The sequence below is a fragment of the Somniosus microcephalus genome, chromosome 9, assembly GCF_052327205.1.
Source record: "Somniosus microcephalus isolate GS21.2 chromosome 9, FLI_Smic_1.0, whole genome shotgun sequence".
Lineage (NCBI taxonomy): Eukaryota > Metazoa > Chordata > Chondrichthyes > Squaliformes > Somniosidae > Somniosus > Somniosus microcephalus.
Window position 1 is genome coordinate 179,532,891 of NC_140995.1, and position 72,089 is coordinate 179,604,979.

Below are 72,089 nucleotides of genomic sequence, written 5' to 3' on the forward strand. Positions count from 1 at the left end.
GAGGGTCATGGTGATGTTATACTCACTTTTCCTGTGCGGAAAAGGTCATTAAACCTCTTTCTGCATTGCAACCAGTTTCTGTTGCATATTGATCCTGAACTGGCCTCCTGAGTCACTTGCAGCCACACAGCTTTGGTCTGCTGGGGAGGTTTTCTCCACCCAGAGGAAGGAAACAACACCTCTTTCTGAGCTCTGGCTCCCTCCACCAGAGCATGGAGGGAGTCCTCATCAAAGCGGGGTGCGGCCTTGGACCATGAAATTGACATTTCCACAGCACAAATCCCTCAGAAGAATCCCATATAAAAGTTATAAGGCAGAAAATGAACCAAGGCTGCTTGCAGGCCTTAAATGCAGCTGCATAAATGACGACATCAGAGGCGAGTTTCAGGACCAAAAGAATCATTGGGCCAGGGGTTCGCAGACACTGGGAATCAATTGCCCAATTAGGGCAAAATCGCTAAATTATCCTGCCTGACATCGGAGGCGGGAGCGGGACCCGCCGACCACCTGCCCCGCCCCCAATGGCAAAATCCAGCCCTATGACTCTGTGGGGGAGAAATTCGGTATTGCCCCGTTTGGGGCGCAATTATCGGCCGGGTGCAAAGTTTAGCGCCTGCCTCTAATTATCGCCTCCGACTGCAAACTTGGCTTCTATCGCCCCTGGAGGTAATTGGAGCACTAAATCAGGCGCTACACACCTCTCTTAAGGCGCAAAGGCCGAGGAGCGAGGCGCTACCTCAGAGTGCTGGCAAAACTCATGTGATGTCAGTTAGCAATGGAACACAGACACACTGGCGCCGGCCAGTTCTTAAAGGGGAGGGTCGATCTTGCTCTCCATCCACACCCTGCTCATTGCAGCCTTGAATCTCAGCCTGGAGAGACCTGTACATCAAATCTGCTGGAAAGAACAATGGAGAGACCCAGGGAAAGAGCTCAGAGTGCAGCCCCCACAGTCTCTTCTAAATCGATGCAAGGAAGGTCAAATCAAAATGAACCTTCAAAGTGCTGCTCAGTACCCAAAACTCCTTCACACAGCATTGAATCTCTCCAGAAGTCTCTCTCTCTCAGAATGCGTGGTGCAAAAATGTCGCCGACAAAAAAAGGCAGGAAGCGGTAGCCTTTAAATAGCGCTCCCCCAGTCCCTTCCCGACTGCAAAACACTCCCCTCAACCTGTCGTTGCTAGCGGCAGGCGGAAAGGCAGGGTGCGCCACTCAATATCCGGTCCGGGGCGCTACTGGGGTGTTGCACGCTCAACTGACGTCACGATCTGCGGGCGCAGGAGCTCGTGGTGGTAGTGTTTAGCGCCGTCACAAAATGTCTGGTCAACTTTGCGAGTGGCGCAAACATCACCGTGCCCGGGCGCTAGTTGCTTTGCGCCCCATTAGCGCCCTCTTAGGGTGCTAACGGGAGGCGCAAAGCAACCGAATTTTCCCCCGTGACTCTAGAGTATGTGCTCTAGTCTCTGGAGTGGGACTATGAAGCTACAACCTTCTCACTCAAAGGTGAGCGTGCTACCACTGAACCATGGCTGACAATGAGAATCATAGTGTTCAACAATGTGGCAGTCGAGTAAGTGAACATTGGAGTCAGTCCAGGCTGTTCTACTAAAGAATAAAGAAAGAAAGAAAGAAAGACTTGCATTTATATAGCACCTTTCACGACCACCGGACATCTCAAAGCGCTTTACAGCCAATTAAGTACTTTTTGAAGTGTAATGACTGTTGTAATGTGGGAAACGTGGCAGCCAATTTGCGCACAGCAAGCTCCCACAAACAGCAATGTGATAATGACCAGATAATCTGTGTTTGTTCTGTTGGTTGAGGGCTAAGTATTGGCCAGGACACCGGGGATAACTCCCCATCTCTTCTTCGAAATAGTGCCATGGGATCTTTTACATCCACCTGAGAGAGCAGACGGGGCCTCGGTTTATCGTCTCATTCGAAAGACGGCACGTCCGACAGTGCAGCACTCCCTCAGCACTGCACTGGAGTGTCAGCCTAGCTTTAAAGGTAACAGATGCTTCCACTGTGGTATGGACAGAGCATTTGGGAGAGATTCCTACCATCCACTCGATCAGAGATGTTGAAGGATGCAGGAGACCCAAGAAATGAGATGGGGAGAAAGTATCTTTTTTTATTAAAAAAAGAATGTTCAACATTAAACTTCAGAACAGTCAGGAATTCAATAAATCAGGAATGTAATCATAACAAAATGTACTTTGCCTTTGGCAACCTAGTTTGAGTTTATAGATGAATGACCAGAAGAACAAATTGCCTGCCTCATGACCTATTTCATTATGAACACAAGATCATTTTATGGATCTGATGCTGCTAAACTCCCAAAAGACTCTATGCACAATACTTTAGATCTTACTGATTTTCTGTGCTGGAGTGTGTGTTTGGATTTTTCTGAGAAGTTATCTGCTATGCTCAATGCACTTGAGAACTACCCAGGAGGAGAATGCTGCCAATCAAACATTACTGAGCAACAACTTGAGAGGAGCTGACGGTTGCAACAAAAAATATAAAAGTTAGAAAAAAATTGACTGACGCTCACCACATTCCCCCCACCCCACCCACTTCCTACAAAATTTGAAATAATTCCTTTACATCCCTGTCCTTTGGCATTTATTTGATGGATGTACGTCAAATCATAGTAGACGTTTGCTTTCAGGCCTTGCTAATCGTCTCCACTGTGCTCGCCACGTGTTTGTATTGATTAAGAAGGGGATTTTCATTTAGGTTTTGATGGGTTCTATTTAAGGTTTTGCAAGTGCCTCAACCTTGAATGTGTTAAGTGCATCAGCAGACAAATTAATCAACATGGACTCAATCTTCTGGTCACCAGCGGTATAGTAAATATAAATTTTTATTTCTTGAAATTGAAGAACTTTTAAGGCATTTCTCTTGTATGTCCATGGGGAAGAATGTGTGGGCTTTAATAATTTTGTTCAGTGCTAGGTTCCCGTCCCCACCCCCCAAAGGTAAATAGTTGTGTGTAAATACATTAGCAATGTACATAAATGGCAGAACAAACAGTCCCGGTAGCAGAATCTTGGGCTGCTCATCCCCATAGGTTATAACAGACTGTCATTATGTGTACAGTACAACACCCCAGGCTGTTTAACCAAATTTTGTCAACTGAGGTTGTGATGTTTTGACTAATAATTTATGCAAGCATATCATTTGGGTCCTTTGAGTGAATTTGAACATCAAAATCACCATGTTAATTTGTAGCTGTCCATTTAGGATGCCTGTCAATATTCACCTGTACTACTTTCATACACTGATAATTGGCAACCAGATTGCATATTTAGTATAATGTGTTAAAATGTTAAACTGAGATTTCAGCTGTCAGGGAAGATTTTTTTCTCACTATGATTAATTTAATTTCCATCTGATTGTCCTCAGAACAATCTTGTCTAACCAGGTTATACTTACTATAGATGGTATTACTGGCACAGGCACGATGGGCCGACTAACCTCCTTCTGTGCTGTATCATTCTATGTGGTCAATACACTGTGCTTTCACCTCTGGGGCCGGGGTATGAATCCAACACACCTTAATGAGGATGAAAGTCTCCTCTGGCTGCTGGATACATGGAATGAGTTTGGACAATCCCAGTTGATGTAGGCCCATATTACAATACTCTCTATAATTTGGCACAAATTGGAACAAGTTGGAAATTTCACAAAGAGAACCTATAAGGTTAGTTTACCTGTAGCATGTACTGTCTTTATTTCTTTCCTATTCTCTTGTTTTTATATTTGACCTATTTTTCCTTAAAAATGTAACTTTAAAACTAGACCTTGTTTAATTTTCCTCCTGCCCATTTTAGTCGGAGTGACATGAAAATACTGGGTATTCATTGATTGAAAAAACAGCTCTAAAGGATGTTTTTTTCTCTGTTGTCACCACATTTCTCTGACCCTCAAGGTGCTGACTGATGCTGGTATATGGATCCATGGGTACTGGCAACTCCCCAAGCCTTCACGCAAGTGTCATTCCCAATGTAACGGTCTATATAGTGAGTGTTGGCAAGCTATTTGATCACAGGGGCACCACAAATATGGACATGCCAGTAGGAGCCATTGGATAGTGATCAGAAACAGGAATCCTGGCTGTTTTTGCCCCCTCCCTAACCCTGAACCCAACAGGCCACCCACCACCTTAGCTGAGATCGCTTAACTCAGCATAGATCAAGGATTGAACAGGAGCCTTGCTTGTTGTGTGTTTGAGTACCACATAAGACAGAGCACTTAAAAGCTGAATCATTTGGGTACCACAGGCCAGCTTTCAGCCAATTGAAAACCTAAACACTGGCAATGCCATTGATGGAATCAGGTGACTCTCTGATGTGTAAAAATTCATCAAAAAACAGGAGGGGCTTTTGGCAAATTACAACTTTTGTTTTTTCCCTCCCTTTTCTAGTGGCTTGCCTTATTTTCCAGCTGAGAGTGGGGGCAAGAATCTAACTTGAAGACCTCTGGCATTGCTACCAGCCACTAACTAGCTTATGCATTCAACCGGAGGGGACATGCCTGCCAACTTTCCCTCTTCCCTATCGAGAAGCCCTTGACAATTTGGAACTTTCTAAGTGTTGAATTGTGTCTGTGTTAGTGCTTCAATTCTGTTCACACTCTTCCCCCTCCCCTGCCGCCTGCAGTTCTATTTGTTGAGATTTGTCAAGAGGTTGGCACTATTCTCTTTGCTCACAGCCATTCGATAAAAAATCAAAACTGTTTCCATTTTATGTTTTCCAAGTGATTTTGCATTTGCACGTTAATGATACGTTTCATTAATATCCAGTAGAGCTGGGCAGACCTTCAGTGGTTTCATGGTGAAGCTTGCTGATTTATGTGACTTAATAATCTGAAATGGCACTGTAACGGTGTTGAATCAACAATTCTGACATTAAAATAACTATTAATTTGGTGATGTGAAATATAAAATGTTCAGTCCAGAGACAATCCAGTTTTGTTCCAATTTTCTATGACTACAGCTGTGCTCTGTAGAAAAACTGGTGATTAGAATTCTGGACTCGGGCACATTTTCCACACTTTAACCATTATTTGATTCAAACTGCTTGCTTAATTGTGCATGAAGTGAAGGCTGTTGAAATGGGCCTAACTATATATATATATATATATATATTGTCAAGCTTAATTCCAGCACTTTGTGTTGCTTGCTATGTTGATTGATAACCCGTGTTTAGTGTCTCGATAAACAGCTCCAATGCTTCATTCAAACTTAGGTCAGAATTCACCTGAGGAAGCTGGTCTAAATTGTCCACTCAACAAAATATTTAGTTCCCTTCTCATTCTACTTTAAAACAAAAATATAATTGTTTTACATCAGTTATATGATAGTTTTATTCTACAGCAATAAGATCATAATAGTCTTTTACTGTCTTAAATTTATGCTATCTGAATTTGTCTCTTATCTCGGTCTTTATTTGAGATTATGATCTCTTTGTTTGAAAAAAATATTAGCACACGAGTATATGGTTATAATTTAACCTCAATCCCACAGACCATTTAAGCTATTTTGTTTCTTATGATGATACCTGATCTCCCAAGAGCAAATGACAGCCTTATAATTCATTCCCAGTTACTTGGCATTCAATATGTCACTGCAGGTAACTTTCATGTTACTGAAGAAATAACAGTACCACCAATACATAATTCAGTAAAATACCCTTGGGCCACCCATTTGTCATACGTGAATTGCCAAAGTCTTCACATACCCTGTAGTAATTACACTTAACATGGATGTCAGTACAACTCATGAATTGGGAATCACAGACCCCACAAAACAAAGAAGGTTAGAAAGCTCATAAGCTGCTGTTTCCAAAAATATTACAACACTTCAGTAATTTGTTTTTACTAATGAGGCATCTAGATCAAGGACTAAGGCATGGTTTGTTTAGCATGGTTGACCCATACTCACACTATATTTTGCAATCTTAGCCTGATAACTTTAAAATAATAGTTCCAGTAATGCACTCAACCACTTGTACCTTATTGAATTCACACTAAAGACAGTTCAACCCATCTAGGGCCATAAAGCTTCTAAAATTCGGTTTGCAAAAGTAATGCAACAGTGATGAAGTAGCTGCATACATTTTACAAACACTTGCATTGCCATTATAAAATGAGAATATGGGGGCATGAAATTACAAGGGACATTAGGCGAATAAAAAGAGATTCCTTGCATAAATTCATAAAGCATTGAAGAACAAATGGGTTCATTAAAGATGAGAAAACGGCGTGGAAGATTTCCTTTGACTGTCATGTGTTAAAGACATTGTAAACATAATGGGAAAGATTTCCCAATTTCACTATTTTTAGTGAAATTATCAAAGTATTCTAAAACGATAGGTTTATGATTTTCCTAGAATTATGATCAGAGGAAATCTTTCCATAATGTTTACAATATCACTAATGTAATTTCCAGAGGAAATCATCATCCATAAAGAGGAAGGGAGAATGTGAAAAACGTTTTTTTTTTAATATCACAACAGAAAACATGGGTAGGAATACCTCTCCAGTACTTGAAGGATGGGGGGATACATCTGAGTTTGTAGAGAAAATGGAAATGGTAAGATGGTCATTAAAAAGCTGTAAGGCTTGAATATTCATGAGTGATCAAGACCAGATGGAGTGCATGCTAAACTACTTAAGGAAATGAGGGCAGAACTGGAAGGAGCTGTGGCTGAACATTCTCACAGCTCATTGAGCACATGGGTGGTGGTTCCAGAAGAGTGGAAAATAGCTAATGTTCCAATTTAAATAAAACATTAGGAGCAGAAGGCTGTGAATTATAGTCCTGTTGGTTTGACATAGTGGGGAAAGTATGAGAGCCTGTTGTAAAGGAATCAATTAAAGTGTAATCAATGACAATAATACCAACATTCCCCAAGCAACACAGATCTAAGAAAGGCAAATTGTGGCTAACAGATTGATTGGAATGTTTTGAGGCTGTAACATAATTGGTGGATCAAGGTGATGTGGTGGGTTTTGTGTATTTTGACTTTTCACGGATAAAATGAAAGCTCTTGGAAAAAGGAAGGTGTTGTAAATTGGAGAATAAATTGGTGAAGTAATGGGAAACAAAGGGAGTAATCAATGGTCGTCGTTCTAATTGGACAGCTGTGACCAGTGGAGTACCGTAGGGTTCAGCCCTGGGACCGATGCTCTTTACTTATAAATAATCTTGATGGAAGTACTGACATCTAGTTGGCAGATGATACCAAGTCGTGTGGAAAAGCAGGATGTTCGAGCAAAGTGATATAGTTCAGAATAATCTGCAGAGACTTTACTGGGCAGAGCAATGACAGATGGGATTTAAGAATGATTAATCTATGGTAATGTTCACTGGTACTGAAGCAGGAAATATGATTACAATGAGGAGACTTCTTCCCATATCTGTGTTATGGAAGTAATATTACATCAGCATTAAAATGTAGTAGAATTATATTCCTGCACATAGTGCTGATCTGATATTTCTTCGTATCTCTAGTTTATAAGAATTTATAGTTCTGCTTATTGAACCAAAATATAAATTTTCTATTCAATAATATTCTTTTAAAATGACAGTGAAGCTAGACTAACATTTACCTGGACATTAAACACATGAAAAGGGAACAAACTGATTACAAGTTTTCCTTTGACAAAAACAAGGATGGCCAATAGACGCAAAAAATAAAGCAACAAACTCAATGAAACCAGGAGCAGGAGGATACGGCTGAATGAGTTGTACTGCTACCAGCCCGAGTTACAATGCTGATGGACAACTTGAAACAAGAAAAGGTCATTTGAGGTAATCATGTGTGGACTGTGGAAGGAGTGCAGCTGATGGGCCAATTGTGGACTCCCTCTGCCCCAAAATCTAATCCTCTCTTCCAACAAACGTATCTATATCTTTCTGATTTCCATCTATTTGTAGGTTTATGATGTGTCTTTTTTTTTAGGTTAGCCAGCCTTTTTGTTCTCCATGTAATTTTTATAGTGATTATTTTATATAGAATAGTTCAAGCATAAAATGTATTACTGCCGAGTTTAATTGTTTTTGACTATTATTTAGTGTGTTTGTTTTAATCGGGAAGTATAATTCTAATCAAATTAATTAACAGATGTATTAAGGTCTGTTACAGTTTTCATTAATGTATTACATGAATTGTATTACTCCACTAAATGGATATTTTTCTTCCAGTCCTGTTTAAATCGTAAGAGTTCATTTTGTAGACCTAGCAATATAAAACTGAATAGCAATCATGCAGAAATACATAATTTTAACTAATTAGAAATGAAAGCAACTATTCCCTTGATGAATCAGTGGGTAAATGCAGTGCATGGTCTGGCACTAAACCACACAGGATGGTCCCAGGTTGCTGATGTGCGCTGAGGCAACTAAATTCATTCAGTATAGGGGTGGGATTTGTGGGGAATAGGGCAGTACAATTGACCTCTGTATCATCTGGCCAGGAGGGGGGGGAAAAAACAAACAATCGGGCTTGATTCCTGGGGGTGCTCACTATCCAAGAACTGCAGCTGAAATGTTTGTGGGCTTGAAAATACACAGGCCGCCCATCCTGGCGTAAGTGTCAGGATGTGCCTGCCTGTGACCATTGGTGTTGACCCTGCCAAAGTATGCAGTGTCAGGAGGAGGCCATCAAATTTGAATAAACCGGTCGGGTGCCTCAGCCACTAGGGATGCAGCTTGAGTGCCCGCCAGAGGAAGGAGGCCGCAGGATCATGATGGAGGGTGCCAGGTCAGGGCAGATGCCAGGGCCCCACCTCTTGCAAAGATCGTGTAAGTGTGTCCACCACCACCCTTTATAAGAGGGCCTTTAAATGCTGAAAGAATTTCCTAAGCTCCAGTACAGGAAATCCCGCTACCCTCCCTCCCCCACCGCCCCCCTCCCCCACCCCCCCTCCCCTCCCCCCCCCCCCCCGCCCTCTCCTGGTAGTTTCCACTTGCGCCAGATAATAGGCTGGCATGCCTGATCTCACTCAGCATACTGGCTCTCTACTGGTCCACCAGGCCGCGGGGGGCGGCGGTGGGGGTGGGTTAAGTAACTCCTGGCCTGGAAGCCCGCTCCCCTAGCCACACATCCTCTGACATAGTTTGGGGTATGTAGAGGCTCTGCCCAAGAAGGCTGGGATTGGCGTATCTTTACGGCAGGAGTCTGCTGGAAAGGCTGCAGATTTTTGGTCCCTGTATGTGTAGGTGTTGAGTAAGGACATGATCGGGCTCAGATGCTTATGATGTTTCTCTCTCATTCCACAGTCAAATAGTTTAGATATGATCACTTAGGTATAGTTCTGGAAGGCTGATAGCTTGCGAGGGAATTAGCTCAACATGAATCAGCCCATTTAGGAGTTGAGCAAAGAAAATCAGGAGAAAAAGAATGAAAACAACTAGGTGGGCTGGTGATGAGCATTAGTAGGTCACAGTTGTGGGATTTGATGATACCCACAATTCCCTGTATGGCGAGCTCCAATTTTCAGATGGTCCATCTAGGGAGACAAAATCAGAGATTAACTGGACTCAAGTGATTCTGGCATGTTTGAGCAGTATGGACAGATGGCAGAGAGAAAGCCAACTGTCCATCCTACTTTGTCCCATAGTCCACAATATGATCATTACAGAGCTGGCACAGGCACATAGAAACATAGAAGATAGGAGCAGGAGTAGGCCATTCGGCCCCTCGAGCCCTGTCCGCCATTTAATGAGATCATGGCTGATCATTCAAATTCAGTACCCTGTCCCTGTTTTCTCCCCATATCCCTTGATCCATTTAGCCTCAAGCAATATATCCAACTCCTTCTTGAATATATTTAATGAATTGGCCTCAACTGCCCTGTGTGGCAGAGAATTCCACAGGTTCACCACTCTCTGGGTGAAGAAATTCCTCCTCATCTCAGTCCTAAATGGCTTACCCCTTATCCTTAGACTGTGACCTCTGGTTCTGGACTCCCCCGCCATCGGGAACATCCTTCCTGTATCTAGTCTGTCTAGTCCTGTTAGAATTTTATAAGTTTCAATGAGATCTCCTCTCATTCTTCTAAACTCTAGCCCGGGTTCGAATCCGGCCTCGGGTGACTGTCTGTGTGGAGTTTGCACATTCTCCCCGTGTTTGCGTGGGTTTCCTCCGGGTGCTCCGGTTTCCTCCCACAGTCCAAAGATGTGCGGGTTAGGTTGATTGGCTATGATAAATTGACCCTTAGTGTTAGGGGGATTAAATACGTGGGGTTACAGGGATAGGGTGGGATATGTGTTGGTGTAGGGGTTACGGGGATCGGGTGGGATATGTGTCGGTGCAGGCTCGATGGGCCGAAATGGCCTCTATCTGCACTGTGGGGTTTCTGTGATCTGTGTTTCTGTGAATATAAGCCTAATCGACCCAATCTCTCCTCATACGTCATTCCTGCCATCCCAGGTATCAGTCTGGTGAATCTTCGCTGCACTCTCTCCATGGCAAGAACATCCTTCCTCAGATAAGGCGACCAAAACTGCAGACCATACTCAAGGTGTGGTCTCACCAAGGCCGAATGGCCTCCTTCTGTGCTGTATCATTCTATGGCCAGAATTTTTCGGGGGGTCAGGGGGCGCGTTTGGTGGCGTGTCAGCTGGGAAAATTGTTTTTTTTGACAACGGGTAGGGAACCCGCCTCCACGCTAGTCTCCCAGATGTCGGTCTGTCATTGCAGAACAGACCCGACACCAAGTGGCGGGGGAGGCCACTTGGATCATTAGCTGGATTGAGGCAATTAAGTGGTATTTTAAGCTTACCTTTAGATTTTTAGAGTTTGCCAACAGCTTCCCCACTGCTTGGGGATCACGTCCGGTAAGGACTTCGGGAGTTGTGTCAGCATGGGATGATTTTTTTACTTCACAGCTGTAAATGGTCTATAAAAGCTCCCATTTCACAGCTGTTCACTTTCCAAGGTTCGAAGCTGTTGCTTACTGCACTTGGAAGACAGATTGAGCTTTATGCAGCTTGCAAGTGTTTGGAGCAAATTCTCTATCCAGTGTCACCTCATTGGAACAACCTCTCTCACCATTGACAGATCGCTTCTGTCATCTCAGCCTCACCTGCCATCTATTCCTTCAGCATCGGCGCCCTTGAAAAAATCTCACCTTGGTCTTCAGAATCCCACCACGATCAGCCCCAACACCAGCAGCACCAACAACAACACCAACCTTCTCCACAATCAGCTGGAGTTGCACAGGATACAAGGCATCAGCACCCAACCACATTATTGCCTGGGACGCCAGGGATGGCCTCACCATGGCCACATTTACTTCACTTGACGCTGTACACCCTGGCTGCCACATGATGCGTCAGATGGGCATCACCCCACGCCAACACCATAAAGCATCCCTACAATGCCCAAGCCATTCCTTTCACACTCATCGTCATTGTGGGGGTACCGTTATGTCTCACCATTCACTGCAACTCACTAAGCCACTTCCAAAGGTGCACACAAATCTATCCAAGAACGCAAAGTGTTGAAAATAAAGATTGCAATGTTTGACAGCACATTAACAGAAGCTTCACATGAACATCGGCTAAAACACCCAAGTGCCTACCATTGTGTGTTGTTAGTTGGTATGCTTGCACTAGGATGAGGGTGAGTGTGAGGGGTGGCTAGTGAGATGGGGAAGTGATAATATAGATAGAGAGGGATGGGTGGAGTTGCAAGGTAAGTTGTTGTGAGTAAGGATGTGCTGGAGTAGGGTAGGGAAGGCAGAGTGATGGGGATGTGATGAGTGGTACAGCAGGATGAGTGTGGCTTTGTAGTAATGTTTCGTGTTCCATTGAGATTATTGAACAGTTTGCGCCACTGCAGCCTGGTCCTCCTGCAACATCCCTGCTTGTGTCCTCCTGTGCCATGTGCAACCAGGCTGCATTGATCTCCTGGGGAGGTCTCTTCTGCCCATGGGAAGGGAAGAGAACCTCCTTGCGTACTGTGACTCCCTCTATAATCATATGGAGGGAGTCATGGGAGAGCCTGAGTGCAGCCGTGCACCTCTGTGCAGTGCTTGTCAGTGTTGGCAGCACCTCAATGCTGCAGAACACTGACAGCAGAACTGTCAAAATCAATTTGCGCATGGTCCCTTTAAGGAAACCGGTTGATGATGTGTCATCAAATGACGTCATCAGACCCGCTTCTTTCAATTGGTCAGGAAACGCGCTGGGCGGGCTTAACAAGCCCAATCAGTGTAAAATTCTTTTCACAGAGCGGGATGGAGCCAGCAGTGGGGTCGCACCCCCACCACCGACCCCAGCCACCCCAGAGCCGCCTCGGCAGGCAAAATTGCGGCCTATGATTCTATAAACTGGGTTCTGACGCAAATTCTTTGCCATACCCAATTTATGTGATTTCTACACCAAAAAAATGGAGGAATTTCAGGATTATGTGCTATTTAGCTTTGAATGGAGGTGACTGAGAGGAGATCTCAAAGTTAAGCTTACTTCCTGTTGCTATGTTTTTGTCTAAATTTTATGACAACCTATTTCTATTATAAATACCTATGTCAGCATTTATAATGGAAACTGCCGATGTACACTTGTCATACTCTAATTACACCCACCCATCAGTGATGGTGCTTTAGTACCTCAGTATTGCATCTCCTAGATTGTACTCCAGAGAAACTCATATTCCAACCATTGCTACATCTCTGCTTCTCATATTGCTGTAAATTTTGCTATTTAACTATAAATCTTTCTATAATATGTTAAATCTTACCTCTGTACTCAATTCATATCTGCAGAATTGGACTTTCTATTATATTTTTGTCATGCTTTTTGTGTCAACTTTTTTCCATTGTAAATATGTCCATATTTATAATGGGTTTTGCCTAAATAAACTTGTCACCCTGAGATTGTGTAATCTGGCCACTGGTTTCAAAATGCTTTCAGGGAAAAAATTACATCACTTTCCCACAATAACTGAAGTTTCTAAGGCCCAAAATAAGGGATTAAACAAAATAACAAGTTCAAAATATTACTCATTTAACAAAAACATGATTAGATTTATGCATTGGATTTTTATATTCCTTCATTAAACTTTTACTTGAAAGCTTGAGAAACAGAGTTAGTGTTTCAGGTCATAAGAACATAAGAAATAGGAGCAGGAGTCGGCCATTCTGCCCCTCAAGCCTGCTCTGCCATTCAATAAGAACATGGCTGATCTTCTACCTCATCTCCACTTTACTGCACTATCCACATATCCCTTGATTCCCATAATATTCAAAAATCTATCGATCTCTGTCTTGAATATACTCAACGACTGAGCCTCCACAGCCCTCTGGGTAGAGAATTCCAAAAATTCACCACCCTCTGAGTGAAGAAATTTCTCCTCATCTCAGTCCTAAATGGCCGACCCCTTATTCTGAGACTGTGACCCCTGGTTCTAGACTCCCCAGCCAGGGGAAACATCCTCCCTGCATCTACCCTGTCAAGCCCTGTAAGAATTTTGTATGTTTCAAATGAGATCATCTCTCATTCTTCTAAACTTCTTTTTTAACTCTGCTTGAAAGCTTTTATAATTCTTGACACTGTTATGTCTGACATTGGTGATAGGTACTCGATTGCCTTGGCCTGAGCACATGGAGTTTGATAGTGCTGTTATAGGTATTGTGTATAGGTATTCGATTGCTTTTGCCTGGGAGTGTGTGTGTGGAGCAGCCATTAAAAAAGCAACATGAACTGAACTCTGCTTACGGTCTCTGGATTATCTTTGCAAACGCAACATTTGGCGACAAGGATGGCTGAAATCTCTCTTCCACCACCACCTCCCTTCCTTGCACTACCCGGTGAGCCACTGATCCCATGGGTTCGCTGGTTACAGTCCTTTGAAATCTATCTCATTTCTCTTGGACTAGAAAATGTGAGTACATCACGGAAAAAGCCACTGTTATCCCATTGCTTGGGAGCGGAGGGCCAGCGTGTTCTTGGGACATTATGCACAGCAGACTCAATTCAAACATATGATGAGGCTGTGGCTCTGTTAAGCACACACTTCTCTGCCCCACAAAGTGCCCTCCTGTGGCGATTCATTTTTAGACAGCGTCACCAACTCCCTGGCGAGTCTGTGCATCAATACGTGGCTAATTTGAGGGGGTTAGCTAGCTCGTGCAAGTTCAGTGCACTACAAGATGAGATGGTGCGTGATCAACTAATAGAGCACACCAACAACGTGAGAGTGCGTGAAAGACTGTTACTCGAGTCCGACGATCTGTCGTTGTCACAGGCAGTCAACATTGCCTTTCAAGTGGAGTCTGCAGCTGAATGTGCAGCGAAACTAGCACACACACCCAGTGACAGCGCCCTCGGCCCCGACAGCTCTGCCACGGTAATGCTCGCGCGACGGCAGCAACGCGCACTACCGCGGCAACAGTGTGGAAACTGCGGATCTCGTTCACATGCTACTAGAGCGCAGAATTGCCCCGCGCGCGGCCAAGCCTGTCGCAATTGTGGAAAACAAAATCACTTTGCCAATGTCTGCCGCTCTGCCCCGGTTGCTATAAATGAACACTCTCAGTCCTCAAGCACTATAATTCACAACGTGAGCTCTGCGCCAGTAGTGGCTTTCAAGTCATGCACAATTAACCTGAATGATGTGTGCATTCCACTGTTGGATACCAGTGCCAGCGTCTCACTGCTGAATGTGGACACATTCAAACGCTTTTTCAGCTCCCTGCCACTCTCTGCGCCCTCCACTGCCCTTTGCGGGTATGGTAATTCGAAAATTGGACTAGTAGGCTCAGTCAACCTCACTGTACGCTATGGAACAAAAGTTTTGCCAGATTTTTGTTTTCATGCGGCACGCCAAGGAGCTAACCTGATGGGACTGGATCTTTTCACTGACCTGGGTTTTTCTCTCTTGGACACCGGCGGGTCTGCGATTCTGCACGTTGCCTCACCGTGGTGCCAAACATGGTCAGCACTCTTCGAGGGTCTGGGCTGCCTGACTGCCTTCACCCACCAGCCCATGGTTGACTCCACCGTTACCCCCATCATTCAGCCACTGCGCCGCATCCCACTTGCTCTCCGTGATGGGGTCACAGCTGAACTAAAGCAGCTACTGGAAGCTGGCATCATCGAACCAGTTGATGCCTCTCCATGGGTCTCCAACCTGGTGGTCGCAACGAAAAAGTCAGGTGGTCTACGCGTCTGTGTCAATCTTCGAGCAGTGAATAAGGCCGTAATCCCTGACAAATATCCACTGCCCACGACAGAGGAACTCACAGTGCAGTTCTATGGTTCCATCCTGTTCTCGAAACTGGACCTTCGACAGGGCTATCTACAGGTTCCCCTCCACCCCAGCAGCAGGGACCTCACTGCTTTTGTGACACATGCTGGCGTCTTTCGGTACACCAGGATGCCATTTGGACTTAGCTCTGCACCCAGCTGCTTCCAAAAGGTGATGTCCTCTGTGCTCGCGGGCATTCCTGGGGTGGCCATCTACCTGGATGACATCGTCGTGCATGGGCCCTCGATCTCCACTCACGACGAACACCTTCACAGAGTTTTCACGGCTCTAGCAAAACACAAGCTCACACTGAATGGCGAAAAGTGTGTCTTTGCTGTTTCAGAGATTGAATTTGTGGGGTTTCGGTTGTCGGCTGACGGTATATCCCCACTCCAGTCAAACGTGGATGCCATTCACAGCATCCCAGAACCCAGCTCTGCAGCACAGGTTGCCTCCTTCCTTGGCATGACTGGGTACTACCTGAAGTTTTTGCCCCAGTACTCAGCCACCACAGCCCCACTGCGCCAGCTCCTGTGAAAGGATGAGCCCTGGGTGTGGTCACAAGCCTGTACGGAAGCTATTCGCCTCCTCAAATCGCAGCTCACGTCGCCTCCAGTGTTGGCTCACTTTGACGTCGCCAGCCCCACCCTCGTCACCTGCGACGCGTCTGCTGCAGCTGTGGGGGCGATGTTATCGCAGATACAGAATGGAGTGGAGAAACCAATCGCCTTTGCCTCCTGAGCCCTTAGCCCCACCGAACAGAAGTACTCAGTAGGCGAGCGTGAGGCGCTGGCGTGCGTCTGGGCATGTGAGCGGTGGCACCTGTACACATATGGCCGTGCCTTCACCCTGCGAACCGATCACCAGGCTCTCACTGCCCTGCTGTCGACATCCGGCATGGGCCACAGACCACTGCGTCTACACCGCTGGTCTGACCGCCTCCGCCAATACAATTTCAGTCTCCAGTTCACACCAGGACGTGACAATGTTGTTGCAGATCTGCTCTCCCGCACTGTCTCTGCCCCAGCCCCACTCGTCGGGTCTGACCATGTGGAACAGGATATCGTCCAGATGCTGCACACGCCTCTCCAAACCACAGTCTCTCTCCAGGAGCTCAAAGAGGCCTCTGAACAGGATCCGGCCCTCTCCCAGCTGTGCACCTTCATCAGAGATGGCTGGCCTCGCAAGATGCCTGAGGAACTGTCTGCCTACTCCAGAGTTAAAGAGGAGCTCTCCTGCTGGAATGACTCCTATGTTGCACGTGGGCTCTGCACTGTGGTCCCAAGTGCCCTTCGTGCGTGTGTTTTATCCATGGCGCATGAGGGCCACTTGGGCATAGTGAAGCTCAAACAACGATGCCGAGACCTAGTGTGGTGGCCGGGTATCGACAGGGAAATCGAGGCCCTGATCAAGGACTGTGCAGCCTGCCTTGTAAGTGGTAAGACTGGCCACCAAGCTCCTCCACCCCTGCAACCCCTTGCCTGGTCCTCTCAGCCCTGGGAGCACCTGCAGCTGGACGTCTGCGGGGAGATCCATGGTGTCCCCCACCATCAACGGTTCCTAGTGGTGACCTATGACCTGCACTCAAAATGGCCAGAGGTCACTGCCGTGGGCTCCGTCACCTCTCGGGTCATCATTGATATCCTTGAGTCCCTCTTCTCCCGCTGGGGGCATCCAAAGGCCATCACCACAGACAATGGCCCCCAAATGGTCTCTTCAGAACTCTCCTCTTACCTTCAGAGCAAGGGCATACGTCATATTCGCACAGCGTACTACCACCCCGAGTCAAATGGGGGGGTGGAGCGTTTTAACCAGACACTGAAAAATGGCCTCAGAGCACACCTATCCCAGGGGTGTGCGTTTGACAAGGCCCTCCTCCACACACTGCTGCACTACAGAGCCTCCCAGCATTCCACTACAGGGGTCTCACCCGCATCCCTCATGCTAGGCCGTAAGCTCATGCTGCCCCTTGGCAGGCTCCGCCCCTTGTTAGCTCAGAGCCCTACTCCACCGGCTCAAGCCACAGTCGCTAGACAGCAGGAGAAGATGAAACTCGGCTTCGACCAGCCCAAGAGGGCCAAGGCACCCAACATCTCAGTCTTCGATTGGGTCAGAGTCCGCAGGCCTCACCGCAACAATAAGATGGCGTCATTCTGGTCCTCCCCTCTCCAAATCAGCCGCCAACTTGGACCAGCCACTTTCTGCCTCACTGACGGCTGTCGGTGGCATGCCAGCCACCTTCGGAAGGTGCCAGCACCCCTGATGCGGGATTATACGGACCTAATCCCCAAGCCTTACCCCCAGAGTGGCGGGATGCACATGTGGCTCAGCCAGCCAACCCTCAAGCAGATATTGTGCCTCAGCCTGCTCCTCACCAGTCCCCACTTCGGCCTGCTCTTCACCAGTCCGCACCTCGGCCTGTTCGTACACGTTCTCGCCCTGGCCACCTACAGGACTTTGTCACTACATTTCATGTTTGAAATTCTGTGAGGGGGGAGGAAATGTTATGTCTGACATTGGTGATAGGTACTCGATTGCCTTGGCCTGAGCACATGGAGTTTGATAGTGCTGTTATCATTGTATTGTGTATAGGTATTCGATTGCTTTTGCCTGGGAGTGTGTGTGTGGAGCAGCCATTAAAAAAGCAACATGAACTGAACTCTGCTTACAGTCTCTGGATTATCTTTGCAAACGCAACAGACACATGGGAACTGTGCATGAGAAATGCAAACTATTTATGTAAAACTGTGTATTAGTGAGAGTGTTTTGTATTATTGTTTAGGCAAAGGTATACATTTCTAGGGGGGAATGAGGCTATGGGTCCTCTGGTACAATGTTGCCTTCACTTTCTGATTCTTACAAATCTAGGACGCTGCTTAGGGGCCTCAGCCATAACCAGAATACTCTGTTCTATTGAAAAGGTCCCTTTGCTGGTTTTATGAAGTGATCCATTAAAATATTTCTAGCAGTCTTTCTCCAATTACTCCATTACCTAATTATATCAACTGCCATTCAGTACTATTTTCATATGAGTGTGAAATATGAACCCAAGACTTTTGATTTTGACACAAGTATTGTTCCGAACAGCTAATGTTGTTATGCTTCCAAACCAGTATAGCATTATGTACTGTTAGACGAACTTTCAGTTGTGCGTAGGCGGAAGTTAAAGCCTATTTCTTCAGAGTTCTTGTTTTAATAATATAGTTTAGCTATTACCTCCACTCTAACAGATTGATGGCAATCTAAATCTACTGCACCAAGCCATAAAATAACCTTTTAACTCCTGCTCCTCATCTTTTCTAAGTTCCACTCTTCTCCTCAGGGTTTTTTGTTGCCAGTTTCCTGATGTTTGTGATTTTCTTTTAATCCTCTCCTGGTATTTATGTACTTTTTAAAGTGATGCCCCCAGAGTTTCTGTTTTTAACTGTAGCTCTGCTGTTTCCTTTTCATTCCTGCTTTCAATGTTTTTTTAACAGCTCTGCTATTTGTCCTTGGTTTTTTTAAAATTGTCTGTTCAGCTACAGATTTAACTATTGTTCCCAGTGTTTTTCTTTACTGTCACTCTGAGCCTTTCTTTTTTCCAACTGTTACGTCCGTGTAATAATAAGAAAAGGACTGCAGAGAACGGTACAACAGGTGTTTACTCAACGTGGTTCAAACTGCAACTGAAACAACAGATTACTACTCAACGTTATATACAGGTGTGGTCACTGCCGGTACTGCAGTATACATGAGCTGTAAAAGATAGTTCCCCCCTTAAAGGTACATACATTACAATTCCTCCCCTTTTAGATTAACAGTACCATAACACTCATTTAACAAATCAAATCAAATCAACTTTTATTGTCATTGTTAGTGCACAAGTGCAGTACAACGAAATGTAGGCTTGCGGCTCCCGAGAGTGTACACTTTGGATTAGGACACTTAAACATTTCAACATACATTTGTACATATATATTAGCATAAATATGACCATAATAAAGTGAATAAAGTGCATCGGCAGATGTGCAGGCTTTAGTGTTTATTTGTGGAGTTCAGTAGGATGACAGCCCTGGGAAAGAAGCTGTTCCTAAATCTGGTCATTCGGATTTATTATCAAACTAATTACAATTAAATTAAATTAAATATCAAACTAATTACAATTAACACTTTTAACATGCAACATTAGCTGAAAATAGTCTATTTATAAATTCAGTCTTTGGGGAGGCTTCCTGATCCTTTCTGGATAGCGCCTTTCCCGAGTGTCTTGTTCTTGGTGCGGAGGCGATTCTGGCCCCCTGTCGTCGGTTGGTTCATCAGCTTCCGATGCTACTGTTTCTGGGGTAGATGCTACCTGTACGTCGGGTTCATCACCAGGTACATATGGGCGAGGCATGGGGTTGACTCGTTCCTGTGACTCTAGGATCTGGTCAGCATGGCATCTCACGATGCTCTCCCCAACGTCCACTGTGTACATTAGTGGCCCCTGCCGTGTGCATATCGTTCCTGGTTGCCATTTCTCTGTTCGGTAGTCGCGGGCCAAGACTGGTTGCCCTACATTGAAGCTCCTTGTCGGCTTCTCATTGATGTGCTGGAATTGCTTACTCTCAACATCTCTTCATACATTTGGTCTGAGCAAATCCAGACGAGATCTCAACCTTCAGTTAAAGAACATCATGGCCGGGGCCTGGTTGGTGACTGCATGTGTCGCATTTCTGCAGGCTAACAGGAAATTGTCCACCTTATGCTGCAGTGGAATGTCGTCATCGCACATGGCCTTTACTGCATTTTTAAAGGTTTGTACGAACCTCTCAGCCAATCCATTTGTGGCTGGCTGATACGGAGCGGATGTGTAATGCCTTACCCCATTCCTTTTCATAAATCTTCGAAACTCTTTGGACACAAACTGTGGTCCGTTATCAGGGCAAATCTGCTCTGGCAAGCCGTTCCTGGCAAAAATGGTCTGTAGGACTGCAATAGTTTTCTCCGTGGTGGTGGAGGACATTTTGATCACCTCAGGCCATTTCGAGTGCGCATCCACGGCTATTAAAAACATTGAGTCCATGAATGGACCAGCAAAATCAATATGCACCCGTTGCCATGGAGATGAGGGCCACTCCCATGGGTGTAGAGGGGCATGTGGTGGTGCATTTTGGACCTTCTGGCATCCTGAGCAGCTCTTTGTCAGGTCCTCGATTTGCTGATCGATCCCCGGCCACCACACATAAGCCCTAGCTAGGCTTTTCATTTTCACCCCTCCCAGATGACCTTCGTGAAGCTCATTGAGCACTCTCTCCCTTAACTTGGGTGGAATTACCACTCGGGATCCACACATCACTGTCCCCTGGCATACTGACAGCTGTTCTCTTCTGGATGAGAATGCTGGCAACAGTGAGTCACCATGTGTTGGCCATCCCCTCACCGTCAATTCATATACCCGTGACAGCGTCGGGTCATTTCGGGTCTCCTTCTCTATATCCGCGTTTGTTACTGGCAATCGATCAATTATCGACGAATGAAATATTTCGACAGGATCCACTGCTGGTGCTTCCTCTGCAGTAGGCAGTGGCAGGCGTGATAGCCCATCAGCGTTTCCATGCTGTTTCGTGCCCTTATATTCTATTTCATATTGATTCGCCCCTAGAAACAGGGACCATCTTTGTAACCGCTGTGCAGTCATTGCTGGCACGCCCTTCTTAGGATTAAAGATGGAGACAAGTGGTTGGTGGTCAGTCAGCAAGGTGAACTTCTGTCCATGCAGATAGTGGTTGAATTTTTTTACTAGCCCATACTAGGCTGAGGGCCTCCCTGTCAATCTGGGCGTAGTTGCGCTCGGCTGAGGTTAGTGACCGAGACACAAAGGCTACTGGCCTCTCCAAACCGTCCGGGAATTTGTGCGACAGCACCGCTCCAATGCCGTAGGGTGATGCATCACATGCCAAACGAATTGGTAGTGCTGGGTTGAAATGGGCCAACACCTCTTTTGATGTGATCAATTCTTTACACGTCTGGAAAGCTCGTCTACGTTCATCATCCCACTTCCATGGTACCCCTGTTTGCAGTAGGGTGTTCAGCGGGTGTAATACCGTAGACAAATTTGGTAAGAACTTGTGGTAATAGTTTACCTGCCCGAGGAACGACCTCAATTGTGACACATTTTCCAGTGCTGGAGCCTTGACTACTGCCTCTATCTTGTCAGGGGACTTATGTAACCCCTCTTCATCGATGACGTGGCCGCAATACGAGATCTGTTTCTGGAAAAACTCGCACTTGTGGCGATTAGCTCGTAGCCCATATTCCTTTAATCTGGCGAGCACCTTCTCCAAGTTAGCAAGGTGATCACCGTCATTTTCGCCCGTGACCAAGATGTCGTCCAAATAACACTGGGTCCCTGGAATCCCTTGCAGGACCTGATCCATCGCCCTTTGCCAGATAGCCGGAGCCGAGGCTACTCCAAACACCAGCCGGTTGTATTGATAGAGACCTTTATAGGTGTTGATCGTAAGGTAATGTTTCGAAGCTTCTTCTACCTCCATTTGCAAGTACGCCTGGGCTAGATCAATTTTTGTGAAGCGTTTACCACCAGATAGCGAGGCGAAAATATCCTCAATTCGTGGAAGTGGATATTGCACCGTGTGAAGGACTGGGTTCACTGTCACCTTAAAATCCCCACAGATGCGGACCTTCTTTGGTTCCCCAGGCGTATTACTCAACGACCTCTTCATTACAGGAACGATGGGTGTAGCCCACTCGCTCCAGTCCACTTTGGACAGTACTCCTGAATGTTCCAACCCTTCCAGCTGTGCTTCAATCGCTGGTCTGATCGCATAAGGCACTGGTCTGGCCTTCAGAAACTTTGGGCTTGCATTATCCTCTATTTTAATTGTTGCTGTTATTCCTTTTAGTGTTCCTAGTCCCTCCTGGAACACTTCTTTTGCGTCAGTTAGCATTTTTGACAGTCATCCAGGTGTGACGTCGTCATCCTTTTTGGCCTCCACCTTCAGTTCCTGTATGGAATGCCAATCTAAATGTATCTTCCGGATCCATTCACATCCTAGCAGTGGTGGTCCTCCATTTGGCAATACATATATATCCATTTTAGGTATTTCCTGACCTTTATATGTCACTTTCACCCTTACTTTTCCTTTGGGGTAGACTTTTTGCCCCATATACGTCTTCAAGACAATCTCTGTAGCTTTCAAGGGTATGTGTGAAAATAGCCGCTTGTAGTCTCTTTGATTTATGACTGTTAGAGCTGACCCTGTGTCCAATTCCATTTCCACTTGGACTCCGTCTATCTTGAGTGTAACCCAGATAGTCTGGTGATCCTCCATTTCGGTTACCTTATGTAGTTTCAGACAACCCAGCTCCTTGCTTCCGGAGTCTGTGTCACTTTTCTGTTCGTCTGAACCACTGTCCATCACCTGGTGTACCTTTTTGTACTTCTCCTGTGGAGATTTCTTACTGTTGGTTTTCTTCCCAGACCTGCAGACTCTTGCTATGTGTCCTGCTTTCCCACACTGTCTGCACACTTGGTCCTTGAACCAACAATCTTTCTGGTCATGTGTTGTTCTGCCGCAGTGATAGCAGTTCCCTGTTCCATTGGTCATTTCATTGGTGCCATATTCTTGTGGTCTCCATTGTATCTCTGCAGCGCCCCTTGCGGCTGCTTCGTGTGATACTGCCATACTGAAAGCTTTGTCCAGCGTAAGGTCCTTTTCTGATAGAAGCCGTTTCTGTGTTCCTTCACTTTGTAGCCCACACACAAACTTGTCCCTTAACGTGTCTGCTAATCCCGCTCCAAACTGGCAGTATTTTGATAGCTTGCGCAGTTCCGTTAGGTACTCAGCATTGCTTTCGTCTTTGTGTTGGTTCCTTTTATGGAACTTAAATCGTTCTGCTATCAGCAGCGGTGTGGGGTTTAAGTGGTCCTGTAGGATTTCTACTATGCTTTCAAAATTCTAGTTTACCGGCTTCTCTGGGGTTATTAGATTTCGCAGTAACCCATAAGTTTTTGCACCCATGGAATTTAACAGAACCAGTGCTTTATTAGCATCTGGCACTTCATTCGTCCTGCAGTACACCGCAATACGTTCCACATATGTCGCCCAATCTTCGACTTCATTGTCGAACGTAGAGATACTGCCACTCTTCGGCATCCTTGGTTGTGCGTTAACTATCACCAATGGCGCCTCCCGCGCTTCCCCTTCTTCTCCGCTGGCACAAAATGGCGTCTCCCGCACTTTCCTTCCTTCCCGCGCTCGCCCGCCTTCTCCGCTGCGGCTTCGCAAAATGGCGTCTCCCGCGCTCTTCCTTCTTCTCCGCGGCTCAATGGCGCCTCCCGCGCTCTCCCTGCTTCTCCGCGGCTCAATGGCATCTCCCGCGCTCTCCCTGCTTCTCCGCGGCTCAATGGCGTCTCCCCTTGCTTCGCCCCGCGGTCCCTGATCAGCCCGTGATCCCTGGCTGTGCTCTGCGCGTTCTTCTCTTGATATTTGTCAACGCCGCTCAGTCTAGAACCCGGCTGTTTCTTACCCTCTCTCTCTCCGGTTTTGCAGTATTTTTCCTCGACGCCGCTCGGTGATCAACCCCCGGCTGCGCCCTGCTCTCTTCACCCTTTTTCTTACCCCGTCGACGTTGCCCGGCTCTCTCTCTCTCTGCCGTCGGTCGGCTCCAGCCACCGCTGCTCGGGAAGGGTCTGCTCTGGACATGTCGTCGGTCTCTTACTGCTCGTTGTGGCTGGGGAACCAAGCCCGGCTTTCCACAGCCTCCCCAGTGATGTTGGATCTCTGCCTGACTGCTGGGCGGTTGCTCGCGGTCGACGCCCGTGTTCCTGGACTCGACTATTTTTTTGTTTTTTTTTGTTTAATGTTGCAGGTAGATTCGCATCAACACTCGTCGCCACTGTTAGATCCGTGGTTCAGTGGATAAATAATTACACGGATGCTGTACATAAACAAATAACAGGTCTTTACTGGAGGAGGGCAATCTCTAGACTGGAGTACAGAGGCATGCGCACAGCTTATATACCGGTGTGGTTACTGCTGGTACTACAGTATACAGGAGCTGTAAAAAGTAGTTCTGACTTAAAGCACATACACTACAATAGTAGTTCACCAGCCCAAGGAACGACCTCAGTTGTGACACATTTTCCGGTGCTGGAGCCTTGACTACTGCCTCAATCTTTTCAGGGGACTTATGTAACCCCTCTTTATCAATAACGTGGCCACAATACGAGATCTGCTTCTGGAAAAACTCGCATTTGTGGCGATTAGCTCGGAGCCCATATTCCTTCAATCTAGTGAGCACCTGCTCCAGGTTGGCGAGGTGATCACTGTCATTTTCGCCCGTGACCAGGATGTCGTCCAAATAAAACTGGGTCCCTGGAATCCCTTGCAGGACTTGTTCCATTGCCCTTTGCCAAATAGCCGGAGCTGATGCTACCCCGAACACCAGCCGGTTGTATTGGTAGAGACCTTTATGAGTGTTGATCGTGAGGTATTGTTTCGAGGCTTCTTCTACCTCCATTTGCAGGTACGCCTGGGCCAGATCAATCTTAGTGAAGCGTTTCCCTCCAGATAGCGAGGTGAAAATATCTTCAATCCGCGGAAGCGGATATTGTACAGTGTGAAGGACTGGGTTCACTGTCACCTTAAAGTCCCCACAGATGCGAACCTTCTTTGGTTCCCCAGGTGTATTACTCAACGACCTCTTCATTACAGGAACGATGGGTGTAGCCCACTCGCTCCAGTCCAGTTTGGACAGTACTGCTGAACATTCCAAACCTTCCAGCTCTGCTTCGACGGCTGGGCAGATCGCATAAGGTCTGGCCTTAAAAATCTTTGGGCTTGCATTTTCCTCTATTTTGATCATTGCCGTTATGCCTTTTAGTGTTCCGAGTCCCTGCTGGAACACTTCTTGTGCGTGAGTTAGCATTTTTGACAGTCATCCAGGTGTGATGTCGTCATCCTTTTTGGCATCTACAGTCAGTGCTTGTATGGAATGCCAATCTAGCTGTATCTTCCGGATCCATTCACGTCCTAGTAGTGGTGGTCCTCCATCTGGCAATACATATAGGTCCATTTTTGGTGTTTCCTTGCCGTTATATATAACGTTCACCCTTATTTTTCCTTTGGGGTAGACTTTTTGCCCCGTGTACGTCTTCAAGACAATCTTTGTATCTCTCAAGGGTATATGTGAGAATAGCCGCTTGTAGTCCCTTCAGTTTATGACTGTTAGGGCTGATCCTGTGTCCAATTCCATTTTCACTTGGACTCCTGCTATCTTGAGCGTGACCCAGATAGTTTGGTGATCCTCCGTTTTGATCACATTATGTAGTTTCAGACAACCCAGCTCCTTGCTTCCGGAGTCTGTATCACTCTTCTGTTCGTCTGAACTACTCTCCATCACCTTATGTACCTTCTTGTACTTCTCCTGTGGAGATTTCTTGCTGCTGGTTTTCTTTCCCGACCTGCAGACTCTTGCTATGTGTCCTACTTCTCCACACTGTCTGCACACTTTGTCCTTGAACCAGCAATCATTATGGTCGTGTGTTGTTCTGCCGCAGCGATAGCACTTCACTGTTCCGTATGACATTTCATTTGTGCCATATTCTTGCGGTCTCCGTTGTATCTCTGCAGTGCCCCATGCTGCTGCTTCGTGTGATACTGCAATGCTGAAAGCCTTGTCCAGCGTAAGATCCTTTTCTGATGGAAGCCGTTTCTGTGTTCCTTCACTTTGAAGCCCACACACAAACTTGTCCCTTAAAGTATCTGCTAGTCCCGTTCCAAACTGGCAGTGTTTCGATAGCTTGTGCAGTTCCGTTAAATACTCAGCATTACTTTCATCTTTATGCTGGTTGCTTTTGTGAAACTTAAATCTTTCTGCTATCAGCAGCGGTGTGAGGTTTAAGTGGTCCTGTAGGATTGGCACTATGTTTTCAAAATCCTTTTCTACTGGCTTCTCTGGGGTTACTAGGTTTCGTAGTAAGCCATACGTTTTTGCACCCATTGAATTCAACAATACCAGCGCTTTCTTGTCATCTGGCACTTCATTCGCCTTGCAGTATACTTCTATGCGTTCGACATATGTCGTCCAATCTTCGACTTCATTGTCGAACGCTGTGATACTGCCACTCTTCGGCATTTTTGGGTGTGGTTAGACTGGCTTAAAGTGGCGTCTCCCGCGCTTTCCTTTCTTCCCCGTTGCGGCTTAAAATGGCGTCTCCCGCGCTGCTGCCAATGCCGCTCTCGGTGGTCCTCGTGGCAAATGGCGACGCCCTGTGGGTTTCGCGCGCTGCTCCTGCGCTGCTGCCAACGCCGCTCTCTGCGGTCCTCGTGGCAATGGCAGCGCCTCGTGTTTTCCTGCACGCCTCTCTCCCCCATTGACGCTGCTCGGCCCTTGACCACCGGCTGCGCTCTGCTCTCTCTCGCGTCTCTCCCCCGTTGATGCCGCTCGGTCCTGAACACCGGCTGCGCCCTGTGCGCTCTGCCCTCTCTCTCTCCCCCGTCGACGCTGCTCGGCCTTTTTCTGTGCCGCTCGGTCGGGCTCTAGCCCATCGCTGTATGGGAAGGGTCTGCGCAGTACCTGTTGCCAGCCCGTTTCACTGGACCACCGTGACTGGAAAGCCAAGCCTGGCTCTCGACAGCCTCCCCTGCAATGCTCAAATCTCTGCTGGATGACTGGGCGGTTGCCCGTGGTCGACGCCCGTGCTTCTGGACTCGACCTTCTTCCACTGTTCTTCCAGGAGCGAATCCCTGGGAGGTGATGCAGAGTTGCAGGTAGGTTCGAACTTGCTCGTCACCACTGTTACGTCCGTGTAATAATAACAAAAGGACTGCAGAGAACGGTACAACAGGTGTTTACTCAACGTGGTTCAAACTGCAACTGAAACAACAGATTACTACTCAGCGTTATATACAGGTGTGGTCACTGCCGGTATTACAGTATACATGAGCTGTAGAAAGTAGTTCCCCCCTTAAAGGTACATACATTACACCAACTACATCTGCATCCTGCATTCTTTTAATTCCCACTCCCAGTACTTTTTGTTTCTTTTATTTCTCTCCTGAGTCCTGATGTCTGAATGTTTTAGTCTCACTCCCATTTATTTTTTAATTGCTATTCTTCCTTTAGTCTTGCTCCTGGATTTTTTTTAAACAATGCTCCAAACTGCCTAAAATCTTCTAAGACGTCTGTCCCAATACTTATGTTTTCACTCGCCATTCTCTTCATCCTAATAGCTCTAACTCTCCCTTTTTCAACTCCAACTTTATACCACTAACATATACTCACCAGCAACAAATTTGCTGGAACCCCCACTTTCAATCTGAAACATTTCAACACTTACCCACCAGCGAGCTTGGCCACCCACTCACCATGACGACCTTTGTTCCCACTTACTGCCACCAAACTCTCCAGAGTCCAAGGGGGTAACTTTGACTCTGGCTGATCATGTAAAACTGGCGATATCGGATCAGTCGCCTGTTACACATCTCTCTCGATTTTCACTTCCATTCACTTCAATGACATTTAATTGTCGAATTGTATGCCCCCCCCACCCCCCCCGAATCCTCTAACCCAGGCTCACCCAGAGATGACACCTGGTCTTGACTCCCTGTGTGCAACACCACGGAAGGTTGACTAGTATGGTATTAAATGGCATAGATAAGCTAAATCTGGAACTACTTTAAGGTATGCCAAAAAAGTAGAACTAATGGCCACAGTCTGCAGCTCCTGAAAGGCCAATTTAGCACGGATGTTGGGAAGAGCCACTTTGTGGAAGAATAATGGCGATTTGGAATGATCCTTTGGAAAGGATAGTGGAGGTGAGAACCTTAAATTCATTTAAGATCCAGTTCGGTGACATAATGTGGGGAACGTAACTTTTTTCCCTGGATGGATGAGCTGAGATGGGCTGAATGGTGTTCCTCATTTGTGTTTATCTTGTGATTTCAGTAGTATCAGGAGTCGGCGTACTACAATTGGCCTTAGCAGCCAAGAGGATAATCAGCTAGAACTTCCACTCCTGATGTTTATTCAGTGACTTACATAGGAGGTATACGTGTACAGACATTTGGTGAAAATGGGATTGGCCTTAGCTGTGAGGTTCCTACCATCAAATAACCTGCTGGTACTCACTGTCAAGGCTAGTCTAGTATTAAAAGATGATTTTGTAGGAATGTCTAGTTCCTATCCAAAGACTGAGGTCCACTCAGGCGCTTAAACAAAATGAAGTTTAATGGAAACTAACAGGTTTAAACAAGTAACTGCAGGAGAACATCGAGTGTAGGTCTATTCAGTTCGGAGGCTCCACGAGGAATGCTGGCTGGTCCCGTGGTTGACGTCATGACGTCATCTCGTTCTTCCCGCCAGTGGGGGATCACGTGCTGTACGGCGTGATGTCATCGCGTTTACCCGCGCTGTTAAAGTAATCACGCTCTGTACAAGTAAACAGTATAAATAAAGATACAGACTCAGGCTGTAGCTAACATGTTGTTAAAGGGAATTATATACAAACGATCTGAGTCCTTTAGTGGCTCTGCCACATGCGCCCCCCCAGAATTGTCTTGAACAGCAAAAGTGAGACGGCGAGGAGGCCTGACAAGCCTGTCCGAGCGACTTCTGTAACCCTGAAGTGGAAGCCGATGGATGGTGGTCGAGCTGGCGGGCGGTTGTGGTGGCTCTGGCACGGCGATTGTGGGCGGTTGGCTCTGTTTTGGCGGTTGAGCGATTTCGACTGGGCGGTCCAGGTCTAAGTGTGCCGGCTTCAGCCGGTCGACTGATATGTGGTCCGATTTGCCTCCGATATCGACCGAAAAGGTTTTGTCTCCCGGCTCTATGACGCGGAAGGGACCAGTGTAAGGAGGTTTGAGCGGGTCCCGGTGAGCGTCGTGGCAGATAAACACGTACTCGGCGCTTTTCAGCTCAGTTGGGATGTGGGAGCTCTGTAAGCCGTGATGTGACGTAGGCACTGGAGCAAAGCATCTGGCTGCTTCCTGGTGGCTGACGAGTTGCTGGGATGCGGACCATGGCTCTGTTGGAGACGGGAGGAAATCCCCTGGTACTCGTAGTGGCTGGCCATATACGAGTTCCGCTGAGGACGATTGTAAATCTTCTTTGGGCGCCGTACGAAGACTCAAAAGGACCCAGGAAAGTCTGTCCACCCATCCTGCACCTTGAAGACTGGCCCGCAGAGTGGCTTTGAGCGACCTGTGGAATCGCTCGAACAGGCTGTTCACCTGTGGATGATAGGCGGTGGTTCGGTGTAGTTTGGTGCCGAGCCCCTGAGCCACAGCGTTCCAGAGCTCGGAGGAAAACTGCGGTCCACGATCGGAAGAGATGTCCGCCGGTACCCCGAAACGTGCAACCCAAGAGGAGATGAAAGCTCTGGCCACGTCTGCCGAAGTGGTGGAAACCAAAGGAACTGCCTCTGGCCATCTAGTGGTGCGGTCTACCATTGTGAGGATGTGTGTAAAACCTTGAGAAGGTGGAAGCGGCCTCACGAGGTCCACATTCATGTGGTCGAATCTACGCTCCGGAACAGCGAAGGTGGCCAATGGAGCTTTTACATGACGGTGTACCTTGGCCTTTTGGCAGACCATGCAGGTGTTGGCCCAGTCGCGGACATCCAGGTGCATACCCTTCCAGACAAATTTTGACGACATCAGCCTTTGCGAGGCCTTCATGCCAGGGTGTGACAACCCGTGTATGGCGTCGAACACGTTTCGGCGCCAGGCGACTGGAACGATAGGGCGGGGAACTCCCATGGAGACGTCGCAAAGTAGCGTGGTGCTTGCGGCATGGAATTTGACGTTGGCCGCTTGGAAGCTAGAGGGGCTGGTCCTGTATGCTTGGACCTCTGGGTCCGAGGCTTGATCCGCAGCCATGAGGGCATAGTCGATTCCGAGTTGGACTGCGTGCACAGTCGCGCGGGAGAGGCAATCCGCCACCAGGTTGTCTTTGCCGGACACATGCTGAATGTCCGTGGTGAATTCTGAAATGAACGTCAGGTGACGTTGTTGCTGAGCTGACCACGGTTCGGCGGTCTTGGCCATAGCGTACGTTAGTGGCTTGTGGTCCACATAAGCCGTGAACGGACGTCCCTCTAGTAAGAACCGGAAATGGCAGATGGCTAGAAAAAGGACCAGCAACTCCCGGTCGAAAGTGCTGTACTTTCTTTCGTTTCGCCGTAATTGACGGCTGAAAAACGCCAGCGGTTGCCACGTCCCATTCACCCACTGTTCCTGCACTGCGCCGATCGCGTAGTCCGACGCGTCGGTGGTGAGGGCAATGGTGGCACCTGGAAGCGGGTGCGCCAGCATGGTTGCATTGGCCAAGGCGCCTTTGTTGTCAACGAACGCCCGGTCCATCTCGGCCGTCCAGCTGATCGGATCCTTACCGGACTTGGCCTTGAGGGCCTCGTACAAGGGCTGCATAAGCAGAGCCGCCTTAGGGACGAACCGGTGATAAAAATTGACCATCCCGAGGAACTCCTGTAGGGCCTTGATGGTCTGTGGGCGCAGGAAAGATGTAACCGCCTCGGCCTTCGTCTGTAAGGGGATTGCGCCGTCTGATGTAATGCGGTGGCCCAAGAAATCAATCCGCTGCAGGCCGAACTGGCATTTGGCCGGGTTGATAATCAAACCGTGTTGACTGAGGCGTGTGAAGAGGGTGCGCAAATGGCAGAAGTGCTCCTCTTTGCTAGGGCTGGCGATGAGGATGTCGTCGAGGTAGACAAAGAGGAATTTTAGGCCCCGAAGCATGGAGTCCATCAAGCGCTGGAAAGCTTGTGCAGCGTTCTTCAAGCCAAACGGCATCTGCAGAAATTCGAACTGGCCGAATGGGGTGATGACTGCGGTTTTCGGGACGTCTTGCGGGTGCACGGGGACCTGGTGGTAAGCATGGATGAGGTCGACTTTTGAAAAAAAGGTATTTCCCGCCAAATGGGTCGAGAAATCTTGGATATGCGGGATCAGAGTAGTGGCGTCATTCAGGCGTCGGTAGTCGCCGCATGGCCGCCATCCGCCGCCAGGTTTCGGAACAATGTGGAGAGGCGAAGACCAGGGACTATTCGACAGGTGAATAATCCCCAGCCGCTCCATCGTGTCGAACTCCGCTTTCACAGCCGCGAGCTTGCCGGGTTCGAGTCATCGGGCCCGTGTGTAAAGCGGGGGACCGGTGGTGGTGATGTGATGTTCCACACCATGTTTTGTAGCCGAGGAGGAGAAAGTGGGCCTGGTTAGATCGGGGAACTCTCCGAGGAGCCGAGTGAAGTCGTCTGGAGGTGGGAACGCACAGAAGACAGTGCGCGGCACGGCGTTACTGCGGTGGCACGGGATGGAGTGGAACGTGGCCGCATTGATTAACCGGCGGTGCCTGACATCAACCAGGAGGCCGTTGGCACACAAAAAATCCACCCCAAGGATGGCCTGCGTGACTTTGGCCATGATGAATTCCCAGTGGAAACGCTGGCCACTGAAACACACCTGGACCCGCCGCCTTCCAAAGGTCTGAACGGCCGCGCCATTAACCGCCACGAGGGCGGGGCCGTGGCCCCCAGCTAGTATATCGAGATTTGACGCAGGTAGGATGCTACACTGCGCCCTGGTGTCGCAAAGGAAACATCGACCAGATAGGGAGTCGGTGATGAAGAGAAGCTTCCCTGAATCTCCGATGGCCATCGCAGCCGCGGGGCGCTCGTTAGACCCGGTCCTCCTTCGCCAGGGTGGCTGTAGATGTTTTATTTTGTGCAAAAAACTGCAGGGAGGGCGGCAGCATCTTGCTTTCGCGCCAAAACAGGCATGGTAAAAGCACAACCCTGCTGATTGAGGAGCTGGAGCAGTGTCTGTGGGGGATGGGCGCCTCGTGGCTGCGCAGTGCTGTTGTGTCACCGCGAAAATCTTGTCCGCTTTGGCAGCAAGCTCCGCGCAGTCTGTGACTTCGGACCTGGCTAGGGCAGCCTGAACTTGCTCCGGGAGTAGGCTGAGGAATAGCTCCCTGAAGAGGAAGCATTCCGGCTCGGACCCGAGGAGCGTGAGCATCTGGCTCATGAGCTCGGACGGCTTGGAGTCCCCGAGGCCGGGCATAGCGAGCAGCCGGCGGGCACGCTCCGACTTCGTGAGCCCGAAAACCTGCAGCAACCGCGCCTTTAAGGTGTCATACTTGCGATCAGTAGGCGGACTACCGAGTAGGCTGACGATCCGCGAGGCTGTGGCGCTGTCGAGGGCGGAGACCACGTAATAATAATGGGTCTGATCCACAACGATGTCCCTGATGGCGAACTGGGCTTCAGCCTGGATGAACCACGTGGCTGGTTGTTGCTCCCAGAACTGCGGTAGCTTTAAGGTAACGGCATTCGTTTCCATGTTGATTATCTTCTGCGAAAACCGTTCGCAAAAGTCGGGGTCACCAATGTAGGAATGTCTAGTTCCTATCCAAAGACTGAGGTCCACTCAGGCGCTTAAACAAAATGAAGTTTAATGGAAACTAACAGGTTTAAACAAGTAACTGCAGGAGAACATCGAGTGTAGGTCTATTCAGTTCGGAGGCTCCACGAGGACTGCTGGCTGGTCCCGTGGTTGGCGTCATGATGTCATCATGGTCTTCCCGCCAGTGGGGGATCACGTGATGTACGGCGTGACGTCATCGCGTTTACCCGCGCTGTTAAAGTAATCACGCTCTGTACAAGTAAACAGTATAAATAAAGATACAGGGCTAGATTTTCAGTTGATAGCGTCAGCAGTTAGCGCCTTAAGAGAAGTGATTTTCGGGCGCTATGCGTGTAGCGCCCGTGCGCAGCGCAGTTTGCGCCCCGCCCCAAATTAAGTTGCCCGTTAGCGCCGGCGCAAAGTTTAGCGCCCGCCCGGATGCGCGCGCAGAAAATGACGTCACATCCTCGTGCAACGCCCTTTGTGCGCCCCGATTCCAAACTTCAGTCGGACCGCCCCATTGTGCGGCTGGCGGCCGGAGCGTTTGGAAAAAGGAACGCAACACAACCAGCGTGGGCCCCGGGGGGCGCAAATTAAAGGGGACGTGCTCTCCAGTATAAAGGCCAGCCTTTTTTCAGAAAACACTCTTGTGCAACGTATTTCTGGAGACACAAGGAGGATAGCTAACTGGTTTCAAGCAGCAAGAGCTCAGGTATTTTTGGACTCAGGCCAGAGCGCTGCAAGTGGCCTTTTGGAAATTTGAGTGTTTGCCAGGATTTGATGGGGGTTGCATGGGGTGCCAACGCGGAGCTGCAGCTCCATGTCCGTAGGGCTCGCAGACGCATTGTGAGAGGGGCAGCCCTGGCTAGAGGCAGAGGGGGCTACAGGCGTCGGCCACGTAGGCCTTACCCAGTCAGGCTATACCGCCAGCAGCGCTCCTACCTAAACATGAGTGACGCGCGATGTGTTAAAAGGCTCCGATTCCGAAAGGAGGTGATTGCAGAGATCTGCCACCTGCTTCACCGAGATCTGCGGCCAAAGCTCAGGTGCAGGACGTCTCTGTCGGTGGAAGTGAAGGTGACGGTGGCATTGAACTTCTATGCCACCGGCTCCTTCCAATACGCTGCTGGGAACATAGCAAACATCTCCCAGTACGGCGCGCATCGCTGCATCCGCCAGGTGACCGAAGCACTGTTCAGAAGGAGAAGCCAATTCATCTCCTTCCCCATGGCCCTGGAGAGCCAGCATCAGCGCGCATTGGGATTTTCCAGACTCGGGGAATTCCCCTTGGTGCAGGGCGCCATTGACTGTACGCATGTGGCTTTGCGGGCCCCTCTGGAGCATGGCGAGCAGTATCGCAACAGGAAGGGCTACCATTCTCTGAATGTGCAGCTGGTCTGTGACCACAAGCAGCGCATCATGGCAGTCAATGCCAGCTTCCCAGGCAGCAGCCACGATGCCTTTATCCTGCGGCAGAGTACTGTGCATGACATGTTCCAGGCACAGCCTCCCCCAAGAGGATTGCTACTCGGGGACAAAGGCTATCCTTTGTGCACCTGGCTCATGACCCCGCTCCGCGCGCCCAGGACCGCTGCTGAAGAGGCCTACAACGAGAGCCATCAAACCACCCGCAACATCATCGAGCTAACTATTGGGGTCCTCAAGCAGCGGTTCCGCTGCCTTGATCGCTCCGGAGGAGCTCTCCAGTATTCGCCGGACCGGGTCTCCCAATTTGTGGTGGTTTGCTGCATGCTACACAACCTGGCTATCCGCAGGACTCAGGCACTCAGGCACTGCCACCTGACGTTGGACCAGCACCTCAGGAGGAGGAGCAGGAGGAGCATGAGGAGGAGGAGGAGGAGGAGCAGGAGTACGTTCCCAGGAGGGAGCGACCAGGGCCAAGGGCCGCACGACGCCACCTTATTACACGGTACTTCTAAGGCCCCTGTCAGGGAATGGCCAGGGGCCATGAGGGAAGATGAATGCAGCCGCTCCGCAACCCCTCAGCCGGCGAAGCCAACAAACACGAAGAAGAACAACCATGGAGACTGCATGAATAAAGATAATTTTTTATTACACAAAAATGAAAAGCCCTTCCCACATGAATCCCCAAAAACAATAAACGGGCCCCACAAAAAGCCCAACAAACGACTCACTCCCACAAACTGGGGAGGAGTCACTCCACCTTTCTTCAAACCGGGCCTCAACCTCGGCCTAACGCAAAAAATGAGCCCTCCAACAACACAACCATGGGCAAAATAAAGATGGCCACCGCCATATAAAAGGAAAGCTGGCCACACCCTCTACTGAGTGGCCCGTGAGGGCGAGACCTTGGCCAGCCTTTTGCCTCCCCTGCCCGGCCTGCTGCTCCTTCGCAAGCTCTGCCCAGTGGCTGCTGCGAGGCTGGGGGAAGGTGCCTGAGGCTCAGATGCCCTTCCGCCAGATGCCGCTGGGGGGCGGCCTACACGGCGTTTGGGCCTCGAGGGGCCGTCTGCTGAGTGGCGCACCTGAGCCTGGCCACCATCAGCTGCAGCCGCTTGCCCTTGACGCCCCAGTGGGGGAATGGCGGTGACGGATGGCGCAATGTGGGCCAGCTGGCGTCTGGGATGCGCTGGCTGGTGCTGTGGTGCGGTGGCACTCGGCCGGGCCCGCACTGCAGGATCCGCAACAATCAGCCGAGGGGCGGCTTGCTGGGATGGTCCAGCGCGGCGGCTGCCCTGGCGATGCCTGCCTGAGACAGCGCGTGTGGCAGCAGTGAGTGCCCCTGTTGTCCTGGTGTGCGCGCGCATCACATCCGCCAGGATCTTGACAGCATCAGTCAGCATGCGGCCACTCGCGGCAGTTGCTGCCTTGAACTCGCGCACACTGGTCGCCAGCGACTCGATGGCCTCAGGCATGCGCCCCACCACGCTCATGAGCTCCGTGTGGCGCCGGTCCGAATCCTCGGCCATCTTATCCAGCTTCCGCACCTCCTCCGAGGTGAAGGTGTCCGGACTGGAGTCGCGACTCTCCCGCTGGGGAGGAGGGGGCCGAACTAAGGGACCCTTGCCACGTTGGTGGCGGCGAGTGTGCCAATCAGCAGCACTCCCCTCTGATCCTTCCCCCCTTTGGGGGGAAGGCCGCGGGCCACGCGCACGGCTCCTGGGTGGCTGGACGCCACTGGTCCCAGAAGCTGCATTGCCCTGCGACAGTTCCTCCAGGCACTCGTCCAGTGAGGAGGTGTCAAGCATTTCCTCCTCTCCTGCGGGACGTGACTGTTCCCCCGATGATCCGGCTTGCTCCTCCTCCTCCTCCTGCTCGGAGGTGCTGTCACTGGCAGCTTCAGGGTCCTGGTCGTCACCAGCTGAAAGCAGGAATGCACAAGAGTAGCTTCAGAGTGAGGAGACGGCGTCAGCGAGGGAGTTAGGACTGGTGGCATTCAGCGCATTGGTGGGACAGTGGCAAAGGAGGTAGCTCGGATGGGCCAGTGCGACGCGAGAGGGCCAAAAGGCGAGGTCCTTACCATTGCCGGGCAGTGGAGGGTCGGATACTCCGCACGCTGTGGGGACGATCACACGCGCTCCCATGAGCACACACACGCGCTCCTCCAGCCGAGTGAGCTTCTGCAGCTTGGCGCGGCCACCCCTGGCACGGGCCTGGCGATTAAAGGCTACTTTAGCCTGCAAGAGAAAGGACGGGCTGTAAGTGCGCAGTGTAGCCCTGATGTAGTGTGCACTGCCTCCCATGGTGGAATAGCTTGGCCAGAGTGAAGCCCTGATGTAGTGTGCACTGCCTCCCATGGTGGAATAGCTTGGACAGAGTGAAGCCCTGATGTAGTGTGCACAGCCTCCCATGGTGGAATAGCTTGGCCAAAGTGTCGAGTGCCGAATGGCCATTTGATGCTCATGACTGTCCCAATGCTGCTTGCTGAGGGCTGGCCAATAGAACTTTCAGCTCCCTTTGCCCATCATGTCAGGTGTACATGCAAGAATGAGGAGGAGACTGGAAAGGCTACTCACCTTGACAATCCTGGTCAGGTCGTTGTATTTTTTACGACATTGTTTGTGGGTCCTGGGGGCATCGCCGGTGAACGTCACCCTCTGGGCGATCTGCTTCCAGGCTTTGGTGTAGTTGTGGTGGGTTGGATTCCTCCCACTCTCTGGGAACAAGATCTTGCGCCTCACCTCCAGAGCTGTGACCATTATGTCCAGATCACCCTCTGAGAAGCGCAGGGCACGCTGACGGGCCTTCTCTGGCGTTGCCATGACTCCCTGGGGCTGAGCAGCAGTGTTGATGCCTCTTTGCAAGGCTGCAGTGTGCAGGGCGTGGCAGCAGACCAATTCGTCCCTTCCCCCTTTAAGAGCTGGTCGGCGCCACGGGGTCTGCTGTCAGTCCAAAAATGACCGCACCCGCGCTGCGCCCCGCCTGGGCGCTATCCCTCTGGACCGCCGGCTTAGCGCCTAAAGAGAGTAGTGGAACGCCTCTTTTAGCGCTCCACCAACCTCTTAGGGCGAAGCCACTGAATTCCCGGCAACGGGGCGCTACTTTGGGGCGGGCGCTAACTTCGGGCGGGCGCTAAGGTTAGCGCCCCAAAACTGCCTATACTGAAAATAGCCCACAGACTCAGGCTGTAGCTAACATGTTGTTAAAGGGAATTATAAACAAACGATCTGAGTCCTTTAGTGGCTCCGCCACAGTTTTACAGTTCTTTAAAAGTCTTCAGTGTTGGTGCTTTGATTAGAGGTAAAGAGGAACGATCCAAACTTAGGTATGTTTTAATATGAAATAATTGAGGGTAGCTAATGATTTTTTAAATATCTCACTGTGCTAGCTACAATGAAATTGCTCAAATGTCAATACTTTGCAGTGAATTAAATAAAATATTAAGTTCAATCTTATTTTTCTAATTTTCTCCTCTTCTCTCCTGAAGGCATTGACTCCTTGCTTGGATATTGTTCCACAAATGCCACCCTACCCACCTCGCTCAAGTGTCCATTAATCATGTGTGAAGCTTGACAGAGAGCGTTGGCAGGTTATTTGACCACGGACCATCTGATTATGTCCTGAGGCACCATTAACATGCGCGCACTTCCGGATAGGGATCACGGGATGATAATCAGGAGCAGAAACGATGGCCAATTCACACTAATCCAGGGATGCTGAGACCAATTGTGCCTCTACCATAGTCCCAATGGAGCTCGGCTAACTCAGCATAGACCAGGCATTGAACTTTCTGTCAGATATCACAATGAACAGCGCTGGATGGCAGACACCACTGACTGAACCACATGATTTTGAATTGCAGTCATGTTAGAGAATAATAGAATGATACAGCACAGAAGGAGGCCATTCGGCCCATCGTGCCTGTGCCGGCTCTTTGAAAGAGCTGTCCAATTAGTCCCACTCCCCTGCTCTTTCCCTGTAGCCCTTGCAAATTTTTCCTTTTCAAGTAAATATCCAATTCCCTTTTGAAAGTTACGACTGAATCTGCTTCCACCACCCATTCAGGCAGTGCATTCCAGATCACAACAATTTGCTGCGGAATTTTTTTCCCCTATTGTGTTATCCACATGATTTGGAATGTACTGGTCACAGAGTTCTCTTTCACAGCATGTTACAAGGGCAGAATATCAAACTTTCAAGCTTTTATTTACTGGCACACTGCACATTTTACACACCTTTCATCATTAGGAAACTTTTCCCCAGCAATTTATTTCCATCACTAGATGAAACATTGAATTGAGTTTAAGAAACCTGCTAATAGGTACAATTACAGTATCATCATAGTGCAGAACAGCTGAGGAACTCAAGTTATAAATTGTTTCTAATGTTGTGGTTTTGGCGCTTACAAGTAAGCAGATAAAGGCTCAGATATTCCGATCCTTACAGATGTGTACGGGCTGTGTACCCACCCGTAAGGACATCGGAAATGCTGGTTTCAGGCATGCACAGTGCATGCACTGAAAACTGGCATTTCCGATCTGTCAAGAATGGTCTTGACCGATCCTCCAGCTGCCCGGGAGAAGGGCCTCTGCGGGTGGAGAGTTCCGCTTTTTGGAGACCCTCCGCCTGCAGAAAACCCTTACAATTCTTATGCCTGGTAAGGCCTGCTTTTACCAGGATAAGAGTTCAAAAAAGTAAAAAAAAAAATTTTTTCACTGATTTATCATTTAAAAATACTTTAAAAAAGGTAAATTTATTTTTAGCCCCGTAATAACTTTTTTTCAAAAAATTAAACTTTTGTTTAAAATACTTAATTTATTGTAATTTCAAGTCATTTTAAAAATGTGATTTAAAAACAATGTATTTAAAGTTTTACTATGTTTTTGGGGTGATCTCCATTCATATATTTGACAGGTCTGCCTGTCAAGTGTATGAAGGGAGATTCCCTTCTGTGATTGGCTCCCCATGGCCCACGTGATCCCAGGGACGCTGCAAACTACATGCGCCCCTGGGATACGTGGGCCCTGCGCACTTCAAGTTTGGTGAGGCCCAGGAGCGGAAGCGTGTGCATCCCAGGAGCCCTCGGGTAAGGGTGCAGATTTTTCCAGATCGCAGGCCTCCGCGGGAGGCCTGCGATCAGAAAATATGGGCCAAACTTTTTTTTAAAGTTTAAACTTGTTTTAGGATTAGCTGGAATTTTATTGTTTGACTATAAGTATCTGTGTTCCTAAATAAATTCTAATCTGACGGGGCTACAGTGAAATCCTTTAAAATGTTAGCGGCAAAATCAGTGGGTTAGTCCTATCCACTCTATGGATTGTATAGGATCATTAATAACAAACTGGGCAGCATCTGTGGAGAGAACAGACAAGTTAACCTTTCAGAGTAGTCCCTTCATTAGAACAAGAAGATATTACAGAAGAAAATCATTAAAAAAAAAACAGAGGAAATGAAAACAGGAGGGAAAATACAAAAGCACAGACTGTAGAAAGATCTGGAGATAAATAGACTGATCTGTGAAGTCGCGCATATTTATTTTACCCACCCCCCCTTCCCTTTGTTCCTTTCCTTTTTAAATGCTACCTATCTGTAATATCTTCCAGTTCTGATGAAGTGTCCACACCTGAAATTTTTATTTGCCTGTCCTCTCCACAGATGCTCACTGACCTTTTTGTTCCATATTTCCAGCATCTGCAGTGCTTTGCTTTGTGTTCATAAGGTCATTAATAATATGGACGAGAGGTGAAAACAAAGATAGAAGTTCAAAGGGACAGGATTAATCAAAGAAGAAATATTATTGTGAGAGCTTTATGTGTAGCAAATGTGAGGAATTGGAAAGAGTTGGAACAGAAAGTGGGAAGACTAAGGATGAGAATTTGGTGAATCAATATTTTCCTCAGTTGATGTCAAAAGTGGAAGAGATGCAAAATTGTGGTACCAATTACAAGGGGAGCAAAGAACAAAGATAAAGAGTGAATCTGTTACCATGGATACCAAAGCAGATAGACTGGTGAGAGACCAGTCGGCAGTCACATTGGTAATTGACTGCAGAAACAAAACAACCAGGATAAGGATAAAATTGCTGACGAGATTAAGAAAACTCAATGTGGCGGTCAGAGTAAAAGTCAAGACAAAACCAAAGCAAATGGTTGTAATTGTGGATTCCGTTGTAAGAGGGGTAGAGTTGAGATTTGTTGAAATAATAAAGTACCTGGAGCCAAACTGAAGGATATTGAGGAAAGAATAGACAAACAGTTGATGGATTCAAGAAATGAGTCAGTGATAGTGCTGTGCTTTAGTGAAAAATAAGTGGGAAGGGGTGTAAAGATGGAGATGATAAAAGTAAGGTAGAAGTCTGTAGTGGGAGAACTTCGGAATTTTGGCTATTGATTTCACACATATGTCTGATACGACAGGCAAGTAAATAGATGGAAGGACAGGGGGAATTTTAATATCAGAACTTATAGGAACATAAGAACAGGAGTAGGCCATTCAGCCTTTGAGCCTGTTCTGTCATTCAATGAGATCATGGCTGATCTGTATCTTGACTCCATTCACCTGCCTTGGCTACATAACCCTTAATACCCTTGGCTAGAAAAATCTATCGATCTCAGATTTAAAATTATTAATTGAGAAAGCATCTACTGCTTTTTATGGGAGAGAGTTCCACATTTCTACCACCCTTTGTGTGAAGATATGTTTCCTAACTTCTCTCCTGAACGGCCTGGCTCTGATTTTAAGGATATGTCCCCTTGTCCGAGACCCCCACCAGTGGAAAAATGTTTCTCTCTCTCTACCCTATCAATTCCTTTCAAAATCCTAAAAACCTCAATCAAATCACCCCTTCACCTTCTATATTCCAGGGAATAAAAGCCTAGTTTATGTAATCTTTCCTCATAATGTAACCCTTGAAATGCTGGTAACATTCTGGTGAATCTGTGCTGCACTCCTTCCAAGCCCAATATATCCTTTCTAAGGTGCGGTGCCCAGAACTGTACACAGTGTCCAGATGTGGTCTAACCAGGGCTTTGTACAGCTGCAGCAAAACTTCTTCCCCTTTATATTCTAGCCCTCTAGTTATAAAGGCTAATATTCCATTAGCCTTTTTGATTATTTTTTGTACCTGACCACTATATCTTCGTGATCTGTGCACCTGGACCCCTAAAACTCTTTGGATCTCCACGTGTACCTCCCTAGCTTTTCATCTTTTAAAAAATACTCAGATCTAAACTTTTCAGTCCAAAATGGATGACTCACACTTGCCTGATTTGAAATACATCTGTCACAGGTTTGCCCACTTACTTAATCTATCAATGTCTCTTTGTAATTTTCTGCGCCCATCTACACAACTTACTGTTGGTGAAAATAAGTTCACTCCAGTCTGTCTCAAAGTAAAAGTCCATAGTTTATTATTCAGAGCACTCTGGGAGAAGAGCCATAGACCCCGCGGTCTAGTGATCAACTTCTCGCTTTTACAATGGCTTCTGAGCTTTTATACAGTAAAAAACCGGAACGTACCAATATCAGCAGTTATTACATCATTTATTCATTTATTCTTTGGCCAATCTGGCCCCTTAGCGACAGCTGACCCCCAATCACATTCCTTCAAAAACAACCTAATTATAACTTTATATCATTAGCTAAGCTTATTCTTTCAGTTCTGCTTTTTATCTAAGCTGGTTTAGCCAGTTGGACTGCAAGGTCCATTCTTGCTTCACCGTGGCTTCGGCCAACCTGAGTTGTCGATCCGTGATTGGGCACAGCTCAAAAGCTAGTCAATTATAAACTACAATGATTCATACTTCCGCGTGACAGTTGATACTTCGCAACCCTATTAGCACCTTGTTCTGCATTGTCTAAACCGCAGACCAAGGTGCAGGCTCTTATTTAATTATGCTCCTGTCTACATCAGCTAGTTGCTCCGCGCGTCTCTATTTCTGACTTCCCTTTATGCTATTGCAAACTGCATAAAGTAAAGGTTTAACAAAGCCGAAGTTTCAAGAATATACTTTAATCCTTACCTTCCCTAAGCGTTACAATTTTACCCTTACATTACTATACCACCAAGCTTCAGGACTGAATGATAAAGAGAAAACTGAGGAACCACATGAAAGTTTTTAAGATTATGAAAGTTTTCAATACTTTTTTTTGCCATATACGGAGTTCCAGAACCAGGCGTCCTAGATTCAAGAAAAGAAAGTAAATAGGCAAGTCAGACAGAGATTTCTGCAGTAAAAGAGTGATCAACATATGGACCAAACTCCTAGAATAGGTGCTTGAACAGGAAACTTTAAGGGATTTAAAAAAAAAATAGACAGGTTTGTGACATTTGAAAGTTATTGACCTATAAATTGGATCACATAGTACCCGTTTTCAGGTGCTACATGGCCTCCTAAGGCCACAAAATGGCAGGCAGGAAGCGCGTGCACACTTCTGATCGGAGGTTGTTGCCCGCCATATTGGGTAAAGACAAACAAGAGATGTCCTTTACCCATGCCTGAAGCTGTTAGTCCCTTTGCATATGTATATAAGGGGCCTAACGCTTAATTGATGTCCCCATTGCAACATTGGTTTGCCCTGAGGCGGCCGGAACCATCGGCGGCTACACTAGGGAAAGCAACCCTGCAGATCGCTTGTAGAAAAAAGGTAAGTAACTTATTCTCGATTACCTCTGCTCCAGGCTCTCAGACAACACCCCCGCCCCCCCCCCCCCCCCAACCTGGCCCACACCCTCCTTTTGGCCCCGATCTCCAGGCTCCCCGAGCCTCGACCCCCAATCTTCCTCCCCGCTGGCTCCGACTTCCAGGCTCCCTGACCCCCAACGTCCCGACCTCCCTCACGGCCTGACCTCCAGGTCATGTGAGGCACGACAGTAAAGAGTCATTTTAGATTGCGCATGATTCAACTGTTCCAAACTTCGTTGTTATTTAATCTCAATATTTTCAGTGACAGTCAACCTGGAAATGATTGGCCTGGATTATGAGAAATTATTACAGTACCAGATGTGAAGCAGTTGTTAGTAGTAACCTAATGTTTGCTGTGTCTGAGGGGGATTTGCCATGGTGTGATTAATTAAATATCAGGGCTATTGGAATGATAGAGCAGGATTTGTGGCTGGCAGCTGATCAGCCGCTGATGCATGGAAAGCTTCCAAGGTCAGGATAATTTGCATATTTTTGGTGAGCACTTGGTGGGGTTTCCACCTGGGCAGGGAGGTAGCTACTGCAAGGGATGGGCAGGAAATGGCTCCTGCTTTAGGAATCTGGCACCTGCAGCATCATCACTAAAGAACAACAAGCAGTCTCTGCTAAAGAACCGGTAAGGAAACTACAGGGAAATGTTTGGAGACATGCCCTGGACCATTGATGTGCCTGCGTTATATCTGTTGAAGTTTTGCTTGGTGTTCCTCCTCACCTAGCAACATAGATGCCTGTTGAATACTGGCATTCCTCACAGCCTGCTTTGTTGAGGTGATAATGATGAAAAACGCGAGGCTGTGGGGCTAGACTTCGCTTTGTCACCTCGCCTCAAAATGGTGGTGTTTGCAAAAACTTTGGATATATACTGTGTTTGTTTAATTAGACCATGTTATTTACCAGAACATGTAAGTGTGAAAATTTCATTCTGCAGTGAAAAAGGAAAGCATGCGAACAAGCAGCTGGCCAACCAGTCAAGAAGAGCATGAGTGGGGTAGCTGGCTAATGGAGAATAGGGAGCAGGCAAGCAGCCTGCGGAGGGTGGGATGCAGACAGCCTGGGGAAAGGAGAGTGTGAGCAGGCAGCACTGGTGTGAGCAGGAGGCAAATAACTTGTTCATTTGGAACAGGTGGTGATTGGCAAGCAATGGCTCGGCAGCTGCCAAAATTGACAGCCAGTAGTATATTTTTTTAATGAGGCTTGATCTTCGGAAAATGACTTCATGCATCATGGTGGCTTCCTGTTGTGTCTCGCCTGTGAATCTATCGTTGCCATGCTGAAGAAGGCAAATGATCCATTACGCTGTGAGAGGTTGCACAAGAACAGATACGACTGCTTCAAAGACAAAAGCAGGGAAGACCAGTTAGCGTCAGGGAAGCGGCCGCAGACATTCAAATTTCTAGTGGCCACAAATCAAACCAAGGAAATCCAGTTACGGAGTTGTTTATCAAATTTCGTAACAGTGCAAACCATTTAGTCATAGAGGCTTTGTCAGGGAGTATTTGTCGGATGTGGTCAATAACCTGCACCCTAGGGATAGCTCCAAATGCAATTCTGTCAGCTTAAGGCCGAGTACTGTTCAAGAGGGAATCTCAGCTATGGCAACTGACGGTTTCCATTTTTTTTTAGCATAACTTCTGGGGAAGATGGGAGCTATTCTACAAGGTTGGACTGCATCTGAACAGGAAGGGACTGGCAAAATGGTTAAATGGGGAAGTAAAGAGTTATTTAAACTAGGGAAGAAGGTAGGGAAAATAAAAGCAATCAGAAAGAATAAGTAGAGAAGGTTGAAATAGTTGAGGTAAATATGCAAATGTAAGATGAATTCAGCAAAATGTATAGCATGCAGACAGAAGAGCTAATAATTAGAATCAGCCGACATGGATTTCAGAAAGGACGATCGTTCTTGGCAAACCTGATAGAATTCTTTGAGGGGGTGTCAGATATGGTGGATGGGGGGAAATGCAGTGGATGGGGGGAAATGCAGTGGATGGGGGAAATGCAGTGGATGGGGGGAAATGCAGTGGATGGGGGGAAATGCAGTGGATGGGGGGAAATGCGGTGGATGGGGGGAAATGCGGTGGATGGGGGGAAATGCGGTGGATGGGGGGAAATGCGGTGGATGGGGGAAATGCGGTGGCTGGGGGGAAATGCGGTGGCTGGGGGGAATTAAGTGGATGGGGGGGCATGAAGTGGATGGGGGGGTAATGCAGTGGATGGGGGGAATGCGGTGGACGGGGGGGGAATGCGGTGGACGGGGGGGATGCGGTGGACGGGGGGGGAATGCGGTGGACGGGGGGGAATGCGGTGGACGGGGGGGGATGCGGTGGACGGGGGGGAATGCGGTGGACGGGGGGGGATGCGGTGGACGGGGGGAATGCGGTGGACACGGGGGGGGGATACGGTGGACGGGGGGAATGCGGTGGACACGGGGGGGAATGCGGTGGATGGGGGGAATGCGGTGGATGGGGGGAATGCAGTGGCCGGGGGGGAATGCGGTGGACACGGGGGGGAATGCGGTGGATGGGGGGAATGCGGTGGATGGGGGGAATGCGGTGGACATGGGGGGGAATGCGGTGGCCGGGGGGGAATGCGGTGGACGGGGGGGGGAATGCGGTGGACGGGGGGGGGAATGCGGTGGACGGGGGAATGCGGTGGACACGGGGGGGAATGCGGTGGCCGGGGGGGGATACGGTGGACGGGGGGAATGCGGTGGACGGGGGGAATGCGGTGGACACGGGGGGGAATGCGGTGGCCGGGGGGGAATGCGGCGGACGGGGGGGAATGCGGTGGACGGGGGGGAATGCGGTGGACGGGGGGTTGCAGTGGACGGGGGGGTTGCGGTGGACGGGGGGGTTGCGGTGGACGGGGGGAATGCGGTGGCCGGGGGGGAATGCGGCGGATGGGGGGGAATGCGGGGGACGGGGGGGTTGCGATGGACGGGGGGGTTGCGGTGGACGGGGGGAATGCGGCGGCCGGGGGGGAATGCGGCGGATAGGGGGGAATGCGGCGGACGGGGGGGTTGCGGCGGACGGGGGGAATGCGGCGGACGGGGGGAATGCGGCGGACGGGGGGAATGCGGCGGACGGGGAGAATGCGGCGGACGGGGGGGGGAATGCGGTGGACGGGGGGAATGCGGTGGACGGGGGGGATGCGGTGGACGGGGGGGGAATGCGGTGGACGGGGGGAATGCGGTGGACGGGGGGGATGCGGTGGCCGGGGGGAATGCGATGGACGGGGGAATGCGGTGGACGGGGGGAATGCGGTGGACACGGGGGGGGGATACGGTGGACGGGGGGAATGCGGTGGACACGGGGGGGAATGCGGTGGATGGGGGGAATGCGGTGGATGGGGGGAATGCAGTGGCCGGGGGGGAATGCGGTGGACACGGGGGGGAATGCGGTGGATGGGGGGAATGCGGTGGATGGGGGGAATGCGGTGGACACGGGGGGGAATGCGGTGGCCGGGGGGTAATGCGGTGGACGGAGGGGGGAATGCGGTGGACGGGGGGGGGAATGCGGTGGCTGGGGGGGAATGCGGTGGACACGGGGGGGAATGCGGTGGCCGGGGGGGATACGGTGGACGGGGGGAATGCGGTGGACGGGGGGAATGCGGTGGACACGGGGGGGAATGCGGTGGCCAGGGGGGAATGCGGCGGACGGGGGGGAATGCGGTGGACGGGGGGGAATGCGGTGGACGGGGGGTTGCGGTGGACGGGGGGGTTGCGGTGGACGGGGGGGTTGCGGTGGACGGGGGGAATGCGGTGGCCGGGGGGGAATGCGGCGGATGGGGGGGAATGCGGGGGACGGGGGGGTTGCGGTGGACGGGGGGGTTGCGGTGGACGGGGGGAATGCGGCGGCCGGGGGGGAATGCGGCGGATAGGGGGGAATGCGGCGGACGGGGGGGTTGCGGCGGACGGGGGGAATGCGGCGGACGGGGGGAATGCGGCGGACGGGGGGAATGCGGCGGACGGGGAGAATGCGGCGGACGGGGGGGGAATGCGGCGGACGGGGGGAATGCGGTGGATTGGGGGGATGCGGTGGACGGGGGGGGAATGCGGTGGACGGGGGGAATGCGGTGGACGGGGGGGATGCGGTGGCCGGGGGGAATGCGATGGACGGGGGAATGCGGTGGACGGGGGGGATGCGGTGGACGGGGGGAATGCGGTGGACGGGGGGGATGCGGTGGACGGGGGGAATGCGATGGACGGGGGGAATGCGGTGGACGGGGGGGAATGCGGTGGACGGGGGGAATGCGGTGGCCGGGGGGAATGCGGTGGACGGGGGGAATGCGGTGGACACGGGGGGGAATGCGGTGGCCAGGGGGGAATGCGGCGGACGGGGGGGAATGCGGCGGACGGGGGGGAATGCGGTGGACGGGGGGTTGCGGTGGACGGGGGGGTTGCGGTGGACGGGGGGGTTGCGGTGGACGGGGGGAATGCGGTGGCCGGGGGGGAATGCGGCGGATGGGGGGGAATGCGGGGGACGGGGGGGTTGCGGTGGACGGGGGGGTTGCGGTGGACGGGGGGAATGCGGCGGCCGGGGGGGAATGCGGCGGACGGGGGGGAATGCGGCGGACGGGGGGGTTGCGGCGGACGGGGGGAATGCGGCGGACGGGGGGGGATGCGGCGGACGGGGGGGGGAATGCGGTGGCTGGGGGGGAATGCGGTGGACACGGGGGGGAATGCGGTGGCCGGGGGGGGATACGGTGGACGGGGGGAATGCGGTGGACGGGGGGAATGCGGTGGACACGGGGGGGAATGCGGTGGCCAGGGGGGAATGCGGCGGACGGGGGGGAATGCGGTGGACGGGGGGGAATGCGGTGGACGGGGGGTTGCGGTGGACGGGGGGGTTGCGGTGGACGGGGGGGTTGCGGTGGACGGGGGGAATGCGGTGGCCGGGGGGGAATGCGGCGGATGGGGGGGAATGCGGGGGACGGGGGGGTTGCGGTGGACGGGGGGGGTTGCGGTGGACGGGGGGAATGCGGCGGCCGGGGGGGAATGCGGCGGATAGGGGGGAATGCGGCGGACGGGGGGGTTGCGGCGGACGGGGGGAATGCGGCGGACGGGGGGAATGCGGCGGACGGGGAGAATGCGGCGGACGGGGGGGGAATGCGGTGGACGGGGGGAATGCGGTGGACGGGGGGGATGCGGTGGACGGGGGGGGAATGCGGTGGACGGGGGGAATGCGGTGGACGGGGGGGATGCGGTGGCCGGGGGGAATGCGATGGACGGGGGAATGCGGTGGACGGGGGGGATGCGGTGGACGGGGGGAATGCGGTGGACGGGGGGGATGCGGTGGACGGGGGGAATGCGATGGACGGGGGGAATGCGGTGGACGGGGGGGAATGCGGTGGACGGGGGGAATGCGGTGGCCGGGGGGAATGCGGTGGACGGGGGGAATGCGGTGGACACGGGGGGGAATGCGGTGGCCAGGGGGGAATGCGGCGGACGGGGGGGAATGCGGCGGACGGGGGGGAATGCGGTGGACGGGGGGTTGCGGTGGACGGGGGGGTTGCGGTGGACGGGGGGGTTGCGGTGGACGGGGGGAATGCGGTGGCCGGGGGGGAATGCGGCGGATGGGGGGGAATGCGGGGGACGGGGGGGTTGCGGTGGACGGGGGGGTTGCGGTGGACGGGGGGGTTGCGGTGGACGGGGGGAATGCGGCGGCCGGGGGGGAATGCGGCGGACGGGGGGGAATGCGGCGGACGGGGGGGTTGCGGCGGCCGGGGGGGGATGCGGCGGACGGGGGGGAATGCGGCGGACGGGGGGGTTGCGGCGGACGGGGGGAATGCGGCGGACGGGGGGAATGCGGCGGACGGGGGGGGATGCGGCGGCCGGGGGGGGGATGCGGCGGACGGGGGGAATGCGGCGGACGGGGGGAATGCGGCGGACGGGGGGAATGCGGCGGACGGGGGGAATGCGGCGGACGGGGAGAATGCGGCGGACGGGGGGGAATGCGGCGGACGGGGGGAATGCGGCGGACGGGGGGAATGCGGCGGACGGGGGGAATGCGGCGGACGGGGGGAATGCGGCGGACGGGGAGAATGCGGCGGACGGGGGGGGAATGCGGCGGACGGGGGGAATGCGGTGGACGGGGGGAATGCGGTGGACGGGGGGGGAATGCGGTGGACGGGGGGAATGCGGTGGACGGGGGGGATGCGGTGGCCGGGGGGAATGCGATGGACGGGGGAATGCGGTGGACGGGGGGGATGCGGTGGACGGGGGGAATGCGGTGGACGGGGGGGATGCGGTGGACGGGGGGAATGCGATGGATGGGGGGAATGCGGTGGACGGGGGGGAATGCAGTGGACGGGGGGAATGCGGTGGCCGGGGGGAATGCGGTGGACGGGGGGGAATGCGGTGGACACGGGGGGGATGCGGTGGACGGGGGGGAATGCGGTGGACGGGGGGGATGCGGTGGACGGGGGGAATGCGGTGGATGTGGGGGGGAATGCGGTGGACGGGGGGGATGCGGTGGATGGGGGGGATGCGGTAGACGGGGGGGGAATGCAGTGGATGGGGGGAATACAGTGGACGGGGGGGAATGCGGTAGCTGGGAGGAATGCGGTGGAAGGGGGGAATGCGGTGGACGGGGGGAATGCGGTGGACGGGGGGGGTGCGGTGGACGGGGGGGGGATGCGGTGGACGGGGGGAATGCGATGGACGGGGGGAATGCGGTGGACGGGGGAATGCGGTGGACGGAGGGGAATGCAATGAATGCAGTATACATGGCCTTTCATATAGCCTTTGACAACTACCACACAGGAGACTGTTGGAAAAGATTAAGAGTATGGAATCGGGAAGGGCGACAAATGAGATTAAAACCTAGGGTTAGAAGGGAGGAAACAGAGAGTTGGTGTTAAAGGCAGTTTTTCAAAGTGGTTTGAAGGGGATAGCGGTGTCCCACAGGGTTCTGTTCTGGGGCCACTTCAGTTCACTGTGTATGTCAATGATTTGTATATAGGACTAGAGGGAGTGATGTCCAGATTTGCAGACAATACCAGAATAGGAGGCACAGTAAAAAAAAATTTGAAGACCAAAGGAAACCACAAGAGGATATTGATAAGATGGTGTAATGGGAAAAAGTGGCAGATGGAATTCACTGTAAGTAAGTGTGAGGGGAACATTTTGATTATAAAAAAGGTAATAAGTATTGTGGTAAACCATTGTTTGTATACTGTTTGTATTCCACTGTGTACATGCCTGGACATGCCTCGGCTGACTCCTCCCACAAGTCCTAGTATAAAGGTGGCTGCTCCCCAGCCCTTTGTATTTCTGGACCGGTCGACCACTCGAGGCAGACCTCCATTCTTTTGTTAATAAAAGCCTTTAGTTACTCTTCTAACTCTCAGTCTTTTATGAGTAATTGATAGCGCATCAATTTTATTAACAAAATTTTTATAATGGAAAAGATCCTCACACCAGCATGCCTGGACTTAAATCATCGGGAGGCGGACTCATCCACCAAGTTTACTCACTGGCTTAAGTGTTTCGAAAAATTCCTGACCGCCTCCGAAGCAATCAAATCGGAAGAGGACAAACTGGATGTCCTGACCTCCAAAGTGAACCACCGAGTGTACTCGGTCATCCAAGACGCGACCTCATACGCGGATGCTATCAAGCTCCTCAAGGACCAGTACACGCGCCCAGTGAACAAAGTGTACGCCAGGCACCTTCTGGGGAGTCGTAAACAACAACCTGGGGAATCGACCGTGGAATATCTTCAGGCACTGTCCGTGCTTGGCCGGGCCTGTGGGTGTAAGGATGTAAAGGCCGCCGTGTACACAGAGGAACTTATCCGGGACGCTTTTGTAGCGGGCCACAGATCCAATTACACCCGACAGCGACTGTTGGAGCAGAGTGACCTCAACCTCAACAAGGCCTCTGAACTCGCACTATCATTGGATGCAGCCTACCAGGGCATGGATGCCTACTCCTCTGCACCGTGGACGCCGCGGGGAACGACAGCCTGGGACACGGTAGGACCGCCTCATAGCGCCGTGCCACCCCAGCCACACCCCAGCAACGGCCCAACTACCGCAGCAGTGTCCCAAGGCCAGACAGCAGTGCCCCAAGGCCAGAAATGCTACTTCTGTGGCCAGGCAAAACACCCCAGAGCGCGCTGCCCGGCGAAAAACGCGATCTGCTCGGGCTGCGGGAAGAAGGGACACTACGCTAGCGTCTGCAGGGCCAAAGCCACCCCGAACCCCAGCAGCGCCGCGTGTGGGCCATGCGGGCCGCCATCTTGGGCCTCCTCGGCCATGTGTGAATCACCGGTACAGCAGCCATTTTGGACGCCTCCAGCCACATGGGGATCATGGACGCCGCCATCTTGGACGACAGCCGGGACGCAGCAGGCCCCCGACACCGCCTCATCTGATACCCGCAGCGACACACCGACCCCTACGCTGGCATCCATTACACTGGACCAAGCGAGACCGCACCAACTGGCCAGTTCCACAATGGACATTAAGGTAAATGGTCACGATACAATCTGCCTTTTTGACTCTGGGAGCACGGAGAGCTTCATCCACCCTGACACGGTGCGGCGTTGCTCTCTCCCAGTCCTGCCTGCGCACCAGCGGATTTCTATGGCCTCCGAGTCCCAGTCAGCGGACATTGGCGGCTACTGCGTGGTGACACTCATAGTAGACGGGACTGTGTACGATAATTTTAAACTTCTGGTCCTGCCCGACCTCTGCGCTGCCGTTCTACTGGGGTTAGATTTTCAGTGCCACCTTAAAAGTGTTACGATGGCGTACGGTGGACCTCTCCCCCCACTCACAGTCCGCAGCCAGCAGCTTCCAAATTGCCCGCCGTGCACCAGGTGCAACCTCTCCACACTCCGAGTCACCCCCCCCCCACTGTTTGCTAACCTCACCCCCGACTGTAAGCCCATCGCCACAAAGAGCAGACGATACAGCGCCGGGGACAGGGTTTTCATTAAAACCGAAGTGGAGCGGCTCCTGAAGGAAGGGATTATTGAGGGCAGCACCAGCCCCTGGCGAGCCCAGGTTGTGGTCGTTAAGACCGGCGAGAAGCAGCGCCTGGTCATCGACTACAGCCAGACAATAAATCGCTACACCCTACTGGACGCTTACCCACTCCCCCGCATAGCTGATATGGTCAATCAGATCGCGCAGTACCGCGTCTTCTCGACCATTGACCTGAAATCAGCATACCACCAGCTCCCTATCTGCCCTGAGGACCGCCAGTATACTGCCTTTGAGGCAAACGGCCGCCTCTATCACTTCCTTAGGGTTCCCTTTGGCGTCACCAACGGGGTCTCCGTCTTCCAAAGGGAGATGGACCGGATGGTAGATCAAAATGCGTTGCAGGCCACTTTCCCATACCTGGACAATGTGACCATCTGCGGCCGTGACTTGCAGGACCATGACGCAAACCTCGAAAAATTCCTCCGCACCGCCCAACTCCTGAACCTGACATATAACAAGGAGAAGTGCATATTCCGCACAAACCGCCTCGCCATCCTTGGCTGTGTTGTGGAACACGGAGTTATCGGTCCCGACCCCGACCGGATGCGTCCCCTTATGGAACTCCCACTGCCACACTGCCTCAAGGCCCTGAAGAGGTGCCTAGGGTTTTTCTCCTATTACGCCCAGTGGGTCCCCTACTATGCGGACAAGGCCCGTCCGCTGATCAAGTCCACCTCTTTTCCCTTGACGGCAGAGGCCCGCTTAGCCTTCCACCGTATCAAGGAGGACATCGCCAAAGCCACCATGCACGCAGTGGACGAATCCATCCCCTTCCAGGTGGAAAGCGACGCGTCCGACTTTGCCCTGGCCGCTACCCTCAATCAGGCGGGGAGACCCGTGGCCTTCTTTTCACGAACCCTCCAGGGCCCGGAGACCAGACACTCCGCTGTTGAGAAGGAGGCCCAGGCTATTGTGGAGGCTGTGCGTCATTGGAGGCACTACCTGGCCGGAAAACGATTTACCCTGCTCACTGACCAGCGTTCAGTCGCTTTCATGTTTAACAACAAGCAGAGGGGCAAAATCAAAAATGACAAGATCTTGAGGTGGAGAATCGAACTTTCCACCTACAATTACGAGATCTTGTACCGGCCCAGGAAGCTCAACGAACCCCCGGATGCTCTATCGCGTGGCACCTGCGCCAGCGCGCAGATCGATAGACTGCGGGCCCTCCACAATGACCTCTGCCACCCGGGGGTCACCAGGTTCTTCCACTTCGTCAAGGCCCGCAACCTACCTTACTCCATTGAGGAGGTCAGGACCATGACCGGGAACTGCCAAGTCTGCGCTGAGTGCAAACCGCACTTTTATAAACCAGACAGGGCCCACCTGATAAAAGCCACTCGCCCCTTCGAGCGCCTGAGCGTCGATTTTAAAGGGCCTCTCCCCTCCTCCGACCGCAACGTGTACTTCCTCAATATTATTGATGAGTACTCCCGTTTCCCGTTCACCATCCCCTGCCCGGACATGACCAGTGCCACGGTCATTAAATGCCTAAATGACCTCTTCACCCTGTTCGGTTTCCCCAGCTATATCCATAGCGACCGGGGCTCATCATTTATGAGCGACGAACTCCGTATTGCCACAAGCAGGACCACTAGTTACAACCCCCGGGGGAACGGACAGGTGGAAAGAGAAAATGCGACAGTTTGGAAGGCCGCCCTGCTAGCCTTAAAGTCTAGGGGCCTTCCAACCTCCCGCTGGCAGGATGTGCTACCCGATGCGCTCCACTCTATTCGGTCACTGCTCTGCACTGCCACTAACGCCACCCCTCATGAGAAAATGTTTGTCTTCCCAAGGAAGTCCACATCGGGGACATCGCTACCGCCATGGCTGACGTCTCCAGGGCCGGTCCTACTGAGAAGACACGTGAGGACCCATAAAACGGACCCCCTGGTCGAGAGGGTCGACCTCCTTCACGCCAACCCCCAGTACGCTTACATTGCGTACCCGGACGGGCGGGAGGACACAGTCTCCATAAGAGACCTTGCACCCTCGGGGGCTTCAGTAACCCACTACCCACTACCACCCCCCCCCACGATCCGATATCCAGCCCCAGCAGACGGCAGGCCTGGGTCCCGCGACCCGCTCAACATCTACGAGGACGACACGCCAGCGCCACAGCCTACGTGGGACTTGATGCCGGAAGCTTCACTACCCCCGCCGTCGCCACGCCGATCACAGCGGCAGACAAGACCTCCGGAGAGACTCCAATACACTAACTTTTAATACACTTCACCCCGCCGGACTCAATTTTAAACAAGGGGTGAATGTGGTAAACCACTGTTTGTATACTGTTTGCATTCCATTGTGTACATGCCTGGACATGCCTCGGCTGACTCCTCCCACAAGTCCTAGTATAAAGGTGGCTGCTCCCCAGCCCTTTGTATTTCTGGACCGGTCGACCACTCGAGGCAGACCTCCATTCTTTTGTTAATAAAAGCCTTTAGTTACTCTTCTAACTCTCAGTCTTTTATGAGTAATTGATAGCGCATCAAGTATACTTTGAATGGGGGAAGATTGGGTGATGTGGAAAAGTAGAAGGATTTGGGGGTTCAAGTTCACAAGACCTGAAAGGGAGCATCTCAAGTGGGTAAGGCCATTAAAAAAGCTAATGGAATATTGATTTTTATAGTCAGAGACAGACAATATAAAAGTCAAATCTATATAAAACCTGAGTACATAAGAACATAAGAAATAGGAGCAGGAGTAGGCCAATCGGCCCCTCGAGCCTGCTCCGCCATTCAATAAGATCATGGCTGATCTGATCCTAACCGCCAATCTACTATCACTGAACCATCTCCTGAATCTAACAGAATTAGACACACGAAATAGGAGCAGGATCAGGCTACATGGCCCCTGGGCCCGCTCCGCTACCCACAGGGCCATGACCGATCCGAACCTAGACTCATGTCCAAATTCCTGCCCGCTCCCCATAACCCTTAATTCCCTTTACTTCTAGGAAACTGTCTATTTCTGTTTTAAATTTATGTAATGATGTAGCTTCTACAGCTTCTTGGGGCAGCATATTCCATGGACCTACCACCCTCTGAGTGAAGTAGTTCCTCCTCATCTCAGTTTTGAAAGAGCAGCCCCTTATTCTAAGACTATGCCCCCTAGTTCTAGTTTCACCCATCATCGGGAACATCCTCCCCGCATCCACCCGATCCAACCCCTTCACAATCTTATATGTTTCAATAAGATCACCTCTCATTCTTCTGAACTCCAATGAGTAGAGTCCCAATCTACTCAACCTCTCCTCATATGTCCATCCCCTCATCCCCGGGATTAACCGAGTGAACCTTCTTTGTACTGACTCGAGAGCAAGTATGTCCTTTCTTAAGTATGGACACCAAAACTGTATGCAGTATTCCAGGTGCGGTCTCACCAATACCTTGTACAACTGAAGCAATACCTCCCTATTTTTATATTCTATCCCCCTAGCAATGAAAGCCAACATTCCATTGGCCTTCTTAATCACTTGCTGCACCTGCATACTAACCTTTTGAGTTTCGTGCACCAGGACCCCCAGATCCCTTTGTACTTCAGTACTTTCCAGTTTCTTGCCATTAAGATAATAACTTGCTCTACGATTTTTCCTGCCAAAGTGCATAACCTCACACTTTCCAGTATTGTACTCCATCTGCCAAATCTCTGCCCACTTACTTAGCCTGTCTATGTCCCCTTGCAGGTTTTTTATGTCCTCCTCACTCACTACTTTCCCTCCCATCTTAGTATCATCTGCAAACTTTGATATGTTACACTCGGTCCCCTCCTCCAAATCGTTAATATAGATTGTAAAGAGTTGGGGACCCAGCACTGACCCCTGTGGAACACCACTAGTTACTGATTGCCAGTCCGAGAATGAACCATTTATCCCAACTCTCTGCTTTCTGTTAGATAGCCAATCCTCTATCCATGCCAGAGTATTACCCCCAATCCCGTGATTTTTTATCTTAAGCAATAATCTTTTGTGTGGCACCTTGTCAAATGCCTTTTGGAAGTCTAAATACAGTACGTCCACTGGTTCCCCTTTATCCACCCTATATGTTACTTCCTCAAAGAACTCCAGCAAATTTGTCAAACATGACTTCCCCTTCATAAAACCATGCTGACTTTGTCCTATTAAATTATGATTATCCAAATGTCCTGTTACTGTCTCCTTAATAATGGACTCCAATATTTTACCTACCACAGATGTTAGGCTAACCGGTCTATAGTTTCCAGCCTTCTGTCTACTGCCCTTTTTAAATAAGGGCGTTATATTAGCAGTTTTCCAGTCTGCCGGGACCGTTGCTGATTCCAGGGAGTTTTGGAAAATTATTACCAATGCATCCACAATCCCTACCGCCACAAGACCCTAGGATGTAAGCCATCAGGTCCAGGTGATTTATCCACCTTGAGTCCCATTATTTTACCGAGTACCACTTCTTTAGTGATTTTGATCGTGTTTAGCTCCTCCCCCCCTATAGCCCCCTGTTTGTCCAGTGTTGGGACATTCTTAGTGTCTTCTACTGTAAAGACTGAAACAAAATATTCATTCAGTGTTTTTGCCATCTCCATATTTCCCACCATTAATTTCCTGGTCTCATCCTCTAAGGGACCAACATTTACTTTAGCCACCCTTTTTCTTTTTATATAACTATAAAAACTCTTACTATCTGTTTTTATATTTTTTGCTAATTTACTTTCATAATCTATCTTCCCTTTCTTAATCAATCTTTTTGTTACTTTTTGCTGTCTTTTAAAGTTTTCCCAATCCTCTATCCTCCCACTAGATTTGGCTACCTTATATGCCCTTGTTTTTAGTCGAATACTATCCTTAATTTCTTTACTTAGCCATGGATGGCTGTCTTTTCTTTTACACCCTTTTCTTCTCAGTGGAATATATATTTTTTGGAAGTTGTAAAATAACTCCTTAAATGTACACCACTGATCATGTATCGTCTTACCCTTTAATCTATTTTCCCAATCCACTCTACTCAATTCCGCTCTCATACCTTCATAGTCTCCTTTATTCAAGCTTAGCATGCTTGTTTGAGATCCAACCTTCTCACCCTCTAATTGAATATGGAATTCAACCATGTTATGGTCACTCATTCCAAGGGGATCCTTTACTAGGACATTTTAAATTAATCCTGTCTCATTACACAGGACCAGATCTAAGGTTGCTTGCCCCCTGGTCGGTTCAGTTACATACTGCTCAAGAAACCCATCCCTAATACACTCAATTAACTCATCCTCAAGGCAGCCCTGCCCAATTTGATTTGTCCAATTAATATGATAGTTAAAATCCCCCATAATTATAGATGTTCCCTTATTACAAGCCTCAACTATTTCCTGATTGATACTCCATCCAACAGAGTTGCAACTGTTCGGAGGCCTATAGACTACGCCCACTAATGTTTTTTCCCCTTATTATTCCTTACCTCCACCCAAACTGTTTCATTATCCTGATCTTTTGACCCAATATCATTTCTCTGTATTACAGTGATTCCTTCCTTTATTAACATAGCCACCCCACCTCCCCTTCCTTCCTGCCTGTCCTTCCTGATCGTTAAATAACCTGGTATGTTTAATTCCCAGGCATTGTCACCCTGCAGCCATGTTTCTGTAATGGCCACAAGATCATACCCATATGTAGTTATTTGTGCCATTAACTCGTCTATTTTGTTATGAATGCTACGTGCATTCAGATAGAGAACTTTCAAATATGTTTTGTGACACTTAGTTCCTGCTTTTGCCCTTTTTATTACTTTACCTTTTACTCCATACCTTCTGCCCCTTCCTGACACACTCTCTGGTTTTTAATTTCCCCACTGCTACCTAAGTCTATGACCTTCTCTGTTGTCATTTTTATTATTTGATCTCTAGGAACCTCCCCCCCACTAGTTAGTTTAAAGCCCTCCCTACAGCCCTAGTTATATGATCTGCCAGGACTCTAGTCCCAGCACTGGCCAAGTGAAGCCCGTCCCAATGGAACAGCTCCCTCCTGCCCCAGTACTGGTGCCAGTGTCCCAGGGAGCAAAACCCATTTCTCCCACACCAGTCTTTGAGCCACGCATTTAACTCTCTAATTTTATTTGTCCTAGCCAAATTCGCTCGTGGCTCAGGTAATAATCCAGAGATTATTACCCTTGAGGTTCTGTTTTTTAATTTGACCCCTAGCTGCTCATACTCCTTTAACAGAACCGGCTTCCTAGTCCTATCTACGTTGTTTGTACCAACATGGACCACGACAACTGGATCCACCCCCTCCCACTGCAAGTTTCTTTCCAGCCCAGAGGCGATGTCCTTAACCCTGGCACCGGGTAGGCAACACAGCCTTCGGGACTCTTGCTCTCGGCTGCAGAGAACTCTATCTATCCCCCTAATAATACTATCCCCTACCACTACAACTTTTCTATTTTCTCCCCCCTCTTGAATGGCCTCCCGTTCCACGGTGCTGTGGCCAGGTTGCTCATCCTCCCTGCAGTCCCTGCTCCTGTCCCCACAGGGAGTAAGAACCTCGAACCTGTTGGTCAAGAGCAAGGGCTGCGGCTCCTCCAGCTCTACCTCCTGGATCACTCGTAGTCACACCATCCTGTCCCTGACCATGGGCTACATCTGAATTACTTAACTTCATAGGTGTGACCACCTCCTGATACACAGAGTCCAGGTACTTCTCCCCCTCCCTGATGTGTCGCAGTGTCTGAAGCTCAGACTCCAGCTTATCAACACGGAGCTGGAGTTCCTGTAGCAGCAGACACTTGTCACAGACGTAATCACCGTGAGCCTCAATGGGGTTCACCGGCTCCCATATCTCGCAACAGTAACACATCACCTGCTCCATTCTATTTAATTAATTAATTTTTTTATTGTTAGTTATGGACACCCTCTGCCCGATTTTAGATGCTAGTATCCCCTTTAATTAATTGGATTTAAATTAAATCAATCCCTCTAGTTACACCAGTTAAATGGTTTACCAACAGTCACTCTGCACCAGAAAGGCCTTGGTACACCACAGCAACCTTAGAAACTATAAACCACAGACTTAAAGTTTTAAAACGAGAGAAATACTCCAACCAATCACCTACCTGTTTTGTGGTGACGTCACACTTTGAATACTTTTTACCTCTCTCCTTGCCTGAGATTGGAGATTGGTAAGGCCTACCTGAGCCTCTGGGGCCTCTTGTAGTTGCTCTGCCGCACTGCTCTGCCTCCACCCGCTGCCGATGCTGCACTGAGGCCTACCTGAGCCTCTGGGGCCTCTTGTAGTCGCTCTGCCACGCTGCTCCGCCTCCACCCGCTGCCGATGCCGCACTGAGGCCTACCTGAGCCTCTGGGGCCTCTTGTAGTCGCTCTGCCGCGCTGCTCCGCCTCCACCCGCTGCCGGTGCCGCACTGAGGCCTACCTGAGCCTCTGGGGCCTCTTGTAGTCGCTCTGCCGCGCTGCTCCGCCTCCACCCGCTGCCGATGCCGCATTGAGGCCTACCTGAGCCTCTGGGGCCTCTTGTAGTCGCTCTGCCGCGCTGCACTGCCTCCACCCACTGCCGATGCCGCACGGAGGCCTACCTGAGCCTCTGGGGCCTCTTGTAGTCGCTCTGCCGCGCTGCTCCACCTCCACCCGCTGCCGATGCCACACTGAGGCCTACCTGAGCCTCTGGGGCCTCTTGTAGTCGCTCTGCCGCGCTGCTCCACCTCCACCCGCTGCCGATGCCGCACTGAGGTCTACCTGAGCCTCTGGGGCCTCTTGTAGTCGCGCTGCTCCGCCTCCACCTGCTGCCGATGCCGCACTGTTGGAGTACTGTGGGCAGTTTTGAACTCCACACTATAGGAAGGATGTTGAGGTAATAGCGAGGTAAAATATAGATTCACTGGGAAACTGCCTGTTATGAGGGAATATAAATATGAAGAAAGCCTTGAAAGTTGGGGCTGTTTTCATTAGAACAGAGGAGATACTAGGAGGGATTTGATCGAGGTATTTAAAATGATGAAGGGATGGGACAGAGCAGATAGAAACCAACTGTATGCAGTACTGGAGGGGGTCTAGGATATAGATATAAGATTAAATGTAAGAGATGTAAGACAGAGAAGAGGGGCAACTTTTTTTTACGGTGAGGGTTGTGACACTATGGAATGCACTACCAGGGATAACGGGGCCAATTTTCACTTTTAGCTGTGGCGAAAAACTGCAATGGAAAGGTATATCGGGCATGTTATACAACGGGCAGTCGATCTGCTAGCACCAGTCTTCCGCCATCGCTGAAAGTGAAAATTACCCACAGTGATTGAAGCAGAGACCACGGCAAACATTTAAGAATAGGTGAGACATGTTAAGTCTGTGTGTCCCAGTTATGCTTATTATAAATCACTGGACACAGACCACAAGAATAACTTTAACAGGTCTTTACTATTCGGAGGTCAGGGCTGAACTGCCCAGCAAATCCCTACACAACACTTATATACCGGTGTGGTCACCACCGGTATTACAGTATAGAGCAGCCAAGAGAAAGTAGTACATCTCTTAAGGTAGTTCTCTTAAGGTGGAACAGGTTACATACACCACAATCCTCCCCATTTAACATAACATAATAACATATATATATATACAACTTCATGCAAAACAGTTCAAAGATTCAGTCTCTGAGGAGGCCTCCTGATTCGAGTTGGATAACGCCTTTCAGGGGTCTCTGATTCTCGTTGCTGGGGTGACTCATCTAGTTGGTCTCTTATGGATTGGACATCATCATCAGGTACATTCACTTCTGAGGTAGATGCTTCAGGTTCACTAACTTCTTCCACGGTTGTCTCTGCCGTAACCCTGGGTTCGACCCTTGTTCTCGATTCTACCAGTTGGTCAGCATGACGCCATATTACATTTTCACCAATATCTACCATGTACATCAGGGGTCCTTGTCTGGCCCGAATTGTTCCAGATTGCCATTTCTCGTTTTTATAGTCCCGGGCTAACACTGGTTGTCCTATTTCGAAACTCCGAGTGGTCTTGTTATTTATATGCTGGAACTGTTTGTTTTCAACTTCCCTCCGCACATTTGGTTTTAACAAGTCCAACCTGGACCGCAACCTCCTGTTATAGAACATCATGGCAGGACTTTGGTTTGTCGCTGCATGAGTGGCGTTTCGATATGCTAGTAGGAATTTGTCCACCTTGTGTTGTAGTGGAATCTGATCTTCGCTCATGGCCTTTATTGCTTTTTTGAACGTTTGTACAAATCTCTCGGCCAACCCGTTTGTAGCCGGATGATATGGGGCAGAGGTATAATGTTTCACCCCATTCTTCTTCATGAATTTCTGGAATTCTTCTGACACGAACTGCGGTCCGTTGTCTGAACATATTTGTTCTGGCAATCCATTTCTTGCAAATATCGTTCTTAGCACCACGATCGTCTTTTCCGAGGTAGTGGTAGTCATCTTAATCACTTCTGGCCATTTAGAATGTGCGTCCACCGCAATTAAAAACATGGAGTCCATGAATGGACCAACAAAGTCAATATGTACACGTTGCCATGGGGTTGAAGGCCATTCCCATGGATGCAGCGGTGCAATCGGAGGTGCATTTTGCACTTTTTGGCACCCTGAGCAGCTTTTCGTCAGATCCTCTATCTGTTGGTCAATACCCGGCCACCACACATAAGCCCTAGCAAGGCTTTTCATCTTGACTCCCCCCAGATGACCTTCATGCAGTTCCTTTAGAACTCTCTCTCTTAACTTAGGAGGAATAATCACCCTTGTTCCATACATCAATGTTCCTTGACAGACGGACAGCTGTTCTCGTCTTGCTGAGAATGCCGGTAACAGTGGATCACCATGTGCTGGCCATCCCTTCACTGTCACTTCGTAGACCCGGGACAGAGTTGGGTCGTTCCTGGTTTCTCTTTCAATACTTGCATTGGTGACTGGTAAACATTCGATGATGGTCGAGTGAAATAACTCAACAGGGTCAACCGTCGGTGCCTCCTCCTCTGTAGGTAGTGGCTGGCGCGACAGCCCATCAGCATTACCATGCTGCTTTGTACCTTTGAATTCGATCTGATATTGATGTGCCCCTAGGAAAAGGGACCATCTCTGGAGTCTCTGTGCTGTCATCACCGAAACACCCTTCTTAGGGTTAAAAATGGATACCAACGGCTGGTGGTCTGTCAGAAGCGTAAACTTTTGGCCCTGCAGGTAATGATTAAACTTCTTTACTCCCCACACAAGGCTGAGAGCCTCCCTATCTATCTGAGCATAGTTGCGCTCAGCGGAGTTCAATGATCTGGATGTGAACGCAACTGGCCTCTCCAGGCCCTTTGGCAACTTGTGTGAGAGTACTGCCCCAATACCATATGGAGAAGCATCACAAGCCAAACGAATAGGCAGCGTTGGGTTGAAGTGAGCCAACACTTCCTCTGAGGTGATCAATGCCTTGCTTTTGCGAAAGGCCCTCTTACAGTCCTTGCTCCACTTCCATGGTACTCCCTTCTGCAAAAGAGCGTTCAGCGGGTGCAGCACCGTGGATAAATTTGGCAGAAACTTATGGTAATAGTTAATCAACCCTAGGAACGACCTCAACTGGGATACATTATCCGGAGCGGGAGCCTTCACAACAGCTTCGATCTTGTCAGGAGACTTATGAAGCCCCTCCTGGTCAATGACATGACCACAGTACGAGATCCGCTTCTGAAAGAACTCACATTTCTGGCGATTAACTCGAAGTCCATATTCTTTCAATCTGGTGAGCACCAGTTCCAAATTTGCAAGGTGTTCCTCGTCATCATCTCCTGTAATCAGAATATCGTCCAGGTAACATTGTGTGCCTGGAATTCCCTGTAATACCTGCTCCATGGCCCTCTGCCAAATTGCTGGAGCCGATGCCACTCCAAAAACCAGTCTATTATACCGGTACAAGTCTCTATGCGTGTTGATCGTGAGATACTGGCGTGACTCTTCCTCAACTTCCATCTGTAAGTACGCCTGCGCCAGGTCTATCTTGGTGAAGTGTTTCCCACCAGACAACGAAGCGAAGATATCCTCAATCCGTGGAAGCGGATACTGCACCGTGTGAAGCACCGGATTAACAGTGATCTTGAAATCTCCACAGATGCGAACCTTCCCCGGTTCCCCCGGCTTGTTGCTCGATGAACGCTTCATGATGGGGACAATGGGCGTGGCCCACTCACTCCAGTCTACCTTAGACAATACTCCTGAATGTTCTAGCCCTTCCAGCTCAGCTTCCACAGCAGGTCATATCGCATGATGTACCGGTCTGGCTTTGAAAAATTTCGGGTTTGCATGTTCTTCCACCTTGATGTTTGCCGTAATTCCTCTCAGTGTTCCCAGTCCCTGTTGGAACACCTCTTTAGCATCGTCCAATATTCTGGACAATCATTTAGGTTTGACATCTTTTTTACCGGAATCTACCGTTAGTGCTTTTAAGGAATGCCAGTCCATATTTATTTTCCTAATCCACTCCCGTCCCAGTAGTGGTGGACCTCCCTCAGGTAGCACATATAAGTCCATTCCTCGGCTTTCTTTGCCCTTGTGGACCACCTTTACCTCTATCTTCCCGATGGGGTATACTTTTTGCCCCGTGTATGTTTTCAATACAATCTCCGTATCCCGTAGGGGAATATGTGGGAATAACCTTTTGTAATCTTGCTTATTCATGACCGTCAATGCCGATCCAGTGTCCAATTCCATCTTCACTTGGACTCCTGCTATCTGAAGTGTGACCCAGATTGTTTGGAGGTCTGCTTCATTACCAACATTGTGTACTCTTAGACTACCCAGTTCATTACTGCTGGAGTCTGAATTTGACTTCTGTTCGTTCGAACTGTTCTCTGTCACCTTGTGTACCTTTCTGTACTTTTCCTGCGGTGACTTTTTGTTGCTGATCTTCTTTCCTGACCGGCATACTTTAGCTATGTGACCAAGCCTGCCACATTTTCTGCATTCCTGATTTTTGAACCAGCACTGGTTCTGATCGTGCGTTGTCTTTCCACAATGATAACATTTTACTGTACCCAAGACCATTTGATTGGTGCTGAGTTCCGGTGACCGTAGCTGCATTTCCGCAGTGCCTCTCGCTGCGGCTTCGTGCGATGCTGCAATAGTGACAGCTTTATCAAGCGTAAGATCATTCTCCTCAAGCAGTCGCTTTTGTGTTCCTTCTTTTAACAATCCACACACAAATTTATCTCTCAGCGCATCTGCTAATCCTGTTCCAAACTGACAGTACTTTGATAGCTTACGCAGTTCAATTAAAAATTCAGCGTTGCTTTCGTCTTTCAGCTGCGTTCTTCTGTAAAATTTAAATCGTTCCGCTATCATCAGCGGCATGGGGTTTAAATGATTTTTCAGGACAGTAACAATATTCGCGAAAGTCTGATCCGCCGGTTTATCTGGTGACAGAAGGTGCTTCAATAGCCCGTATGTCTTCGCACCCATTGAGCTTAATAAGGTTAGTGCTTTCTCATCATCTGGTACCTTATTTGCTTTACAATAAACTTCCATGCATTCTACATACGTGGTCCAATCTTCGATATCGCTATCAAAGGTATTAATGTTCCCATGTTTAGGCATCCTTGCAAGTTTTTAAATTTTTCTTTTTCTCAAAATGGCGGCTTCCCGCGCTTGTCTTCTTCCCCCGCCTACTAAAATGGCGGCTTCCCGCGCTTGGCGGTCTTTCCCGCGCTCGTCTTCTTCCCCCGCCGACTACAATGGCGGATTCCCGCGTTTGCCTTCTTCCCCCGCTGGCTGCAACGGCGATTGCCGTGCTGCTGCTGTTCTCGCCTCCCCAGCGGTTCTCAATTCCCCGACGCTGCTTTTACTCCCCCGCGGTTCCCGTGGGCATTCACGCTTCCCCTGCTGTTGCGCCTCTCAGCTCCGCATGCAGCCCGGTCCTTTACACCGGCTGCGTTTGAGTTCTCCGCGGCTCTCGTGCCTTAAGCTGCCCCAGTCGCTGCGCCTCTCGGCCTCGATTGCAGCCTGGCCCTTTTCACCGACCGTGGTCGAGTTCTCCGCCCTTTTTCCTCCGTTTTCCCTCCCCCACTCCACAGTCAACGCGGCCGACTTTCTGCTCGTGTCGCTGATCGGCTTACCCACCACCGTGGTAGAAGGGATGATCACTGCCTGTCGCTGATGGAGGGCTTCGTGGTCAGAATTTTTCTTTTTAACCCGGGTTCTCGATGCCTCCCGTGCGATGGTGCTCAGCAGGATGATGAGGGCGGATGCCTCTTCTCGACGCCCGTTCTGAGGACGAAGCTGCCTTGGATGTAAAACTGCCGCAGGGTAAGATCGGACTCGTCGCCACTGTTAAGTCTGTGTGTCCCAGTTATGCTTATTATAAATCACTGGACACAGACCACAAGAATAACTTTAACAGGTCTTTACTATTCGGAGGTCAGGGCTGAACTGCCCAGCAAATCCCTACACAACACTTATATACCGGTGTGGTCACCATCGGTATTACAGTATACAGCAGCCAAGAGAAAGTAGTACATCAAAAAGGGGGGTAGGGAAAAAGCAGGTAATTACAGACCTGTAAGCCTTACATCAGTTGTGGGCAAAATGCTGGAGTCCATCATTAAGGATGAAATAGCGGAGCACTTAGCAAATGGGGACAGGATAGGACAGAGTCAACATGGATTTACAAAGGGTAAATCGTGCTTGACTAATCTATTGGAATTTTTTGAGGGAGTAACTGGTAGAATAGATGGGGGAGAGCCAGTAGATGTGGTGTACCTGGACTTCCAAAAGGCCTTCGATAAGGTCCCACATAAAAGATTAGCATGGAAAATTGAGGCTCATGGGATAAAGGGGAAAGTTTTGGCGTGGATAGGGAACTGGCTGTCAGATAGAAAACAGAGAGTTGGAATAAACGGCTCATTTTCTGAATGGCAGGCAGTAACAAGTGGGGTACCACAGGGATCTGTCCTGGGCCCCCAGCTGTTCACAATTTACATTAATGACCTGGATCAGGGAGTCGGATGCAGCATTTCCAAATTTGCAGACGACACTAAACTAGGAGGTGGGGTGGGCTCAGAGGAAGAGACCAGGAAGCTCCAGAGCGATTTGGACAGACTGGGCGATTGGGCGGATAAATGGCAGATGCACTATAATGTGGACAAGTGCGAAGTTATCCACCTTGGGTGCAGGAACGGGAGGGCAAATTATTATTTAAATGGCAATAGATTGGGAGAGGGGGAAGTACAGAGAGACCTGGGTGTTCTTGTACACCAGTCACTGAAGGCGAGCATGCAGGTGCAACAGGCGGTCAAGAAGGCAAACGGTATGCTGGCCTTCATAGCAAAAGGGTTAGAATACAGGAACAGGGATACCTTGCTGCAGCTGTACAGGGCACTGGTGAGACCACACCTCGAGTACTGTGTACAGTTTTGGTCGCCTCATCTGAGGAAGGATGTTCTTGCCATGGAGGGGGTGCAGCGGCGATTCACCAGGCTGATACCAGGAATGGCGGGAATGACCTATGAGGAGAGACTATGTAGTTTAGGGATGTACACACTGGAGTTTAGAAGATTGAGAGGGGACCTCATAGAAGTGTATAAAATTCTGACAGGTCTAGACAGACTGGATGCAGAAGGAATGTTTCCCTTGGCGGGTGAGAACAGAACTAGAGGACATAATTTAAGGATAAGGGCTAAACCATTTAGGACAGAGATGAGGGGGAATTTCTTCACTCAGAGAGTGGTGAACCTGTGGAACTCATTGCCACAGAGGGCAGTGTACGCCAGCTCATTAAATATATTTAAGAGGGAATTAGATATATTTCTACGGGCAAAAGGGGTTAAGGGTTACGGAGAGAAGGCGGGGACGGGATACTGAATTAAAGGATCAGCCATGATCTCATTAAATGGCGGAGCAGGCACGAAGGGCCGAATGGCCTACTCCTGCTCCTATCTTCTATGTATCTATGTATCTATGTATCTCTTAAGGTGGAACAGGTTACATACACCACAAGACAGGTGGTTGAAGGAAAGGGGAGTAAAGGGATATTGGAACAGGGTGGGCACATGGGGTGAAGACGACAGCTCATAGAGAGGATAAAACACCAACTGGGACTGGCCGGGCTGATTGGCCTATTTCCATGTTGTAATTTCTATGTAAGTTTATGTAAAGGATGTCCAGGAGCAATTGAAATAAGGAACGGGAATTTTCCTTTTTTCCCCACAGCCTTTGGTGAAAGTACAGATGCTAATGCTGTCAATCAGCTATTCATTTTCATATGAGACATCAATGAACAGTTTAGTGCCTACTTGACACAAAAGGGGTTCTTTTACAAGTTTGGGCTCCAGTGTAAAGCGTCGCCCGCTGGGAGTGGATGTCGGAAATTCTTGCATGCAATGCTTCCACAGCTTTCCTTCAATTAAAATGGATGGACAGAAAATCATGAGGGTTACACCCAACTTTCCAATAGGCACTCCTAGCAGGCGAGGCTCTGTGCCGGGGGCACCAACGCGTAAGATTACAACTGCAAGCCCCTTCTTTCCACTAGTGGAGGAATTGGCATTGCAGATAATACTAAAGAACGGATAAATAACCAGAGAAAAGCTAGCTGGCATAAATGAAGAAGGAGCTAAAATATGACTCGATAAAGTACAGAAAGAGCAAGCCTAATAATAAGCTATGCTTCTGAAGTAGCAGCAAGGACAATATGATGATTCATCATTGCAATACTGTACATCATAAGCATTGTGTGCTCAGGAGCTGGCAAGTAAATATCAGTCAGTGACATCTGGTGTGTTTTTTCTAATATTAATTTAATGCATGGCCAGGGTTTAAATCACCACCAATTTGGTCTTATCGTTGGAGAAATGGAGAACAAATATTCAGATGTTAAGTTGTTCCAGGCAAAATCCTGAAGCAATTCTTCCATGCAGAAATGATTACTTTTCTTAAGGTAAAGAACCAGGATATAAACTGGTGAATCCTGCACTTGTTGCAGTTTTGGCTTTCCTTGGCTAGCTTGACAAATAATAACAAGAGCTTTCATTTATAAATGTCTCCTGGTGCCAAAAAGACATTGCCGAACACATTACAGAGCTGGAAATGGATTGAATTTCAAAGCTTTAGGGAAGAGACATGAATGATTGCCACTCATGATGTTACGATATAATGACTTTTGATGTGAAGTTGAAACTGCAAGAGGAAAAAAAAGTTTACATTTTTAAAACTTGCGAAACGAGGCCATGCAGTTTGTCAGACAGTAAGGCCGCGATTTTGCCGGCGCTCAGAGAGGCGGGTCAGAGGTTAAAATCCTATTGATTGATGGCGGGTCCCGTCAAGCCACCTCCAAACAGCTTTCCCAAGTGTCGGGTCCCCGATTTGCAAATGGACCCGACACCTAGCAGTGGGAAATGGATTAAAGGCAATTACCTGCCTATTAACAGATGCTTGTCAGTAGTGTTCAGGCTGTTTTTCGATTTTCCTGCTTCTGGGTCGGGTTTCATGATGTCCGGACACCACGCCAGGTAAGTGTGGTGTGTTGTGAGTCTGGTGTAATGCTTGTGAAAAGATGACAGCTGCAGAAGTGGTGTGAAGGATGCAATGTTGCACAGGGTGAGTTTCAGAGCAAAGAAAATTTTGGTTACTGCATTTTTAAAACATATACAGATTTCTTTAGCTTACAAGTTTTTAAATCCAACTATACGTCCAGTGCCACCTCATTGGGAGAACCTCTCTCACCAGTGACAGATCGCTTCTGTCATCTCACCTGCAGCTGCCATCTATTCCAGCATATGGAGGGAGTCATTGGAGAGCCTTGGTGCAAGAGTTCACTTTTGTGCGTGATTGCCAGTGTTTTCAGCACCTCAATGCTGTCAAACACTGAGAAATCAACTGTCAAAATAAAATTGTGCATGGTCCCTTTAAGGAAACCGGCAGATGACGCGTCATCAAATGACGTCATCAGACCCACTTCCTGTTAATTGGCCGACGGGCTTAACAAGGTCAATCAAGGGAAAATCACGTCTGTGGAGTGGAGGCAGCTGGGGGCGGGACCGGGACCCGGAAACCAGCTGACCCGCACCCATCCCAACACGCAAAATTGTGGCCCAATGTGCAATAAGGGTGCAAAGGGGGTGGTTAGTAACTGACCAGTTTAATTCAACGTTTTGCAGACTTCAAAACACAGTCACCCCAGCTAGCTCTGAATTTCCACGTTTTTGAGAGCAGATATAAGCAGTGTTGATGAATCCTTATTACACAAATTGATTGACATCATGGCCCAGATGTAGCGTTGCACCTTAGTGGACTTCTGCAGACAATTTCAGTCGCCTGTAATCTCATGTACACTAACTGTTTTGATTATTTTGGAGCACAGACATATTTTAACAGGTATTCTCACTGATGAAGCACTATGTATGACTGCTGGATGCAAATCTCTGTGCTTCGTCTAAACTTGCTGCTTTCATAGAATCATAGAATGGTTATAGCACAGAAGGAGGCCATTCAGCCCGTCCAGCCCATACCGGCTCTCTGCCTGACTTCAGCTAGTTCCCCCTCCCCCACCCTTTCCCTGTAGCCCTGCAAATTTCTTTCCTTCAGGTACTTATCCAATTCTCTTTTGAAAGCCACGATGGAGTCTGCCTCCACCACCCTTTCAGGCAGTGCATTCCAGATCGTAACCACTCGCTGTGTAAAAAAGTTTTTCCTCATGTCGCCTTTGGTTCTTTTGCCAATCACCTTAAATCTGTGACCACTGGTTCTCGACCCTTCTGCCAATGGGAACAGTTTCTCTCTATCTACTCTCCTAGACCCCTCATGATTTTGAACACCTTAATCTTAGCTCCCAACTGAGACAAGTTGTTGAGAGAGCCGGTGCCATGCTTTTCATTAGTTTTAGTGAGATTGCAGATTAAACAAAGACAAAAAGAGTATTTTAGTTTAACTTTAATAATTAACAAAAGTGCTAACTTTAATAAAGTTCTCCTGGTATTTGGGGGTTCTGTCTGTATCTGGCCAGGGGTCAGCAGTTGAGTGGGACACGTAGAGAAATGTTTGGACACCGCAGACCAGTTTTTCTGATTGGGAATGTTTTTTCAGGCATATAGCAGTTGTTCCCAATTGGGAAATTGGCAGCAGGAGGCGCCCAATACACTGGTCATGTAAATTTCCATAATTTCCTCCCATTTTTCATTGTTTTCTTTAGCTTTCCATACATACTAGTCACTTACTGTTGTAAAGCACTGAGTTCCAGGTGGAAATCAGTTTAAAGAGAGCAGTATTGAGATTACTCATTGTCAGGCCATTGCTGAACCCTTTCTTTTTTTCCCTATTGTCACTAAGCCATTTGAAGATCCTTTATGGCTATTGCTTGTGGTGCTGCCATTTGTCGTCTACTGATGCCATAGTGCCACAGTGGATTTCCCACTGGGAACTTTCCTAAATCTCTGCTTTTTGAAGGAATGAGGACCATCAGAGTGATGGCAGGCAGATCCAGTCTGAAGCAGAGACATCCCCTCACCTGCTGGTGTTACATGTTTTGGGTCTGCTTTATCGGGTTCAGTGTTGCCAGTCACTCCTGTAAGCAGTTCTCTTGCCTCTTGTGGTTAGGAGTAAATTTGTACTGCCCAATATCGAAACATAAAATAGCATAACCAAGGGGTGTTTCAATAGCATTACATATGATTACCTAGGATATACGGCACAGAAACAGGTCATTCAGCCCAACCAGTCCGTGCCGGCGTTTATGCTCCACTTGAGCCTCCTCCCATCTTGCCTCATCTAACTCTATCAGTCTAACAATAGGACCCTGTTGTGATCTGAATTGGATCTTGTGCCTTTTGCTGCTGCCCTCACATGCACCTTTTCAATCCTTCAGTAGGCAAACTGATAACACGTTAGTGGGATGAGGCCAGATTACGCTGCTTTATTTTACAGACAGGAAATGATCATAAAGAGTGACAGTAATAATCCAAACTCAATTACTTCATTTAGCTCCAAACTCCTCCTTGTGAATTAGAGAAATAATAAACCACACCACATTATCCCACATTAGTGGGTTAACTTACATTTTCCTGGTCAGCCTTCAGGTTCTGACTGGCTCTGACCTTAAGGTAAGTGGATTTCCCCTCACTAGGCCAGGCTCCCTTCAAAGACCTAACTGGATTGACTTTGCCCATGCGTTTGTTGTTTGTTTTGTTCTCTGCGTCCAAAGGACAGCAGGGAGCTCATCTTCCGACCTCGCCGTTGTCCAAGGGTTGGTCAGCAGGGCCATCAATTACACCAGCAACACCATCCCCAGCGTGGACTTCTGTCAGACAACCTCCACTCAGCTTGCAAGCAAAGCAGTGATATTAACCTACCATGTGTGAATACAGGCTCGAATCATCTGAACACTTATGTATTTCATAAGATCACAAGATAATTCTGGATAAGGATGACCATTCTGTCCATATTAGTTCATCCATCCAGAAACACCTTGCTATGTAATTGTTCTTAAATGCATCTAGTGGTTTCACCTCCATCACTTTATTTGGAAGTCCATCCGAAGTGTTGATCACTCACTGTGTGAAGAAGAACTTCCTGATATCAGTTCTAAAGTTAACTCTTACTTGATTGAACCTATGTCTCATCTCCTACTCCTGGATTTAATATTCCGTACTACTTACTGTCTTGTTTACCTCCATAAGGTCAGCTCTCAGTAAGTTCCTTACCAGGCTGAAAACTCAAGTCTCTCCAGTCTCTCCTCATATCTCAAATGCCTGACATCAGGGATCAGCTTCATGTCTCTTCTCTGCATTGTGTTGGACTGCTTTCTTATTTGAGATCATCTCGTTATCTTAAACAATAGATTACACGCACACATACATTTAGAAAGAAAGGAAGATTGCATTTCTATAGCGCCTTTCACAACCACTGGACGTCCCAAAGTGCTTTACAGCCAATGAAGTACTTTTTGAAGTGTAGTCACTGTTGTAATGTAGGAAATGCGGCAGCCAATTTGCGCACAGCAAGCTCCCACAAATAACAATGTGATAGTGACCAGATAATCTGTTTTTATTTATGTTGATTGAGGGATAAATATTGGCCAGGACACCGGGGATAACTCCCCTGCGCTTCTTCAAAATAGTGCCATGGGATCTTTTATGTCCACCTGAGAGAGCAGACGGGACCTCAGTTTAATGTCTCATTCAAAAGACGGCACATCAGGCAGTACAGCACTCCCTCGGTACTGCACTGGAGCGTCAGCCTAGATTTTTGTGCTCATGTGTCTGGAGTGGGCCTTGAACCCACAGTTGTAACAATGCAGGATCAGGACTTTATTGAGACACTATACTCACGATTCCTTATGAGTGCTGCTAT